The sequence below is a fragment of the Eleutherodactylus coqui genome, chromosome 10, assembly GCF_035609145.1.
Source record: "Eleutherodactylus coqui strain aEleCoq1 chromosome 10, aEleCoq1.hap1, whole genome shotgun sequence".
Classification (NCBI taxonomy): domain Eukaryota; kingdom Metazoa; phylum Chordata; class Amphibia; order Anura; family Eleutherodactylidae; genus Eleutherodactylus; species Eleutherodactylus coqui.
In genome coordinates this window covers 136,735,821-136,807,909 of record NC_089846.1, presented here as the reverse complement: position 1 = coordinate 136,807,909, position 72,089 = coordinate 136,735,821, and the positions used below count along the sequence as shown (strand labels likewise).

The 72,089-nt window shown below is 41.0% G+C and overlaps 1 protein-coding gene and 1 long non-coding RNA gene across 2 annotated transcripts; both read left to right on the top strand.

The window, feature by feature from the left end:
- The first annotated feature begins 25,221 nt into the window (after positions 1-25,221).
- LOC136580955 (brain-specific homeobox/POU domain protein 3) lies at positions 25,222-27,686 on the top strand. The gene is made up of 2 exons (XM_066581900.1): positions 25,222-25,404; positions 25,715-27,686. Exons 1-2 carry the CDS (start codon positions 25,282-25,284, stop codon positions 26,609-26,611), a joined length of 1,020 nt encoding a protein of 339 aa, XP_066437997.1. The 5' UTR covers positions 25,222-25,281; the 3' UTR covers positions 26,612-27,686.
- A 5,257-nt stretch (positions 27,687-32,943) lies between these two features.
- Positions 32,944-63,640, top strand: LOC136579844 (uncharacterized). Its single transcript, XR_010786932.1, has 2 exons — positions 32,944-33,056; positions 63,513-63,640. It is a non-coding gene; the product is annotated as an uncharacterized lncRNA (long non-coding RNA).
- Positions 63,641-72,089: the final 8,449 nt, after the last annotated feature.

The following is a 72,089-nucleotide window of genomic DNA, read 5'->3' as shown; positions in this document are numbered from 1 at the left end:
AAAAATCCCACATCGCAGAAAGTTGGAGCATCGCAGATGAGAAGGAAACCACTGAAAATCACTGGCTTCATAATTTGCTTTTTTACTAATTCTCGGATCAAGCAAAAATCGCACGACTTTCTCGCCTGTGTGAAACCACCCTAAGCAGGGGCGTAGCTAAAGGCTCATGGGCCTGGGTGCAAAAGTTTTATCTTGGGGCCCCCCAACTTCGCTTAATCGCTTAACGCAGAGGTGTAACTTGAAGTTCCCGGGCCCCAATGCAAAACCTGTAACAGGGATCACCAGCTATAATGCTTTATTCATAGTACTGGGCTCCCTATATGGAGAAGAGAGGTCTTATGGGCCCCCTAAGGCTCCTGGGCCCGGGTGCAACAGCATCCCCTGCATCGTCTATAGTTACACCCGTGACCCTAAGGTCAAATAGTAGCTGCGCTGTAATTGGTTGTTAAGGTAAGAGATGTCATGATAACAAACAAAACACATCAGGCTACAATGTGTATATATATATATATATTAGATTATCAAGTAAGATCTAGGCTATAATCTCATAAATACGTCAATCTATGTGAATGCAAAAATAAGCCATTTATTCATTCGTTGATTAATTCATTCATTCATTCAAATGTAAATATGATTTTAACAGGTTGATCCCATTGTTTCATCCCTTCGGGTAACAATACAGTGTGACTATAATAAGGACGTTCCGAAGTTCTCACATGTGATCTAACAGCCTCGTTCGTCTTTTGTACGCTCCTGTTTTATTGATATCACCACAATTTTAGAAATCAATACCCGTATTTCTTAATTAAAAGTTTCCCTGCATTATTAAGCGCAGCAGCATTTTTAATAAGGATTTTACAAACCTGATTTAATAATTTATCGCCTTGTGCTCTGACTCCGCTTGTTACCCTTACGTCTGAATTTGTAAATAACTTGCAACCATTTGTCACAAATCAGGATGCGCTGACTGGAGGTGGCCCCTTACCCTCCGCTTAGTCTGCTTCTTCCTTATGTTCTACATTGTGTTACTAAAGTGCAAAAGCCAGGATTCATCTAATATCAAAGTTATCTGATGTTCGAAGCTTCAGTTATTCTTTATTAGTCCGTTATTACAGATGAGCGGGTGCTTGATTCGTCGCAGGCAAACAACCCGATATCCCTAAGTGCGCCAGCTGTATCATGCCAGCCAGAACAACAGGCTCTGAGAATTTTTCGATGGGCATGAAGGCAATGCCACTCTGGTTGCCAATGTCCATATTATGCTTGGATTGAGAGAGATGTATGAAGACTTGCCTCACCTCACTCACCAATCCCCACCCACTTTCGGGAAACTCCTTCTAATTTTCTCAGCACCTTTATAAAGTGGCGCGAGGTTTGACATTTAGCACAAGTATGGCATGCACTACAGCCTTTGAAGAATTCCCCCCATTGTGCCAACTCATGTGAATCCTGTATACATCCGGAGACGGGCCTTTTTATAATAGTTCATACATTTACATATAGTACATATACAAAAAGATTCAAGTTCTCATTGGTCAGAGGAATACAGGCTTTATTATTAAAGGGATTTTCCAAGACTAAAGTATTGATAACCTATCCACAGGATCGGTCATCAGTATCAGACCAGTGGGGGTCCGATCAGCTGTCAGAAGCGACTACAGCGCTCAGGTTAGCGCCTCAGCCATCTCACTGTATACCAGGCACAATGCTATACATCTCATAATGTCGGCGGCTCAGTTCCATTCACTTAAATGAGTTGTAGCTGCTGTTAGGCCTTGTGACCAATGAGTGTGACATTACAGGCCTGAGAAGAGACACTCACCCGAACACCCTGCCCTCTTGTCAATTAACTGATCGATGGGGTTCCTGAGTGGTAGACCTCCATCAATATGATATGGAATATCAATATCTCAGTCCCAGAAAACCTCTTTCAATGCTCTTGTGTTCATCCTGTTTAAACACCTTTGAAGGAGGCTGTCTTCATGAGGCTGGTTTCCTAAAATTATCTGATCACTGTAAGTCTGTCTAATGAAACCCCAGCAATAAGTTACTATTTACTACTTCAGTTGTCTATTTACCTTGCAAGACCGTGAACAGGTTGGGTTTGCAAGAGAATAAGCCAATCTTACTCCGCTCTACTACAAGAAGTGACTCCTGATGATGGAACCTTCCTTGTTCACCTCCTCATGCCCTCAAATTATATTTTAAAAAGTTTTTCAATATTTAACGGGCCTCATGTGGTGCAGAGTGTTTAAGGCAGCAATATGCAGTCCTAAGCTCTCGCTCACAACCTGAAGGTTGCAACAGGGGTGTAACTATAGAAGGTGCAGGGGAAGCAGTTGCACCCGGGCCCAGGAGCCTTAGGGGGCCCATAAGGCCTCTCTTCTCCATGTAGGGAACCCAGTACTATGAATAAAGCATTATAGTTGGGGGCCCTGTTACAGGTTTTGCATTGGGGCCCAGAAGCTTCAAGTTATGTCTCTGTGCAGCATGGTTTAGGTATGGGTACAGGTACAGATACAGATAGAGGGGGGCAGCTCACAATTTGCATCAGAGCCCCTGAGCCTTTAGTTACCCCCCTGGGTTGCAAGTTCAGGTAGCAGGCTCAAGGTTGACTCAGCCTTCCATCTTCCCAAGGTTGGTAAAATGAGTACCCAGGGGGTAATAAATAAATTACCTGAAAGCGCTGCAGAATAATTTGCGGCTATACAAATAACAAGGTCCTTCCCCTTCCATTCCCTTAACATTGATGGCCTATTCACAGAACCAGTGACCATTGGGACTGCTTTTTCCATGGGGACAATTACTAAGCATTTCCAATGTACGGTGTGCTTAATATACTAATAGGCACATACCTTCTCAGAAATGTACACCGACCTGGTGCACAACTCTGGTATAATTTATGCCAGTAAATCTGTCGTTCAAGGGTGACAGCACCCCCTCCAACAAGCCCCAGTCACTTTTTGAGAAAATGGCAGGGCCAGCATAGAAAGAAGAAAAGGCTCACATTTTTGTGCATATGCCTGAATGCACAAAATATGCTTTTCTACGACAAAAACTAGCATAAAAAGGTTAAGAAATGTGCCCAATGGGCCGGGTATTTTGCTCCATTCTTATTCAAGTCAATGAGATAGAAACCTCAATATTGTACATCATACCTGGAACTATAATGATGAATCCAAGTCACACACGTGTAACTGTCTGACGTACGCCATTGCTAGCCCCCATTCACACTAGTGAATATAAAGAAAAAGGCCCTCTTGATGACTCCATTCATTTCTATGGGATGCAGACTGCTCCAAAAATACATCATTTGTATGGATTCATTAATGTTCTATGGTTCTTCACCCTGCAATACTGCAACTTCCCAGAAAGATGTTAATATTACGGCACGGTGAATTTTCCCCAATCTACTTTTTGATATAAGAACAATAGAAAACATCTGAAGATGATAGAAGATGATAACCAATCGCCAAGTATCTGATACATATAGGAGCTCAGCACTTTTTCGTTGTAACAAAAGAAATTAGATTAATAGCCCTTTGGTGTCACCAGTTTGAAAATGTGTTTGGGTGACTTATCCCCCTAGATAGTATTCCAGGGTTACAGATCTGTCATGACGCCTGACATGTCTGTTTTAGCTAATACTTGCATTCCCCATGAAATCATAACTCTGGAACACCTTTTCTTCTAACTCTTTTTTATGTCATTCCTCCTAGAAAGTTAAGAAAGAATTGACAACTGGGTGTTACCGTTCCCGTTCTCAAAGAGAGGTGATCTTACATTATCTGACACTGTCAGCTCTGATCAAACAATATCAGATTGTGTGGGACACCCGCCACTGGAAACAGACAGCTGGCTATTTAGTTATAGATTTCTAGGAATAAGGGGGGTTTTACAAGGAGCAGCTATATGAATAGCCACTCAATAGAGAATATTCAACTGACAGTTGTTCTTTGCAAACACGGCCACCAACTGGGCGATGAGCAAGAATTCATTCCCTAATTGCTTTGATTCAACCCACCCAAAAAATAGTGGATGGTTGAATAATTATCATCTGGTGTAAACAAGGAATTGTTGTCTATCAACCACTGGTCACCAGTGTTGCAGGGAGAGATGTGCTTGTTCGGCATGCACCTCCTACCGAATGCTGATTGGCTGCCACTTTGCTTTTAACATTTTGTCCTCCCATTTTATAAGGCTTCAACTAAAAACAAAAAACAAAAAATTAAGTCCTGGCAGGCAAAAAGAACGAGAAGCCACAGCACCGACTATGCAGTCAACCAGTGAGAGACCTCAACAGTGAGTGTTCACTTGAAGACTCCCCATGTATATTTATGTGCATTCAGTAGACTCATCAACCAATGAACATGCATTGGGGAGAAGTCAAAATTTCAAATACTTGACCCCCAAAGTACCTCTTGTCCAGAGGCGTAACTTGAAGCTTCTGGGCCCCGATGCAAAACCTGTAACAGGGCCCCCAACTATAATGCTTTATTCATAGTACTGGGCTCCCTATATGGAGAAGTGAGGCCTTATGGGCCCCCTAAGACTCCTGAACCCGGGTGCGACCGCATCCCCTGCACCCTCTATAGTTACGCCCCTGCTCTTGTCCCCTAACTGATCGATAAACAATATTTTGGCCCATGTAAATGCTCCCAACAATTCAATCAGCAATTCCGAAATCAAACAAGAGAACAACTATCGCTCTGTGTAAAAGCATACAAACTAGTCACTCATATACTTTAGCGAATATTTCGGTGATTGTTGTCCCATGTAAAGCAACCCTAACAGAGGAATAGTAACAAAGCCTCATAAGAGAATATGCTCCACAATTGTTATATTACAGGAATCAAAATCTCTAGATAGATTTGTTCCTCATAGGCTCCTACATGCCTTGATGGATCTCAACCAAAAGTGGTACACAAACTCTTCATGACTCAACTTATACCAGTACTGGGGAGGGGTTTCAACTGTTTGTTGCTCATATTAACTAATCACAGCACAGCTTTCATTTTACTAGAGCAGCTTAAAGGGGTTTTGTCCTAAAAAAATTCTATGCTCATCTATTTCCTCCCCTTCAGTCTCCTTACCACATCTTCTCATCACTGAGCTTCACCAGTGCCCCGGGTCACCTCACCACACCCTGGCCGGCTTGCTATGTAGGCTGCATTCCTCGCATTCTCTTCCAGCCAGGTCAGTGAGGGTCAGGTCCCTGTGCTATAGCGTTCACTGGCTAAAAAGGAATGCTGATCTACTACCGCGACAGTTCACATGAGCAGTCTCTGAAGTAGATCGGCACTCCCCTTGTTGGGCTGTGGGCTGTGACATAACGTACGTTGGCTGGCAGGAAGAAGACTGCTTGTGAATGTACGGAATACCACAGGAAGGAGAGGAATCAGACAGCTGGAGGTGAAGTGATTCATCCGGACTGCAAGAGACAGGAGAAGATCAGTGAGGTGAAGATCTGGTAAGTAGACTGACGGAGGAGGAATAGGTAAGAATAGAATTTTTTTTTTAATGACAGAACTCCTTTAAGTAACGATAATTGAATGCTATGTGGTAAAGCTACTCGGGCAACACCAGTTATATAGGCTAGTTATTTACTAAAACAGACATGTCAAAAATGATGAACAATCCTTGTTAAAGGGATTGTGTCACCACCATCTATTTGCAGTCCTCGCTATATGATAGTACATGACAGACTGATTATAGTAATGTGTTTGCTGTGTGAATCTGTGCAGTAGTTTTTGAGAAACTTACATTTTATCAGTACCAGCACACTCATAGAGGACTACTTGAAGGAGTCCTGGATATTCATGAGCTGCAGCCTAGCCACACCCACCCCGCCCTCCAGCCAATGATCAGAAGCTCTCTCTCTATGCTCAGTAATAAGCAGAGAACTGCCAATTATTGGCTGGAGGGTGGGGTGGGTGTAGCTAGCCTGCAGCTCATGAAAATCCAGGACTACTTCAAGTAGCATGTGCTGCTACTGATAAAAGGCAAGTTTCTCAAAAACTCCTGCACAGATCCACACAGCAGGCGTGTCACTGTAGTCAGTGTGACTGTTGCTACCTAACGCTGCCTTCAGATAGGGGTGCAAAAAGATGGGGACAGTCTCTTAAAACATCAGTGGAAGCAAATATGGACTAGGCCCACGCTATGTGACTATGAATCTTCAGGAAAATCGAAGCAGACAGTCGGGCCGGATGCTCCTCTGGAATGAAGAAGTCTGAACAGAAGAGGTGCCTTTGGGCATGTGTGGCAATGACTCTCTGTACAACAGATGCTAAGGGCCAATTGATTGCACAAAACTATATCAGCATCAATTTAGTAATTTTTTCCAAATCTTCAATCTTTGATTGTTACATTTTATCATCCTATGAACAATTCCTTGATAATTGATTTAACTCTTTATGTCATCTGATGACCAATGGGGCTACAATTAGCTCCTTGGAGTCTATATAATATATTGTATATTGTGCATAATCTCTTGATCATCGTAGTTCAGTGTTTTTGAAAGCTATATGTATACGTTACATTCTATCTATGACTAACGAGGCTACAGGATCATTAGAGTGAAATAAAAACACTATGACTAGAGAAAATATTAAAAAAACTGGAATGAGAATGTCCACCTAGAAGTAAAAAGGACCTCGCAGCCTTAATGATGTGTTGGAGTATCTTGAAATGTGCTGAATACATCTGGGAGTTCTAGTCTCCCGCTCGTCAATGCAGAAGTCGACTTCATCCCGAATGAATGAAGAGATGATCTTATATTGTAGGTTTTCACACAAGCAATCATCTGGGGGAATACTTGGATTAGATGTTGAGATTTCAGCAGACGACCATCAAGTCTTGAAAGAGTTAAGACGTTTTTTCTCACATCAATAAGACAAACCATTCGAGCTGTTTTACTCACTTCTACTTTATATCTGCTCTTCCACATAATCTATAAATGTCATCAGCATCTCCAGCTTTTCTTATAGAAGAGTAAACATGGAATCTCGGGGGAGACGCGTTATTTCATCTTACTCTTCTGTATCTACAAAACAATTAATACAAGTTCACTTCATAATGTTTATCCTAATCATGGCTGCAGTGTCAAGAATTTGGCTATGGCCTCATATAGATCAGCATACTTTGGATCTGATTTATTGCCCATTGAACTCTATGGGCCCAGACATGTATGTGCCTCCAATTTCCTATAGAGCTACATAGATGTGCATGCTCCATTGCATGATGTATTAAGGAAGCATTCCTCCCTTGAAGAAGACCTTGTGTAGGCCTCATATGGCATCTAAGCTGCTTTTCCTCTGAATTGGACAATCCAATCGATTCTACATAGACTTTCCAAGAAGGAAATGGCTATATAAAATGGGCAAAAAAATGTACAGGTTTAAAGGGTATATCAGTTCTTGTTTTGGGTTAAAGGGTATTTCAGTTCTCATTATGGGTTGAAGGGCATTCCAGTTGTAGATCGTTTTTTCAAATTTTCACCAATTTACTGAATAGGTGAAAACTGATAGATTGGTGGGGGTCCGACTGCTGGGAATCCCAGCCATCCTGAGAATGGCAGACCCGTGTTCCCCCTTAATTTACAGTTCAAGATGCATCATCCCATTTCCGTAGTGGAATGTGGAATGGAGCCAATGGTCTGCCCCATAGAAATCAGCAGAGTGGTGCCAAAGTCGATATCTCCTATTCCACATGTTGCTTGAACAAAACCAGATTGATTTAGATGATGCAGAAGAGAGCAGTCGGTGTAAATCTCTTTGAAAAACAAATTGGCAGGCACAATCACCTTATGGCCCTTCATGGTAGTACACTAGGTGAACATTGGGTGGAGAGAGTCATTAGGCTCAGGAGGAGATGGTGGCAAAGCTACCTCCTGACCAGGAGCCCAGGATCTGGTATGCCTCATGGTCCAAGATGACGGCACCAAGCAGCACGGGAGGCACAGAGGTTTCTGGCCTCTTCAGCACAATCCGACAAAGCAAAATGTAGGAGCTTCTCAGAATCCACTACGCTCTCTAGCAAAACTGTGCCACTTCAATATGATGCCTTGCCATTTCTGCCTCCTGTCCTCAAGATCCCTTCATACAAACCGGTAACAAGTTTGGAACATATGAGCAACCTGACATATATAGGAAGCAGGGGTGTACCCTATTACAATGTCACAGAATAGGAATCATGGGACACCAAAGGAATAGTCACGGTGATGTCACCATGCATGAATAAAACACACAGCAATGTCACGCTTTCTTCCTCCTGGATAACAGTTTATTTGTATAGTCCAGAGCAGAGATACTGATGGGCTCATTTACACGGAGCAATGATTGCTCAAACGACAATCTGAGTGACAGTTTTGAGCGATCATTTTGCATAAACTATTAAGTATCTACTCGGCTACCTAAGAGCAATTAGGTGTGCAAATGAAGCTTTAGCTGAAGGCAGTTAATAGCCGGAGGGCTCTTATCTGCTTTCAGTTTCTTTGTTCTCCAACGGGAAACAATGCTATCAGCACTACCCGTGGAGAACTGCTGATAAGGCCGAAGGACGATTTTTAGGTTTGCCTGAATTTAACGATCAGCTAGCAGTGCATGAAAAGTGCACAATGGTCGCACATTTAGACATAACGATGATTGCTAAAACGATCGCGTTTTAGCGATTTATTAGCGATCATCGCTCCATGTAAATGAGCCTTTACTGGGGGCCTTGACCCTCGTGTACATGTCAGTTGTCTTCTCTCTCTGTTCTACGGATGTGCTGGCTTGCGTGCCGCCGCAGAGAGTCGCACTGCAAGAACCTCCACAGATAGCGCAGCCTAGAGTTTGATTCCTCCCACAGGTGACTGATCTCATGCTTATGACATCATCAAAAGTCCTTCAGCCTTTCTCTGCTCTTCTGCAGCTGTCTGCTGTTTGCCTCCTTTGCCAATAAACAGGTTTGGTGCTCCTTCCCCTTTTACTGCCCTCCTGTCCCCACGATTCACCCCTGACCAGCACCCAGGTGCAACTGCAACAATGCACCTACTAAAGTTGATAGATAGATAGATAGATAGATAGATAGATAGATAGATAGATAGATAGATAGATAGGAGATAGATAGGAGATATATAGATAAATATGAGATAAATAGATAGATAGATATGAGATAGATAGATAGATAGATAGATAGATAGATAGATATGAGATAGACAGATAGATAGATAGATAGATATGAGATAGATAGATAGATATGAGATAGATAGATAGATATGAGATAGATAGATAGATAGATAGATAGATAGATAGATAGATATGAGATAGATAGAAGATAGATAGATCGATAGATAGATAGATATGAGATAGATAGATAGATAGATAGATATGAGATAGATAGAAGATAGATAGATAAATAGATATGAGATAGATAAATAGATAGAAGTAGATATGAGATAGATAGATGATTGATAGATATGAGATAGATAGATATATAGATAGATATGAGATAGATAGATAGATATGAGATAGATAGATATGAGATAGATAGATAGATAGATAGATAGATAGATAGATATGAGATAGATAGAAGATAGATAGATCGATAGATAGATAGATATGAGATAGATAGATAGATAGATAGATAGATAGATAGATATGAGATAGATAGAAGATAGATAGATAAATAGATATGAGATAGATAAATAGATAGAAGTAGATATGAGATAGATAGATGATTGATAGATATGAGATAGATAGATATATAGATAGATATGAGATAGATAGATAGATAGATATGAAATAGATATGAGATAGATAGATAGATATGAGATAGATAGATAGAAAGATAGATAGGAGATAGATAGATATGAGATAGATAGGAGATAGATAGATAGATAGATAGATAGATAGATAGATAGATAGATAGATAGATAGGAGATAGATAGATATGAGATAGATAGATAGATATGAGACAGATAGATATATAGATAGATAGATATGAGATAGATAGATAGATAGATAGATAGATAGATATGAGATAGATAGGAGATAGATAGATAGATAGATAGATAGATAGATAGATAGATAGATATGAGATAGATAGATAGATATGAGATAGATAGATAGATAGATAGATAGATAGATAGATATGAGATAGATAGATAGATATGAGATAGATAGATCGATAGATAGATATGAGATAGATAGGAGATAGATAGATAGATATGAGATAGATAGATAGACATGAGATAGATAGGAGATATGAGATAGATAGGAGATAGATAGATAGATATGAGATAGATAGATCGATAGATAGATATGAGATAGATAGATAGATAGATATGTGATAGATAGATAGATATGAGATAGATATGAGATAGATAGATCGATAGATAGATATGAGATAGATAGGAGATAGATAGATAGATAGATAGATAGATATGAGATAGATAGATAGATAGATAGATATGAGATAGATAGATAGATAGATAGATAGATATGAGATAGATAGGAGATATGAGATAGATAGGAGATAGATAGATAGATATGAGATAGATAGATAGATATGAGATAGATAGATAGATAGATAGATAGATAGATAGATAGATAGATAGATAGATAGATAGATAGATAGGAGATAGATAGATATATATGAGATAGATAGATAGATATGAGATAGATAGATCGATAGATAGATAGATATGAGATAGATAGATAGATAGATATGTGATAGATATGATAGATAGGAGATAGATAGATATGAGACAGATAGATAGACAGACAGATAGATAGATAGATATGAGATAGATAGATAGATAGATATTAGATAGATAGATAATAGATAGATAGATATGAGACAGATAGCTAGATAGATATGAGATAGATAGATGGACATGAGACAGATAGATAGATAGATAGATAGATAGATAGATAGATAGATAGATAGATAGATAGATAGATAGATAGATAGATAGATGGATAGATAGATAGATAGATAGATAGATAGATAGATAGATAGATAGATAGATAGATAGATAGATAGATAGATAGATTTTTCAGATGGACGGAGAATGAACTCTGGAGTAACAAATCTTTTCGCCTTTATGCTGATTTGTGATCTCCTTTAGTCTAATCATTTGTCTTATTGTACCTGTAAGTAGAATGTTCCCACAAAGCATTACACTTTTATGATCTTACACATTGCAGTACAAGCTAGAATGGTCCCTTGTTCAGAACAGGTTCTAGACTTCAGTGCTGCACCAAATCTTGTCAGAAATGCCGTCTTTAGTAAATGATTTAATACCCGCGCTCCTTGTTTTACCCGACATCAAATAAGCAAAAACGGAATCATTGTTCCCTGTCATCTTATTGAGCTATTGTGCCCACCGGAGCATCCGGCACACAAGGGGGATTTCTGGCCCCACCGCGGACGCAGGAATATTTGTGAAGTACAAAAAGTATATTATTTATTGACAACTACCAGAAAGGATTAGTGAAGCTGCGACCGCCGGCGTCATTAACTCATGAGCCGCTGCGACCGCCGGCGTTATTAACTCATGAGCCGCTGCGACCGCCGGCGTTATTAACTCATGAGCCGCTGCGACCGCCGGCGTCATTAACTCATGAGCCGCTGCGACCCCCGGCGTCACTACCTCGTGAGCCGCTGCGACCGCCGGCATCATTAACTCATGAGCCGCTGCGACCGCCGGCGTCATTAACTCATGAGCCGCTGCGACCGCCGGCGTTATTAACTCATGAGCCGCTGCGACCCCCGGCGTCATTAACTCATGAGCCGCTGCGACCGCCGGCGTCATTAACTCATGAGCCGCTGCGACCGCCGGCGTCATTAACTCATGAGCCGCTGTGACCGCCGGCGTCATTAACTCATGAGCCGCTGCGACCGCCAGCGTTATTAACTCATGAGCCGCTGCAACCCCCGGCGTCATTAACTCATGAGCCGCTGCAACCACCGGCGTCACTAACTCGTGAGCCGCTGTGACTGCCGGCATCATTAACTCATGAGCCGCTGCGACCGCCGGCGTCATTAACTCATGAGCCGCTGTGACCGCCGGCGTCATTAACTCATGAGCCGCTGCGACCCCCGGCGTCATTAACTCATGAGCCGCTGCGACCGCCGGTGTCATTAACTCGTGAGCTGCTGTGACCGCCGGCGTCATTAACTCGTAAGCCGCTGCATTCCTCAGTGTTTATTGCAGCGGGTTCCTTAATGTGAGCTGCTGGTGACCATGGAGTACATAATTAGGGCAGTTTAGGACATTATTTGGATAACGACTTGCATCCATTCTATATGATCATTTCAGGGCTTATTCACATCAGCATTTTAGTTTTCCGTTTCGCTGGTCCTTCAGAGGAGAAACAAAATGGAAAAACTGTTCCATTTCACTTCCCACTGATCTCAATGAGATTTCCTGAGATCCGCTTACACTCCGGTCGGTTCTGTTCCGTCTCTTTTCCATTTTTTTCTTTTCATGGAAGAAATAGTGCAGACTGCAGCGTTTTTCTCCACTAAACAGTATAAAGCGAACAGAAAGTCCCCTTCAAGTTTTCATTTTTACATTATAGTCAATGGATGATGGAAATGAATGGAAAGCTCTCTGTTTGGTTCCATTTTGTTGTCCATTTAACAAAAAGGAATACCGTATATATTCGAGTATAAGCCTAGTTTTTTAGCACAAAAAAATGTGCTGAAAAAGCCTCCCTCGGCTTATACTCGAGTGAGGTTAAAAAAACCTGCAATACTCACCTCTCAGCCGACATCTGTGTCCACGGCGGGGCAAACTGCTTCAGTCTTCTCCCCGCTGTCAGCTCCCTGGCTTGGTTTTAAAATCCCCCGCCATCAGCGCTGTGTGAGGAAGCAAAGTAATTGGATCAAGCGCTGGCCAATTATAGCCGCTACTCGATCACTGACAGCCATTCAGTGAATGACATCACTGAATGGCTGTGATTGGTTTATCGAGCACTGGCTGTGATTGGCTGGCGCTCGATCCAATTACCACGCTTCCTCACACAGCGCTGACGGCGAGGATTTCAAAACCAAGCCAGGGAGCTGACAGGGGGGAGAAGACTGAAGCAGCTCCCCACACTGCCGGGGACACAGACGTCATCTGAGAGGTGAGTATTGCAGTTTTGTTTTTACCTAGTATATATTCTAGTATAGCTAGGCTTATACTCGAGTCAATAAGTTTTACCAATTTTTTGTGGTAAAACTAATTGACTCGGCTTATACTCGGGTTCGCTAATACTAGAGTATATACGGTATGTACAGTAGGAAAGAAAGACAGAAGGAACAAAACGGATTTGTTACAAACTAGCGTAAAGTGAACAAAGCGGAAACAAACTCATAGAAACTGTCCATTTTTTGAATAATGTATCTACCAGATCTGTTAAAAAAAATGGAAACTATGGTTTCCGTTTGGTTCCATTGTAATTTTAGTTTGCTATTTACTCTATTTTTTATGTATTTTTTTTAATGGATCCGTTATAAGTGGAAAGCAAATGACTGATCTGCATGAGCAGCGATTTGTCTGGGCATAGATTCTACTAGGTGTTGAAATTGTTCTCCAGGAATATTGCCCATGAGGACAAGAGAGCTTATAGCAGTTGCCACAACTTGGATGGAGGTACTTACATTCCTAGAACACTTGACAGGAAGGGTTCATCGAATCATGCTGCTTGTGCAAAATTATGACCCTCCCACCAGCACGGTGCAACAGAAATGTAGATTCATCTGACCAAGCAATGTTTTTCTACTGCTCACTTATCCAATTTTCGTATTGGTGCTGGAACTGATCGCCTGTTGCTATAGCCCATCCGTGCTGAGGAATGATGATCTGTGCATTCAAACACGTTAGTTAGGTTACCAGCATTGTACTTAGTTGCAAATTGCTTGACTATACACTGCCTATTCGCCAGAATGATTCTTGACATCTTCCTCTGACCCCTTTCATCCATGAGTTGTTCACTTCCACAGGAATCCCGTTTGTGGGATGTTTTTTCTCAGTCGCATCATTTTTTTTCCATCTTTGCCAAATCTTTATTAACCCCTTAAGGACCAGACACTTTTTAGGGATTTTACCCATGTGGCGGTTTTAGTGCTCTATTTTGTTTCCTTTAGCTACCAGAATTATTTTTGCTGCGTTTTTTTTTCCGTGACATATAGGACTATTTTTTAATATCTTTTTCACTGACTTTTTTTCAGTTTTTTAGTTTTATTGGGGGTAAGAAGCTAAAAAAAATCATTTTTTTAACATTTATAATTTTTTAAAATTATTTTTATATTTACACTAAAATAAAGTATGGGAATGGGTTCCTCTATTTATTTTGGATGTTTTGATATATAATAGGTATGGTTTTGGTTTACAGGGCGCATATGGCTACGGTTTTGTTGGCGTCTGCTTTGTGTTATTCTCTCTCTTTTGTATGTATTGTTGTTTTATTTTGTTGTTTTGTTTTACTTATTTATGTAATTGTGTATTTTACTATCTATGTCCTCCATGACATCATATAAGACCTCTAGGGGACATTCACATATTTCTTTTTTCTTTATTTGACACTTTCCCACTGTAGCTGGGGCGTCCATAGGAACCCTAGTTACAGGGGAAAGCAACCCCTGTGGTGACATTAGTCACCTGCAGAGCTGCCAGGGTCTAAGTCTGACCCTCCAGCTCTGCAGTAGCAGGGAATCCCAGGAGGTCACATGACCCCCCAAGGCTCCCGTAGTGAAAGTACATGTTACTTTCACTTTCCCCATACAGTGCGTATATCGGGGAAGCAGAAGGCAGGAAGGGTTAAAAACCCCTTCTGCCTTCTGCTCCGGGTTATCAGCTGTCACTAACAGCTGATAACCCGTTCCTGCCTCTGACTGATTGCAGAGGCAGGAGACTTAGAGCACCGCCGTAGTTTTACTATCGGCGGTCCTCTAAGCCCAGGACCAGCCGACGTAAATTTACTGTGGCTGGTCCTAAATGGGTCAACTATTACAGTCCTACTAGGGATTCCTGAAGACATGATAAATTTTACAATAAACTGCAATACCAATGTCATTTAGGGGTTACTATCAAGCTCCCCATTACTACTGTTGAGGAAAAACGTTGCACAAAACCTGCAACCATCATAAAATGTCCAACAATTTGGGATTTTTAGCAAAAATCACATGGGACATTTTGCTCATCTGGAATAGTAAAAATCAAGCTGCACGTTATTTTTGACATGTGATTTATAGGGGACATCAAAGATTTTACACCAGGATCGGGCCTAAAATAAGTTGCAAATTTTTGTGTAAGTTGGGATTTGCAGAAAACTTTGTGACTTCAAGCCTTGCGACTTTGCTGCCCCGAACCAACACATTTATGTAGAACTTACTCCAGAAACTGGCGCAAATTACACTAGAAATAAAGCCCAGGTCGGACCACTCTGCTCCGGCGCAGATGCCGAGATGCGCCTAATACATAAAGGGCAATACACCTCTCATCAGGCGCATCGTACTGAGGCTGAAAGATTGTTAAGACTGGTGATTGAAAAGGCAGTTTTAATAGATTCCCGCCATACAGAATCATGCTAGTGGCCCCAAGAGTCAAGTGGTGTAAACAGCAAAGTTACTGTTTAATTGAACTGTATGCAGCATTTCTGAGTTAAAGTGGTATTAGGTAAGAGGGGTAACCCTATCATAAAGTGTTCGAACTGTGAACTTGAATTGTGATAGAGGGTCCACAGTCACATCTCCAGCCATCAGCAACCAGGAAGGACAGAGGGGTTGGGAAGCACTTTTAAGTTATGGGGAAATCCCTTTAATGAAACACTGACTCCAGGAGTTGACTGAGCTTATAGAGAACTCTTTGTACAGCATCTTGAGGCAGTGCCCGCCACACTGATTACAGTGATATATCTGCTGCCTGGATCTGTGCCGTAGTTTTAGAGAAACTTGTGTTTAATTAATAGCACCCAGACACAGAAGTAGTCCTGCATTTTCTAGCCACACCACACCCACGTTTCTCCAAAACTACAGCACAGATCCACACAGCAGATATATCACTGTAATCAGTGGGACCGGCTCTATGTTATGCTGCCCTCAGAGAGGGGGGCACAAAGATGGCGACAGGGTCTCTGAGTAGACTTTGACTGCATCAAAAATCATTAGACTTATTGAGATGGATTATTCACTTGTTCTTCTGTTAGCCCCCAAACGTCTTAGAGATTATTAATATATGCAGAAGACACAGGATTGATGTTGGGACAATAATGATATGTATTCTGATGTGCCCTATACCACAAGCGCACACTTCTGGAGACCTATAGGTGCAGCTTTTTAACACCCTCTCCTGCTGTTACCAAATTATCTCAGGCACAAGAATCATGTTACTGCGTGCGGACAGCAGAGAGATGAAGAACACTAGACACAGGAGCTAAAAGAATGCAACCATCTCATATGAAGTGCAACTTTCTATCAGTCTTAGAAAATTAAACCTTGTTGTTATCTTGTCTATCTATCTCCTATCTGTCTCATATCGATCTATCTATGTATCTATCTATCTATCTCATATCTATCTATCGATCTATCTATCTCATATCTATCTCATATCTATCTATCTCCTATCTATCTATCTATCCATCTATCTATCACCTATCTATCTCATATCTATCTATCTATCTCCTATCTATCTATTTATCTATCTATCTATCTATATCTATCTATCGATCTATCTATGTATCTATCTATCTCCTATCTATCTCATATCTATCTATCTATCTATCTATCTATCTATCTATCTATCTATCTATCTATCTATCTATCTCCTATCTATCTATCTATCCATCTATCTATCTCCTATCTATCTCTTATCTATCTCATATCTATCTATCTATCTCCTATCTATCTATCTATCTATCTATCTATCTATCTATCTATCTATCTATCTCCTATCTATCTATCCATCGATCTATCTATCTCTCTCATATCTATCTATGTTATATCTATCTATCTCCTATCTATCTATCTATCTATCTATCTATCCATCTTTCTCCTATCTATCTCCTATCTATCTATCTATCTATCACATATCTATCTATCTATCTCATATCTATCTGTCTATCTATCTTCTATCTATCTCATATCTATCTATCTCATATCTATCTGTCTATCTATCTATGTTCTATCTATCTCATATCTATCTGTCTATCTATCTATGTTCTATCTATCTCATATCTATCTGTCTATCTATCTCATATCTATCTATCTTTCATATCTATCTATCTCATATCTATCTATCTATCTCATATCTATCTATCTATCTATCTATCATCTATCTATCTCATATCTATCTATCACATATCTATCTATCTCATATCTATCTGTCTATCTATCTATGTTCTATCTATCTCATATCTATCTATCTATCTATCTATATCCCTCATATCTATCAATCTCATATCGATGTTCTATCTATCTATCCATATCATATCTATCTATCTCATATCTATCTATCTATCTATCTATCTATCTATCACATATCTATTTATCTAATATCTATCTATCTATCTCCTATTTATTTATCTATCTATCTGTCTATCTATCTAATATCTATCTATCTCCTATCTATCTATTTATCTATCTATCTATATATCTCATATCTATCTATCTATCTATCTATCTATCTATCTAGCTATCTATCTCCTATCTATCTATCTATCTCATATCTATCTATGTTCTATCTATCTATCTATATCATATCTACCTATCACATATCTATTTATCTAATATCTATCTATCTCCTACTAATATCTATCTATCTCCTATCTATCTATCTATTCCATATCTATCTATCTATCTATATATCTATCTATCTATCTATCTATTCCATATCTATCTATCTATCTATCTATCTCATATCTATTTATCTCATATCTATCTATCTCATATCTATATATCCATCTATCTATCTATCTATCTATCTATCTATCTATCTATCTATCTATCTATCTATCTATCTATCTATCTATCTATCTATCTCCTATCTATCTATCTATCTATCTCCTATCTATCTATCTATCTCCTATCTATCTCCTATCTATCTATCTATCTATCTATCTCATATCTATCTATCTCATATCTATATATCCATCTATCCATCTATGTATAAATAGATGCATTTGCTCTGCGTTTTTGCACATCAGATGTTGCGTTTTTGTGTGTTCATGTGTGTTTTTATTGTACTTTTTACATGCATAATTATGTAAACTCATGCATGGAAAAAGTATAGTAAAAGAATACGCACTGATGCTCTCAGCCGTTGAAATCGCCAATTAATTTAATGAGTTCATCTCATATCTATCTATCTATCTCATATCTATCTATCTATCTCCTATCTATCTCATATCTATCTGATATCTATCTATCTATCTATCTCATATCTATCTATCTCCTATCTACGTATATATCTATCTCATATCTATCTATCTCCTATCTATCTATCTATCTATCTATCTATCTCATATCTATCTATCTCCTATCTATCTATCTATCTATCTATCTATCTATCTATCTATCTATCTCATATCTATCTATTCATCTCATATCTATCTAATTTTCTATCTATCTATCCATGTCATATCTATCTCTCTCCTATCTATCTATCTATCTATCTGTCTGTCTATCTCATATCTATCTATCTATCTGTACCACCCCCAACCCATTTGTGTCTAACCCAATGTATCTCACATTGTAATTGTTGCAATTGTTGTATTGTTTTGCATTTATCCATGCCTGAAAGCGCTGCGGAATAAGTTGGCGCTATACAAATAAAGATTATTATTATATTATCTATCTCATATCTATCTATCTATCTATCTATCTATCTATCTATCTATCTCCTATCTATCTATCTATCTATCTCATATCTATCATCTAGATAGATAGATAGATAGATAGATAGATCTAAGGGTGCATTCACACAAGCATGTGCTTGTGCTGTACATAGGTGTGCACAAAATCGCGCACCCACGTATGTGCACAAACAGGCGTGAATGCAGGTCCGTGCCCATTGCCTTCATTTTTGGGGAAGGGCTTTCAATATAAGCCCTTCCCTGAAAATCATCACTATTTGTGTAACAAAAATAAATAAAATAAAATATATGTATATACTCACCTCTCCGCCGCTGCCGTGTAAATATTCCCCACGGGGAGTCCCCTTGTCGCTGAACAGTGTGAAGAATCCCCTGCCACGGCTGCGACAGCTGTGGCAGAGGATCGCGATGTTCTCCCATTGCTTTCAATGGTACTGACACTTCTGCAGTCCCATTGAAAGCAATGGGCTGATGGCAAGCCCTGCAGGGATTTTCGGGTAAGGACTTTAAATATAAGCCCTTCACCGAAAATCATTCCTAGAATGTGTTAAAAATAGAAAAAAATTATACTCCCCTCTCCTCAGCTGCCGGGGCTCCGGCGCGTCTAGCCTGTCTTCTCCCTGCACTGCTCTGAAGCTCTTTCAGCAGGCAGGGATTTAAAATCCCCGCCAGCTGAAAGGCCTGCTTCTGATTAGCTGACCAATCACAGGCAGCTCTCAGCCATTCATTGAATGACAGCTGAATGCTGCATGTGATTGGTCACAGCACTCAGCCAATCACAGGCAGTGCTTGGACATTTATTGAATTCTACGGTGCACGCATTTCCTATGTTTTGCAGGTACGTGCCTTTGCACAGCTGTAATACATGGACATGTGAACACACCATAGGGAACCAATGGTCCTAATAGGCGTGTGATTTTGTGCGCACAATTGTACACACATAAACACCCTCGTGTGAATCCACCCTAAGTCATAAGCAAGGACCGCTGTGACTGATACTCCTCCAAGTCCTCCTGCAGAAAAATATTCAGAATGCCATTCCTAGTGTCATCAAGTAACATGAGAATGGCAACACTGGTTCACCAGATCCTATTGAAGCACTCCCGGGGGTACCTGGACCCTGTGAATACATTGCATAAGCAATACTGGACAGTATTAAGGCCGCCTGCTCACGGGCATATTTGCATTGTGGAATCCAGAGCAGGCGTCCACCTCTGATTCCGCAGCAAATACTGCCCGTAGTCATGCTATAGAAAATCGCTTTTCCATGTCTATGAGCGGAAATCACCTGCGATTTTCCACTCGCAAAGGGAAAATCACAGCATGTTCAATTTCGGAGCGGATTCTGTGTGAAAGGCTTCCATTGAAGTCAATGGAAGCCATCCAATCAGCAGCTGGTCACTGTGGACAGACCGCGGAATCCGCGTCATCGCCTAGCTGTGGCGTCATCTGTACTGTGCATGTGCGCCGGCACGGCGGGATTCAAAATGCCGATTCTGACCCAGCCGTGTGCATTCGGCCTTAACATAACATATGCAAACATTAAGCACAACAACATAAGAGTCCAATTTTGTAAGAGGGAAGTATGTGTCCCACTGCCAGTCCGTGTAGGAATTCACATGTCTTGACTAGAGTCAGGGGCGTAACTATAGAGGATGCAGGGGATGCGGTTGCACCCGGGCCCCGGAGCCTTAGGGGGCCCATAAGGCCTCCCTTCTCCATATAGGAAGCCCAGTACTATGAATAAAGCATTATAGTTAAGGGCCCCCTTCCAGGTTTTGCATTGGGGCCCAGTAGCTTCAAGTTACGCCTCTGACTAGAGTGTTGGGTTTTATTCCTGGTATTGTACTACAAGGAGACAATGCCATTCCACCTATTCTCATCTGTTCCCCTCTACAAGGAAGAGGTGACACACATGATGTACTCTGCATACTTGAACCTTGGCCAGGGCTTCTTCATCGAATAGTTGACATCAGTCTATGACTAACGAAGGGTAATCTACCTGAAAGCTTGTAGGCAAAACATTGCATGCAAGACTTTATACTCCAGTGGTATTCATTTCTCTTCCGGATTCAATTAAAACTTTTCAAGCATCTCATCTTGGTCTGCAGGTTCAGCTCTCTAACTATTGCAATAACAGAAGGACACAACGGAACTCTACGTCTTAGGGTGCGTTCACACCAGCATGTTTTTGTGCGTACTTAGGTGTGTACATACGTCCGCACCTAGGTACGAGCAAAAACATGCGTGAACACAGCTGCGTGCTTGTTGTCAATGGAGCCGCAGCTGCTGCCGGCGGCTCCATTGAAAACAATGCTCTGCCGGCCCCCTGCATTTTTTTTCAGGGAACGGCTTTACATATAAGCCCTTCCCTGAAAAAGAAACATTTTAGTGCCAAACCAAAAAAAAAATTTTTTAAACTTACCTCTCCGCCGCTGCCGCATGCGACAGATGTTTCCTTCACCCCCGCTAGTTAAAAGAATTCCCGGTTGCTACATCTGCCACATATGTGGCAGATGCAGCAAAGGGAACTCTTCAATTCTCAACCGCAGCTGTCACACATGACAGCTGCGGTAGAGAATCCTGCTGCCAGCATCCTGTCAATGGCTTTTCAGGGTAGGGCTTCATAAGCCCTTCCCTGAAAAGGCATTTAAAAAAGTGTATTAAAAGAGAAAAAAAATACTCACCTCCTTTCAGCTGCCGGGGCTCAGACGCGACTTCTGACGCTGTCCCCGGCTCTGCAGTTCTGAGCTATCAGCAGCCAGGAAATTAAAAGCCTGCCTGCTGGTAGCTCTGATTGTGATTGGCTGAGCACTTCAGCCAATCGCAATCAGAGCTACCAGCAGGCGGGGATTTTAAATTCCTAGCTGCTGATAGCTCAGCAGCGCTACAGAGTCGGGGACAGCGGCAGAAGTCACCGCTGAGCCCCGGCAGCTGTCAATGGCTTTTCAGGCAAGGGCTTCATAAGTCCTTCCCTGAAAAGCTTTTTAAAATAGTGTACAAAAAGAAAAAATTATACTCACCTGCCGGGGCTCAGCCGCGATTCCTGCAGCTGTCCCCGGCTCTGTAGTTCTGAACTATCAGCAGCTGGGGATTTAAAATCCCCACCTGCTGGTAGCTCTATTTGTGATTGGCTGAACTGCTCAGCCAATTACAATCAGAGCTACCGGCAGGTGGGGATTTTAAATCCGCGGCTGCTGATAGCCCAGTACTACAAAGTCGGGGACAGCGGCAGAAGTCGCCGCTGAGCCCCAACAGCCGTGAATGGCTTTTTAGGGAAGGGCTTCATAAGCCATTCCCTGAAAAGCCAATTAAAAGTAGTGTAAAAAAAAAAATTACTTACCTGTCGGCCACTGCTGTGTCCCCTGCGGGGATGAAGAACACATCTGCTGCATGCGGCAGATGTTTCCTTCATCCCCGCTAGTTAAAAGAATTCCCTGCTGCTACATCTGCCACATCTGTGGCAGATGCAGCAGAGGAATTCTTTAATTCTCTACCGCAGCTGTCACACATGTCAGCTGCGGTAGAGTATTCTGCTGCCGGCAATTGATTTCACGGAAGGGGTTTAAATATAAACCCTTCCCTGAAAATCAAGTAAAAGTGATTTAAAAAACAAAAAAAATAGATAGTCACCTTCCTTCAGCTGCTGGGGCTCAGCCGCGTCTTCTCCTGCTGTCCCCTGCACTGTGGTGCTGATCTACGTCTAGAAGCAAGCAGGTTTCTACACCAACATAGAAGGGGGTTCTTTACTGTAAGAGCAGTTAGACTGTGGAACTCTCTGCCTGAGGATGTGGTGTTGGTGAACTCACTAGAAGAGTACCTGAGAAGCCTCGATGCTTTTCTTGACTGTAATATGTTATAGTCATTGATTACTTCAGGAGGGTCGGTGATCCGGGGATTATTCTGATTGCCAGATTGGAGTCAGAAAGGAATTTTTTTTTCCCCTAAAATAAGGGAAAATTAACTTCTACCTCATTGGTTTTTTTGCCTTCTTCTGAATCAACATTTGGCGGTAATAGCCTAAACTACATGGCCATGGGTCTATTTTTCAGCCTTAGGCCGCGGCCTATGTGTTTTTTTGCATGTGTCTATGTGCGCAAAAAAAGCGCGTCTCTTAGAACCATTGGTTTCCTATGATTGTTCACATGTTTGCTTTTTACAGGTGCAAAATACTCGCACATGCAAAAGATAGGACATGCGGGCCCCAGTAAGGTCCGCGCTGCACATAAAGGATCCCCGCGGGGAGTCCCCTCATCACTGAACACTGTGATAGCACTGTCACAGTGTTCAGTGATGATGGGACTCCCCACAGGAACAACAGTATTCCTTGTCACAGCTGTAGCAGAGGAGCACGATGCCATCCCATTGCTTTCAATGGGGCCGGCGCTGCTGCCACGCCATTGAAAGCAATGGAATGAAGGCAACCCCCACATGGATTATCGGGGAAGGGCTTAAAATATAAGCCCTTCCCTGAAAATAAGCCCTAGCTGCTTGAAAAAATAGGTCCATGCTGTGCATAAAGAATCCCTGAGGGGAGTTCCATCATCACTGAACATTGTGACAGCACTGTTACAGTGTTCAGTGATGATGGGACCCCCCGCAGGGACGAAATAATCCCCTCTCACAGCTGTGAAAGTGGACCGCAATGCCATCCCATTGCTTTCAATAGGGCCAGCGCTGCTGCCCCCCATTGAAAGCAATGGGATGAAGACAACCGCTGCATAGATTTTCAGGGAAGGACTTAAAATATAAGCCCTTCCTTGAAAATAAGCCCTAGCTGCTTGAAAAAAATTTAAAAAATATGTATATATCACTTCTCTGGCGCTGTCCAGCTCCGGCGTGTCTTCTCCCTGGCTCCCTAGCACTCATTTAAAAATCCCCACCTCCTGAAAGCGCTGGGTCTGATTGGCTGGGCGCTGCCTGTGATTGGTCAGCCTCTCATTGAAAGCAATGGGATAGCATCCCGGTCCCCTGCCACTGCACGAAGCTTTGATCATGCACATTTAGCACACAGGTGCGGGAAAAAAAGCATGTCTGATTAAGCCCTTAGGCCTGCCTCACACGGATGTGAACCCCGTTCTTTTGAATGGAGTCATATGTAGAGTCCATTGTTTTCAATGGAACTGGAAAACACATTGCAAGGCGAGCAATACGCGTGTGGTTGACAACAGTGGAAAACATTTGCTGATCCTCCGATACGCCTGAAAACCGCGTCGGAGGATCGTAACGTCACAGAAGTGATGAGAGGCATTTTTGCATCCAAAGGGACATCACATGACCCGATATCACGCTTGCCCGTGTGCAGGAAGCCTTACACACTATGTCACATGCTGAACACACACTCCACAATAAAACAAACAATGAATGAAATAGCAAGAACTCGTACAAATATAAATAACTGCACTTAATTGCATTAGCGTACTTAGTACATACTGTGTTTCCCCCAAAATAAGACAGTGTCTTATATTAATTTTTGTTCAAAAAGGTTTAAGTTTTTTACATGTATAGCTGCCTGGACACTATTTTAATTAACTTTTTTAATTAACTGTTAGCAGGGCTTAATTTTGGAGTAGAGCTTATATTTCAAGCATCCTCAAAAATTCTAGAAAATCATGCTATGTCTTATTTTCAGAGTATGTCTTATTTTCAGGGAAACAGGGTAACTTATTGTACTATTCCCAAGACAATTCTGTCTTAAAAAAGAAAGATTTCAGTGATGATTTATATTTATCGGACGTATTAGAACAGAATATTACGCTTCAATATTTTTGTACATTCTAAATCAAATAAAAAGGTATAAAACGGAAAAAAAAGTTTGCTGCATTTTGTGTTTAAATTCATCAACTACATCATGAATTAATAAGTGCTATGAATATGAAATAAATGTAACTGAATGTATCCATGCCTAATAATAATAACATAGGAGCAGAGTCTGGGATAAATGCACACAAGCAGGGGGCTGGCTACTTTGTATCCCTCAATAGAGACTTGTAGTCACGCTTTGCCAGCTGTAATTTTTGTAGCTAGTAATTTCCTCTCTTGGATGCCTTCTCTTTCATTGTCTGAGGAGCAGAGAGCAGAAGATCCTCTTACTAGGAGCCGCATGCTGTGCAATGTAACAGTTCATGCACACAATGGTATCAAGATACATCCTTAGCCACCTGACTGCCTGCTGTTCATCAGGACTCAGGGGAAGTCTGGAGGAGTGAGGGCTTGATGATGCTTGGAGTGATCTCACTGCCTCCAGCTCATCTTTCAGAAGGGAGGAGTCCATGGCTCTCCAAACTCCTCCAATCCAAGAGTTAGAAGGAGGGGTCCAGGCCACTGATACTGTGATAAGAGTCAGACAATAACAACACACTAAAAAGAGCAAAGCTGAACCAAATTGCAACCTGCTCATGCACTAGCCACAAGGCTTTTCACACTGCCCTTCAAGATGATGTCTATGAACAGCAAGCAGCCTTTCAGCATGCATCATCCCATTCTACATGAGCCCAAATATGCTCCTATCCATACAAGCTCAGAAGCCATCCGCAGAGCCTGCCTGCCGGGACCACAGGTAAGCATTTAACATAATCTCCGCACAATATTAATTTGTAATGCCTATGGTATAAAAAAAAATTAGAGATTGTCCAATTTAAAGAGGTACAATCTTTCCAATGTCACTTCCTAGATCTATGTTATGGCAGGTAAAGTGTTAATTTAGTTGCCTAATTTGATTGAACTGATTATTTTGGATAGTTTTATATGTTATGTATAGATGCTGCAGGAATTTGTATGGCATGTGTTACTACTGTACTCGGGAATGAAAAATCAAGATGTTAAGAACTTTGCTAAGATTCTTATATCTATTTTATTCTTATTTGCAGCTTCAAGGCAATATCTTTGGTTTTGATGAAAGTTTACTCAGAGGAGCTGAAGCTTTGGCTGCTGTGGATATTGTATCTCAGAAAACACATCCATTCAAACCAGATGCCACTTACCACACTATGAGCAGTGTGTCCTGCACACCAACGTCTTCGTCAGTGCATCTGCCTCACCATTCAGTTTTAACGACCCACCATTCACATCATCCTCACCATCAGCCTTCACAGGGCTTAGATGGGGACCTTCTAGATCACCTAAACCCTGCACTTACCTTAGGAGGTGTCCCAGATGTCGGATCAGCACCCTCCCATCCCCACGCTCATATGTCTGCCATAAACCACATGGCCCACCATACACAGTCTATGAACCTCTCTCACAACCATGTATTGGCAACTCATACAGCCATGTCCTGCTCTGAAAACGAGACAGATCCTAGAGAACTTGAATCATTTGCAGAAAGGTTCAAACAAAGGAGAATAAAACTTGGTGTAACTCAGGCCGATGTTGGTTCTGCCTTGGCCAATCTGAAGATCCCAGGTGTTGGTTGTCTCAGTCAAAGCACCATTTGCAGGTTTGAGTCTCTTACATTATCGCATAACAACATGGTGGCCTTAAAGCCCATTTTGGAAGCCTGGCTAGAGGAGGCAGAAAGAGCTCAAAGGGAAAAAATGACCAAACCTGAAATTTTTACTGGGGGTGACAAGAAACGCAAGCGTACCTCCATTGCTGCCCCAGAAAAAAGATCACTAGAAGCTTATTTTGCTGTTCAGCCAAGACCTTCTTCAGAAAAGATTGCAGCAATTGCAGAAAAGCTAGACTTAAAAAAGAATGTAGTGCGGGTCTGGTTTTGTAATCAGAGGCAGAAACAGAAAAGAATGAAGTTTTCGGCGACGTACTGAGAAATGGTGCTCTCTGAACTGACACATGAACTGTTCAATCTAAGGAAATTTAGATACATTGAAATCTTGTCTTCATACCTTGGCGTAGAGATGAATTGATAAAGGACTGGGACATACAGTAATCCCCACCTGTAAAGTTGTGCTGGTGAGTGGAAAGCTTGGGATAGTGGTTTTGGTTTGTCGTCTTTGACCAAAACTCCCTTGACTTTATCGAATTCCAAAAATCAAGAAAATAAAAGTACAAAAAAAACAAACCACAAACGAATCAAAAGGAACGGGAAGCAAAACTTGAAATCCTATCTGATGTTTCTCTCAGTTTGAACCCCCCTTTTATATTTATTATTGTACATATTAACCTGTGATGATATTGCACCAGTGGTTAAAGGTTTAAGTTATTTACTTATTTAATTTGCTATAACGCACACAGACCGGCCACACAAGTCCTGGCACCAAATAGAATTTCATTTCGTATGTCCGTACCCCATTGACTACAACAGCCCTTGTCTCTGCATGGTTGTATTCACTCTCCAATAACTGTTTTGTTTCTACCTCATCATTTGCTAGAAAGCACATGTTCCGATCTGTAAGACTCTGTAGGAAGCAGCGAGTAAGTTCAAATAGTCATGACCCTGCAATTTCACTACAAAGATGCTTTGACAATCAAATTAGTTTCTTCACATTTCCCCCTAGGTTCTCCCTTGAAATGGATACGACATTGTATGTAAAAGTGCATATTGTCTATAGCATTTCAGCACAATATCACCATTTGTGTGTTTGTTACATTCATCTGAAGCGGATAATAATGGGCGACATTGGCGAGAGTTTTATATTTAAAGGTTTTAACTTATATGTAATCAACTTCACGGTGGATACTTAAGGTTCATTATTTTGGAAATATTTAAATATTTGCACTTTTTTGGCAAGATACACATTGCTTGGCATAAGAGGGATTTCCCATCTGGTTCTTTTTTTTTTTCTTTTTTTTTTTATAATGGAGCATTTAATTTTCTATGTGTGTAAAGAAAGAAATTTTGTGTCTGTGTATGCTACAGAATTTCAAATAAACCATGCACGATTTACCTCAGTCTTTCTCTGTACTGTTATTTTAATACAGCTGACTGTAACCTTGTAACCAAATCAGAATAGATACGATTCGATATTAAGGAAATGTTATATAATAATGATCTGGAAACCTCTGTGATCGCCAAAAAGAGGTACGAATAAATAGATGTGAAGGGAACATGATACTCTGCTGGGTCACACTGCACTACTGAGGATTGCAGGAACATTGTTTATGGGGAAATGATACTAAAACGTCAAAACAATTTATAATTTTATGTTGAGGCAGTTTTATGTTACTTGCGTATACAAAGCGGGGGGGGGGTATTTTTTAGGAAGTCTTATATTAAGTAATAATTAACAATTGATGTAAAGGTATGCGTATAATGGAAAATATAGTGTCAACAGATTTAGGAAGGAGGTTTATATGTATTTTATATATAGATATATATCTATATATATAGATATTTATTTATATATAGATATATATCTAAATAATATACAAATATAACCATTTTTTACAAACACTGTAAGTTTATTAAACTCTATCAAACATAAGTTAGCTCAACATTTGCAGTATACATATAGTATATATCACAGCATATAAGTGAAATAATATGTAAAATGTCATAAAAAATGTAAGACTAAAAATGACAACTCTCTCATATAAAGACAAATATTGTACAGTTTTGAATGTTATGTTAACTTTAACCTGAGGCATCCAGAATATCTCAGAGTAAAGTCCTGACAGCACACACACTCACCATATTCCTACAGTGATCAATTATTTATAAAATGACAACATTTTCCCAAGTACTGTACTAGAAAACAATAAAAATGCTATAAGAGTTATTGTAAAGTATTTGCTATTAGTAAGCCGTATTATTTTATGCCTAGCAGATATGTCTGGGTGACTGTTAAGTATAGCAAGATTTTAGCAATGGTGAAGAAATGACCCGTTCTTGTTGTTATATTTAATTTCAGAAAGGTTACCCTGTTCATAGAATATTGGAAAATAGAACTAAGCACCTCCCTTGTATAAAACGGCGCACAAAGAAGCTGGGTTTGGCAATATTAAACCTTTCAAGAAGGCCAATAGGAATTGTTGCTAATTATGAAACTATTTGACGCTGTGCCTTAATAAGCTTGGCTGACTAGCGGAATATTCTGAAATATTGTTTGGGATATTACGTGTTCTATGACCATTTATTAGATATTAAACTCTCCAGAGTGGGAAGATTAAATGATTCTGTACTAACGATTCTGATATCCACTTATATGATATGTGTATATATCCAAACGGTAAATTCCTGCGAGCCCTATGCTCATTTTTGAAAATTAACATTTATTTGTATTTTTTTTTTCAACTAAATGTTGGAAAAGTTTTATTGTTTTATATAATATTTAATATTCTTTTGTTAACATTCGATAAAAAGAAAAAAAAAACTGACAGCTCCTTTACACTTCGATTCTGTAAATTCATCCATTATAGATTGAGCTTCTTTCGACAGTTTGGTGACTCAGCAAATTGAATTTTATGCCGGACAGAAAAAGCACATTTTATATTCTTTAATACTAATAATTTCTCTTTCACGGACTATCTAAAGCAATTGAATATTACATGGGTTAATATTAGATCACTTTGGAATGTATGGCTAATATTAATGCTTAACAACATAAGAACAGAGTTATGGAGTTTCTTCACCAAAAGATATATTTTCTTTTACTTACCTCTGTCTGTATTGAATTGTTTCTACAAAAAAATATACATCCTGCATGTGGTGGTAATTAAATGAATATTATGAGTAAAGCTACTTTATAAAAGAAATTCAACATCCTCCTTCAAAAAAATCAATAAGACTTCTTGCTTTGTTTTTAAACTTGAAATTAAAATTAAATGCATTGACTTCAAGCAGAACCATAAAAATCAAAGAAATATTTCATTATCAAGGAGATGAAATGTCAATAAATACTACAAACTAAGTGCACAACAAAGATGCTTTAGTACCAGAGATCAAAAACATATCAGAAAGATTGTCCCACTAGAATTCCCGTAGCCAACATTGATTGGAAATACTTTGTAATTTAAAAGTAAAAGACAACTCACAACAAATACGAGTGCGGGCATTCCAGAAATGACTACAAGCCTGAAATCAGACAGTTAAATTCAACATTGGGTTAGCTAAAAGCACAGCTAACTATGAAAGAAAGCTGAAGCCTATGCAAATCGATGAGCCTGCTTTAATTTTTTTAATATAGAAAAAAATAAAATGACTAATGTAAAAAACACTGAAGCATCACATAGTAAAGGCATGAACTAAATGTAATTATACAAAGCCGGTAAAACTTATTTCACTATTTGATTCAAATTAAAAGTTATTAAGATAGATAGATAGATATGAGATAGATAGGAGATAGATAGATAGATAGATAGATAGATAGATAGATAGATAGATAGATAGATAGATAGATATGAGATAGATAGGAGATAGATAGATAGATAGATATGAGATAGATAGATAGGTAGATATGTGATAGATAGATAGTTAGATATGAGATAGATAGATATGAGATAGATAGATAGATAGATAGATATGAGATGGATAGATAGATAGATAGATAGATAGATAGATAGATAGATAGATAGATAGATAGATATGAGATAGATAGATATGGGATAGATAGATAGACATATATGAGAGAGATAGATAGATAGGAGATAGATAGATAAATAGATAGATAGATAGATAGGAGATAGATAGATAGATAGATATGGGATAGATAGATAGATAGATATTAGATAGATGATAGATAGATAGATAGATAGATAGATAGATAGATAGATAGATAGATATGAGATAGACAGATAGATATGAGTTAGTGCGAAGAAAGAAAGAAAAAAAAGAGAAAGAAAGATGTAAATGTTATTTGTTTTTACGGAATGCTGAAGAACAAATTCTTGACTGGAGAACGTACTCCTACCTATCAAAAATCTATTGAATTCTATACTGTTCCTATAAACATCAAAATCGCCATTTATTTAATTATATTTTGTGTAAAAAAATATAATGTTAAAAGCGGAGTTAATAAAATATCATCAATAATTCAGCAAAGAAGTTCAAAAACTCGGATCTTGTAGGAATTGATTTTGACGCGTGAAGACATTATCAGACATTTATTTTTTAGTACTTTAATATATGCAAATTGTAGGGAATTCCATAATGTTTGAGCGAGCTTTACAATAATCTCTATAAAATAACAACTTTGTCTGCAGATTCAGAACTTAGATAAAACCTAAAATGTGTGATACGAACTACAACTTGTCTTTCATTATCTGCTCCTAAATACTTAAAGTAACAAGACGTGTAATAAATATCATATAAGACCACATTCATCTCCCGGAGTAACACAGAAAAAAAATGATTAGATCTTCCATTTTAGGCATTTGCCATATATTTTTATTGTAACCATTTACAGCTATTTTATATACAACTAAGGCTTCTCTAAATAAAACGGAAATATCTTTAATTCTTTATCTACTATTTTAGCATGAAAAGATATTCTTCTTTAACTTTTAATTGGACCCAAACACTGAAAGCTTATATGTGAGTAATACATTAATTCCAGAATATTATTTTTGTGCTTTTTATGTTTTTTTTTATTCTGATTTTATTTTGAATTAAAAAACATCTAAAAATATATATTGCCTAATAGATTACATTTCAGGAAAATACTGCAGAATTCCAGAACATGGACACAAATAAGGATCATATGAAGACTTTGCCCACAGTTCTACTGAAGAAATAAGTGAAAAGAACGAATGAAAGCTTATTGATTAAAGTTTCAACTTCCAGCTTTAAGACTCTATTAATTGTCCTCCTATATAGAGACTGCAACATAAGTTTGCCACTGAAACAATTAGTTGAGTTTTGTCAAGTGAAAAAGACACTCAGAAATCAATGAAGGCTTGTGAGAATGGTTTAAGTTTGCAGTAAACTTTGTAGAAATGTATCCAACTCTCATTAATGTATCTATCCTTCACTCTAACCGAACCATCACTCACTATGGTTTCAGACTCCCTCAAATTCGCAATTTGGCATTTCGCCTGGGACCACATTAATCCTTTTCTGAGGGCATTAGACAGGGAATATATTTTATTGTGTACACTTTCCCAATGAATGAGGGACTTGTTTTTAATCACGTTAGCATCTCTGAGGTCCTTGTGCTGGCTGCCCTTTTAAATTATGTAGTATTGTTGTTGCTGCGAGAGTGTGTTGTGTTGAGGGTGTGTGTTCACCCAAGACATCTACAGAAACTTTTTTTTTTTAAGCAAGCTGTCAGGACAATGGACAGAAGCACTGACAAGTAAATTCTTACAAATGACTACATGTATGTAGGATTACATAATACTAGGACTATGATAAGGAACACGAACCTGATCAGTGAAATCATCTTATCAACACATACCTAGAATTGCCCCAGTGACCATTTACACATGAACACGCACCTATAGAATAAATGCACCAAATGAACAGATACATATACAGTAAGTGCACAAAATGAACACATATTAATGAACACAGACATAAATTCACAAGTGAACAAACACATGAGTGCATCCATGAAAGTAGGGTAGTAGGGTACTATACATCCAGTAAAGACTATAGAATATATATGACTGATGACTGTTGATATTGTAGCCACCTTGATAACTAGTTACATGCAAGTGCATACTATATATATTCATATATATATATATATATATATATATATAGTTAATGAATTCTTCTTTGTTCTCTTATCTAATTCCTGTTTTTTTTCCATGTAGCGGAAAGCACATTTTCATAAATAGACCTTGGCCAAGTGCTTGGTATGAAAATTTAATGAAGTCTGGATGCTGAGTGCAGCCTGGGGGGCCTTTGAGAATCATTTCAGTGCAACATTAGCAGGGCCCTTCTCTCTCTCTCTCTCTCTCCCTCGCTCTCTTTCTCTCTTACTTTCCAGACACGGTAGACAATCAAGCTTTTCCAGCCCCCTTTTAACTTTACAGAACTGATCCCCTAAATAGAATGGGGCAAACGTAGGGGGACAAGGTTTTATTTTGCTCCCATTAGGTACAAGAAATGTGGAGTGGAATGACCTGATCATAAAAAAATAACAGGTGCCACATCTCACACCCCTAGTATTAAAAGTTTTAAATGCAGGCAATGCAATATTTATCACCTGAGATAATAAAAAGGCAAGTCAGTATTTCCCCGTCACAAATTCAAACAGCTTGACCAAATGCTAAGCCGAGGCATCTATTTGAATTCTATTTGGAAGATTTTTCTTAAGAATGACTCATTTTATCCCTGTTTTAAAGAATGGATCTGTTGACAAGATCCAGGTAAGGTCTTCTGTATTGGGCTTTGAAGGGTTAAGCTTTGTTGAAGGGGGTTTTAATAAGTACTAAAGTCCTTATGAAGTCACAGGACTAAATTTGCATGTTCTGGATGATAATTAATGTTATGCTAATATCTATGGCACTAAAAGAAGGCAAGAAAATTACAAAGCATTTAACAAATAATAAACTATGAGAACACCAGAGACATCGGAAAGGCTTCACAATTAGCAAAACTAACTTAATGAATCATTCAATTGCCTTTGGATTGTCGTTAGCATGATCACTTATCAACCTTTGATCCTTTTCAAGTCTTAGACAAATAAGCCCTGTGGAGCTGAGTCTTTGCCTAGATAGTAATGAATATGTACTGCTATAAAACAATCCACATGAGAGCTTCACATGCAAAATGTCAAAACCAAACTGTTTGCATACTAAAGCAGGAAACAGTCTTTAATTACCCAAACTTTCTGAAACATAACTCTACGAATGATCATAGCTGGAGAATCGTCGCTGTTAGAGCGCTGGAATTTTTTGTTTAAAAAATTCTTACTACATGTGTGCTTGTATGTTGGGCTTAGATGACACTAAAACGGTACATTTGTTGATTGCGTTACCTTCCTCAGGACTGCAAGTTGAACTTGCTGAATGTGTGTGGTTTTGTTTTTGAACCTAAGTAACTTTTTGACGTTTTGTACAAAGAGATTAATTTTCAGAAAACACTCGTAATGTGCAACATAATAACAACAAACATAATAAGTTAGTAACTGGTGACATTAAGCTTAAGAATAGCGTCATAAAAGACTTAGTGCTTTAACAAAATACTAAAAAGTTGAATTTCTTCTAATGCAGCTTCACTACTACGGCGAGTGCTAAGATTATTGTAATTGTGATACAATTTATGTATCAAATTTACTTTCCCATTGCTATAGTAAAAACAAAAAAAATATGCAGAGCTTTGGTCTATATTTGCTAAAAAAAAGATAGATAGATAGAAAAAATGATAGACATGAGAGAGATAGATAGATAGATAGATAGATAGATATGTGATAGATAGATAGATAGATAGATAGATAGATAGATAGATAGATAGATATGTGATAGATAGATATATAGATAGATAGATAGGAGATAGATAGATAGAAAAAATGATAGACATGAGATGGATAGATAGATAGATAGATAGATAGATAGATATGTGATAGATAGATAGATAGATAGATAGATAGATAGATAGATAGATAGATAGATAGATAGGAGATAGATAGATAGATAGATAGAGAGGAGATAGATAGATAGATAGATAGGAGATAGATAGATAGATAGATAGATAGATAGATAGATAGAGAGGAGATAGATAGATAGATAGATAGATAGATAGATAGGAGATAGATAGATAGATAGATAGATAGATAGATAGATAGATAGATAGAAGATAGATAGATAGATAGATAGATTGATATGAGAGATAGATAGATAGATAGATAGATAGATAGGAGATAGATAGATAGATAGATAGATAGATAGATAGATAGATAGATTGACGGATCAATAAATATAAGATAGGTAGATAGATAAATAGATATTTCATAGCTAAATTTGTCATTTAACTCTTAGAGGCTGCACTTTCCTGTATCGTGATACCTCATTGCTTTATATTGAAGGGGATTAACTACATTAAACTCTCTTGAGGTGAAACTTCTGGATATCTTATTAACTTGTTGACCAACATTTTTGTAGAATACGAAATATAAAATATGTAATTTTTTTTTGTATTGAACACTGGTGGCTTATTCTACTGATTTCACAGTCACAAATACATCAAATATACTCAATTTTGTCAAAATGTTTAGATTCTTGGTTTCATTGGACTAAGATTAAGATCTTTACAATATAGAAGATTAGAAACTAAAACTGGATGGACATGTCTTTTTTAGCATTAAACACTATGCTAGTGATGTAACATTTTTGACTGCTTTTCCTTTTTTAAACCGTAAAAACTATTTATTATTATAATGAAGACATTTTATTCCCCAAATTTCTACAGGTCTGACAAAGATTAGATCCAAATGTTAGGATGTTGGACTATTTAACAGTGCATTTAAGTACATAGTAATCTACTGAACACACAATCTGCAGGGAAACCTGGCAGCAAATGTTAGATGTGCCTGCAGTGCCACCACTGGCGAAATTAAGCATTACATTACGTCTATCAAAATCAGTGGGTTATTGAGATATATATATATCTCACAATTAGTTTACGCATTTACATAGACCATACTTATTAGCATGCTCTATGTACATCACTTGATGTCCCCGTTAGGGCTTGTAGTCTAAGCTCACCTATTAGTATGTTTTTGGAACACAGGGGGAAACCTATGCAAACACAGGAAGAACATACAAACTCCATGGAGATGGTGTCCTTTAGGGGATTTGAAGCCAGGATCCAAGCACTGCAAGGCAATAGTGTTAACTAACCACTGAGCCACCATAAACTGGATCCTCTAAAGAGAGAAATATTCTTTGTAGTCACTTACTGGGCTAGCTAATTGATAGAAGTCCAAAACAAGGACCTACCTCATTATTAATTAGAAGACTTAATATGGGATTTTCAAATGGGTTTTCTAAACCAGGCAACCCCTTCAATTCCTATTATCCAAAATGATCTGTAGACATAACACTTCTGGTGTCTCATCAAGTAGACAAAGTTCTCTTTGGTCTGAGTTCAGTGTCTGAGATTAGGAAAAAAAGGAGTTTGCTTTTTTCCTTCACACAGCATCACTCTTGTCCACTGGCTGTGTCCGGTATTACATTTTATCCTAATTCAAGTAAACCTTGCAATACAATACCAGACTCAGCTAACACAATATGTTATATTCTCCAAACTAAGCAGAAAAACTGTACAAGATCCGGTACAACCACATGTGGTACACGGATGGAGTAAAGCTTTTTTATGGACAGTCACATGCTTCTGTTGTCCAGCAGTTTAAATCTCTCTGATTGAACATGATTGCCAAATTCTAAAATGATTGTGTGACTATCAAATTCTAGTTTAAACTATTGCCTGACACGAGGTATGTCATAAGAGGGCATTGGTGGTTAGGTAAGTTCCCAATGGCTTTGGCAGAGCTTTTCGTACCTTGAAATATTTGATGAGAACCAATTCAGTTTGAGTGCCAATTAATTCCAAAGAAACTCCCATCAATGGTGTTTTTTCCTTCCTCTGGATCAACCAGAGGGTGGAAACAGGCTGAACTAGATGGGCATTCTCTTCATTCAGCCCAACATACTATGTAACTATGTAATCGAGTATCTTTGACATGTCAGAATATTCTCTAAAGTTAAATTTACCTTTAAATTGAATTAACCATGTGAGTCCCAAGGGCTTACTAGTGTTAGGTCATGCAGGAGCTATAGGGCCTTTGAAGAGAAGGGTCCAAGCCATGGTTGATCCTTCCCTCTTTGCCACTACTTTGCGAAAACCTCTGCAGGCACTGCATTGTTAGCAATGAAGAAGAGAGGTATTGGTTAAAGGGGGATGGTAATTTTAGTTAGTTTACAAAGATAAAATGTTATGTATCTGGATGTCAAAGGTACATAAAGTAAAAAAAAAACTGTCACCCCAGTGCAAATGTAGTTTCTTCATTCTAAATGCATACTGAGGCATCAGAGACAGGAAACGGCACAGGCACATGCCAACGGCAGTGAAGTTTCAGGGAACCTCTCCCCTCCTCGGGTATCTGCAGTACGCATCCAACAGCAATATATATCAAGACAATGATATGACAATCATCTGTTAAAAACAATAAATAGGAAATAGTACTGAGGATTAGAGATGAGCGAGCATCGCTCTTCTCAAGTAACTGCCTTCTCTTCCGAGCAGGCTCCAGGGGGCGGGGGGGTAGTGGGGGGGGGGGAGAGAGATCTCTCACTCTCCCCCCCCCCCTCCCCTCCACTCTCTCCCGCCACCGACTGCCCCCCGCTGCTTCCCCGAGCAGGCTCGGACTAGAAGGCAGTTACTTGAGAAGAGCAATACTCGCTCGAGTAACAGCCCTTACCGAGCATGCTCGGTCATCTCTACTGAGGAACTTATCACATTCTGTTTATGAAAATTACTGATAGATTTGCATATTTCCCAGAGGAGCATGGATGGCCTTATAAGTTTCCTCATTCACTTTTTAGTTGCTCCCCTTAAGGCAAACTATACCCTTCCTGACCTACTGATAGATCATCATGGTCTTCATTCTACAGACATCTAATAAACAAATGTAACCCTAAATGAAAGTTCATATAATCCGACTACAAGCATTCTCCAAAATTGCATATTTATTTAACCGCTTAGGGGCCATAGAATATAGATGAAAAATCCAATATACATTGTGTAATAATTTAATATTTCCAATTAATTCAGCATTTCTCTCAACCCCTTCCAGCGCCATCCATTGCAAATCAAGTGTTTTATGGCCCATTTAGAAAAAATTCCTGGCCACTCCCGTCTCGCCCCGATTTTTTTTCCGTTCACACTCGACATTTTCACGATTTTGTAACTCTTTCTGAATAGGATCTAATTGCAGATCAGTACTCATTGAGTCTAACCTGAATAGGATGCATGAGCATCTCAGAAGGTATATGATGGTTTGATTGTTGGAAGTAAAAAATCATTTAAGGGTAATGGTAACAAGATTATAGTAAAAGAATATTTTATTGGTTCCAGTGAAGTTACATCATATACCTGTTGTGATGTCCATGCAGCAAGGTGCATGTCAGTCAAACAACTCGTCCTATTTAGGTTAGACTCAATGAGCATTGGTCTGTAATTAGAACTTATGCAGAAAGAGCTAACAATTGGGAGAACGTTGAGTGTGAACAAGGAAAAATCATGATGAGACGGGAGGGGCCAGGTATGTTTTCCAAACAGGCCCTAAAAGATTTTCATTGAAATGGATGGTGGTGGAAGAGGTTGGGGGAAAGGATGAATTAATTAGAAAAACTAAATTAATACAAAAAGAAGTGTATTGGATTTTTTGTCTGTATTCTGTGGCCCCTAAGAGATTAAATGAAGTATAGAATATTGGAGTATTCTTGTTGTGGGATTATATGCACTTTATAAGCTGATGGAAAATGAAGACCATGACCATCAACCAGTAATTATGATGAAGAGCAGGTGAGAAGCTCCTCAGAACTATTTCCTATTTATTGCTTTTTGACAGATGGTGTCATGTGATCACCATGTGATTGTCATGATATATTTGGTGATAGATGTACACTGCTCATGACTAAGAAGGAGGGAGGTTCCCCGAATTGTCGCTGCTATTGGTGTGTGTCTATGCCGTCTCCTGTCTCTGATGCCTCAGTCTACATTTGGAATGAAGAAACTGCATTTGCACTGGGGTGACCATTTGCTACTTTATGTACCTTTGACATCCAGAGATAAAAATTTTTAAATCTAAGTTATATGGTTTTTCCATCTCTGTGAAATAAACAAACATTGGACCATTTAATATATTATATGGCCCGCTTTCTTCCAAATATTCCGCTAATGAGCGCCATTGACATATTTACAATGCAGCTGTCCCCAAAAACAAATAATTCCCCTATTACTTTTTTCAGTGGTTTATGTGTGAAACTGTTAAGGACTTCATAAGAGAAACTATTTCACAGAGCTATTTCTGGTAACAAACAACCATTGAAATTGAATGGCTTACTTCACTCATTAAAGAAGCCTCCCTGTCCAGGTAGAGTGCTGTATTAAAGGGGATATTCCAGGACTTTTATACTGATGACTTATCCTTAAAATAGGTCATCAATATCAGACTGGTGGGGATCCGACTCAGTACCACTGCTGATTAGCTGTCTGCATGAACCGCAGTGCACCGGACCTAGCACAGCTCCATATATTGTGTAGCGGTCATGAATGGTACTGCAAGCTCAGTTCTCAAGCTTGCAGTATTATTTATGGTCGCTACACAATTTACAGACCTGTGATAGTTCCAATGCACCATGGTTTTTACAAACAGCTAGTGGTACCAGAAGTTAAGCTACTGATGTTATCAATAATAAAGTCCTCGAATTTACCTTAAAGAGAAAATTCATCCTTTTATCCTCGTACTTTTTGATTGGCCACTTAGGCCAAAAACTTAATTGCTGGCTGACAGTTATAAGGCCCCTCAAGACAATAAGAAGTGAAAATACTGTATGTATTCTAGTCAAACTACTAACGACCACTTGTCAGTTAGTATGTGAGTGCTTCTCATGCTCCACCACTGGTTATGTCTTACTCCGCCCCCTGGTGACATCATCAAAGGTCCTACAACATATATAAAACAGAGCCTGACCGACAGAAGAACAACACAGTTAGGGATTTTGAAAAGAGGATTACAAAAATAACAAAATGAGAATACAACTAAGCTGTTATTATCTCAGACACAACTCAGCGGTCCTGACAGAAGACACTGACCTACCGCCACCACAGAGATCCAGCGGGCTGAAGGACCTGCGGTGATGTCACTGCTGTTGGAGGAGCCATTGTGCAGTACTGAATACTGGATAAACCGATAGCAGCTACTACCAGGACCAGTGACAATGTGACTGTCATGTGATCACCTGTGTGGGTGGAGTCAGGGATCACATAACCAGGGGTGATCACTGCATCCAGGAGTGTGATGATGTGTGGAATAGCAGAGCTGTGTATGTGTGAGAATCAGGATGTAGCAGAGCTATGTGTCATGTGCTGTGTGTGTGAGATATGTTGAGTCAGCATGCATGTAGTAGAGCTGTGTGTGTAATGTGTTGTGTGTGATGTGTTGGGTCAGCATGCATGTAGTAGAGCTGTGTGTGTAATGTGTGGGGATCATAATGTATGTACCATGCAGCACAGCTGGCACTATAATTTCATAATAATTACTAGTAACCTTGGAAGGTTCATAATGAAAAGAACGCACTATATTTGCATTAATACAAATGGATTCTAGATTGCTGATCAATTAGGTTGGAAAAAATGCAGTAAGAAGACTATTAATTTTTGTAAATACCCATTATTAGTCATAGTCAAAAATCTTTTATTGATACTGAGTTTGGTAGTAAATAGAGATGAGCGAACGTACTCGTTTCGAGTAATTACTCGATCGAGTACCGCCATTTTCGAGTACTTCAGTACTCGAGTGAAAAGTACTCGGGGTCGCCGGGGGGGCGGGGGTCGCCGTGGGTGAGTGGGGCGTAGCAGCGGGGAACAGGGGGGAGCCCTCTCTCTGTCCCTCTCCACCCCACTCCCCACTGCAACCTCCCACTCACCCACGGCGCCCTCCGAATTTTTTCGCCTGAGTACGGAAGTACTCGAAAATCGCGGTATTCGGGCGAAAAAGGGGCATGGCTGAGCACGTTCGCTCATCTCTAGTAGTAAAATATTGCTGTGCAAAACATAATATAGAATATTGGAACAGTTTAATTTAGTTATTCTAAATATGGGCATAAATCATGAGATATGTGAAAATACATGTAATGCTTCATAATATCACCATCAGGGGCCTAACTATAGAGGGTGCAGAGGATGCGGTTGCACCCGGGCCCAGGAGCCTTAGGGGGCCCATAAGACCTCTCTTCTCCATATAGGGAGCCCAGTACTATGAAAAAAACCCATTATAGTTGGGGGCCCTGTTACAGGTTTTGCATTAGGGCCCAGAAGCTTCAAGTCCCGCCTCTGATCACCATAATTAGCTATATTCCCATGCAGAAAATATATTATCAAAAACAAATACATTTTCCAATATTTACCCTATAAACACTCATTGGATCATATATATGGCATCGCCGTGTGCCCAGATCCTATATACCCAATGACATCACTATGAGGCACCACTGTATCCTCCCTACAAACAATGTTTCAGGGCTGAATCCTTCAATTAAATAGGAAGGAATGGAACTCGTCTCGATGTTTTCTCCCATTCCACAATTTCAAATATATTTTTTGAGATTGAAAACTCCTAGCGGCTCCTTTAATAAATTGTTCCCATCATGTTTCTGACATCTAATAGTTACACATTTTGGTGTATATCATCTTGTGCAACAAAATGTGCCATTTTTTGCTATTTTACACCTACCCCACCCCTAAAAAATAAAAAATGGGTGGGACTTAGTGTCGGGGGGGGGGGGGGGGGTGATCGAGGTCTATCAGATTTACCATAATGTAGGCCAAAAATACGGTAAGTTATAGCTGGAATATACATCCGCTCATAACCTGCATAGACTTCAGATTTGGTGCGTGGGCCCTAAGATGTACCAAGTAATTAAAAGGCTTGCACCTCTTAATACATTTGTGCATTATGTCTAAAACTTTACTTAAAGTCCTTTTACACGGGACAAGCTGTTGGGCAAACGATGCCAGACACTCGTCCCAGTGATGTTCGCTCCTGTGCTGTTACATAGGAGCGAGTTCTGTTGGCATTGCTTACAGCATTGCTGAAATAGAGGGGCGGGGAGCGCCCCCCCCCCCCCCCCGCGCACATGTCCGCCTCCATTTACAGTAAGCAGTCGTTCAGAAGTGAACCACTGCTGTTTATTCGCATTTAGTCACTGCTTGCATTTACATAAGATGATTATCTCTCAAATTTCTGCGGGAGCGCGGAAATCTGAACGATAATCGTTGCGTGTAAAAGGGCCATTAGACCAGAGTATAACATGGTCCAAGTAAATCTGCCCTATTATGTCTCTGTATAAGATTGGAGACACACAGAGGTACAGTATAGGCCCACAATACTTCATATTACAGATCCATACACTACAAATCCCAGATCTGGGTTATAACTGTGTCATCAGATAGTATCTGGGGTCACTATGCCTACAACTATGCTACTAACTTAGCAGAAAAATTCAATTCTGGTAGACTCAATGCCCGCTGCTTGTTTACACACTTCCCTTCAATGGGTACTAAACGTAGGCTGCGGTCACAAGGGGCCAAAATCCAGCGGAAATCTCGTGGAATGACCGCATGGAAATACCGCAAGAGTCCTGCGGCAGAGATGCAGCTTCAAAACTTGCGCCGTTCGTCGTGGGTTTTGAAGCGACTTCGCTGCCTGTATCCCACTGTGGCCATCTCTCCCCATAGAAAGAAGAGAGGTCGCCGTGGAAACGGGGATATAATTGACAAGTCGCGGCTTTGATTTCCGCGCAGCATGTCAATGTCAGCGCGGCTTGGATGCAGCGTGTGGACAAGATTTTTGCAAATCTCGTACACTTTGCTGCTTTCTCCCAAGATAAAAATTGCAGGCGGCATTTCTGAGCAGAAAGTCTGCATGGAAAGTTCTGCAGCAATTCCGCCCCGTGTGAACCCAGCCTTATAGTTACTGTAGGCAGTATGTCGATACAGCTACCAATATATATGAGTTCTAAGTAGAAGCCATGCCATCTTTCCACTGTATTGCAGAAGTCATGTTCCCTGAGATAAGATTTACTGATGGGTTTATATGAGAAGGTAACATTCTTTGCACTCCTGAACTTATCTTTAAAAATAAGACAATTAAAGGTTATCTGCATTAAAGGAAATGCTGATGACTTAAAGAAAATCTTCTAAGTCTTCTAGTGTTCAGTAAGGCTTCCCACCAGGATATATCGGAGCCTGCGGGTCGCAGCCTTCAAAGAAGCTTCACTGTGAAAAATCTAAAGCAGATGGGGAATAGACGAGATGACATGTTTGTGAATGTCTAATCCCACGCAGGTGTCTATCAAGACAATCCGCTGGCATGGCCACCAACAGTCCTTCCATAGCAAAACCATTAATATGGAGGTCACATATTGCAGATAGCTCCAAGACATAAGACGTCTCAGACTAGCTCACACGTGTCAAAACCCTAATGGTAATAAAGTCACTTATAAAGCCTGACACTAACTACAAGACTGATACTAACTGTAAAACAATGCATTCCCAGAAAGAGTAAAAATCATTAATAAATACAACTCCTTAAGTGATTTTCATCCTCTTCTTAGACCATAGATTGGCAACCAATATGACCACCAATGGAGCTTCTTAAGAGTTGTCAGAAAACTTCCTAATTGGTAAATCTTCCTTGAATTGGGACCGTTCTGTCCATATGGTATATATAAAATGAACAAAAGCTGTGACCACCAGTAGCTCAGATGACCATCTATATTATGGCTGGGTAGATAGTGCTGGTATATTTGTAAGGGCTCAGTCACAGGGGCTTTTTAACACGTGAACTTTTGTGCGCATAACGCACGCGTTCAAAAATGCGCATGACCGAAGTGAGCAGTACGCAGAAAAAAACGGACTTGGTCGCGTTTTTTCACACAAAAAGTGCGCTGCCCGCTATCCCCTGCTGCGGCTGTGACAGCTGCAGCAGGGGATTCCTTGGATGTAAAACCCCTGGATGCTATCACATCCAGGGGTTTCACCTGTGGTCAATGGGACTGGTTGCAGCCGCGACGGTCCCATTGACACACAGAGAAGATCGCGATCCTCTGCTACAGCTGTGACAGCTATGGCAGAGGATTTCATCATCTCCGGGGGGAGTCCCCTTGTCACTGAACACTGTGACAACATTGTCACAGAATCCAGTGACAAAGGACTCCCCGCGGAGATCAAGAAATCCTCTGCCATAGCTGTCACAGCTGTAGCAGAGGATCGCGATGTTCTCTTATTGAATTCAGCTCTTAGCTGTCATTCAATAGGTCTGATTGGTCACAGTGCTCAGCCAATCAGAGGCAGCCCTTACAGCAGATGGGGATTTTAAATCCACACCTGCTGAAAGAACTTCATAGCAGTTCAGGAGAAGACCCGGCTAATTGTGCCTGAGCTCCAGCAGCTGCGGAGAGGTGAGTATATATTTTATTTTATTTTTTACACATTTTTGGGATGATTTTTTCAGAGAAAGGCTTATATTTAAAGACCTTCCCCGAAAATCACTGCAGGGCTTGCCGGCAGCCCATTGCTTTCAATGGAGTGCTGGCTCCATTGAATTCAATGGGAGAACATCGCGATCCTCTGCCACAGCTGTGTATGTTCTCAATGGGGTCAGCGCTGTTGCCGCCGGCCCCATGGAGCGCAAGGTGAAACCCCTGGATGTGATAGCATCCAGGAGTTTCACATTCAGAAAACACCAATGCTGCAGTTACCTGCGTTTTAACAAACGGTTTCCTATAATTTTCAGCACAGACATTTTTGCGCGTGTAAAATCTGCGCATGTGACCGCTGCCATGGGAAAGCATTGGTTCTATCTAGTGCGGTCTTTTTAAATGCGCGAATAATTGCACATTGAAACACCCGTGTGACTGAGCCCCAAGGTGGAAGGACAAATGCTGACGATAGAGGGAAGAAGGAGCAGAAAGATGTAAGAGAATTCGGGCGGGTGGCTTATTGCTGGAGATGTTGTACAATTGGCAAAAACGTGATATCTAAATGGAGATTAAATAGACATACTGCAGTAGAAAGGCCGGGGGCAAAAATCAACCCAAGAAGACACTCTTATTTGGTGTATGAGTTAGCTTTAGGTGAGCCGCATTGGGAAAACCTTTTATGCAATCTTTACTCTGATGCAATGAACTTTTTTACCTCCGTGGCTCACAAAGTACAGAAGAGAAGGCTTTTGGACTAGATTAACTTTGACAAGCATTTGGGAAATTAAATTCCTTCAGGTCAAGAGAAACACAGTCAGAATCTCTTGACCCGATGAAAAGAGTTTATTTCCCAATAGCTTGTCAAAAACATTTATCTTGTTCAAAATTGGTTAGAAGTACAAAAGTGTTTACAAGGATCCTCTGATAGATTTCACAGAGAGCAACGGGGGGGGGGGGGGGGGGGGAGAAGAACATCATCGTGGTAACAACCGCTTGTATATCCTTTGTGGCTTTTGGAGGGTCGCGTCTAAATACTCGTAAAGGAAACAAAACGAGGAACCCATTCCTGCACTTTATTTTTGCATAAATATACTGATTTTCAAAATAAAGAAATATACATTTAACAAATCCTTACATTTTGGAATACATAAACCCTAATAACAGAAAAAACCTGAAAAACGTATGTGACAAAAGGTATTAAACACTATATGTCACAAAATAAGTGAATAATAATGATTTTGGTAGCCCTAAAAAAGTAAAGCATTACAACCACCACAGGAGTAAAATTGCTAAAAAGTTTGGGTCCTTTAGGATCTAAACACTCTGGTCCTTAAGGGGTTAAGCAAAGGGTCATTTTATGCTAATACATTCCCTTTAAGAATATGAATTTGGAGTGCTGCCTTTTAATTTGAAGATATGCTGGTGCCAAAAAGTTGTAAGAGAGACTTTTAAAGACATGTACCCATTCACAAATGTAAGGCTGTCCCTTAGCAAAAATCACCAGTGGGAAGGAGGGTAGTTGTGATTGCATAGTGCATGTTATCCAGCTCCCATAGGAGTCTATGGAAAGCACACACCAAAGACAGGTCAGGTCCTATCTTTTCTCGCACCACGGACCTTAGATGTGAGTTTGCAGTTCATCTCCTATCTTTGATTGGTGCAAGCTTTTGCACATCTAAAATTTCTTCATGTGAATGCTTCTATAGGAAACCATTGGTTCCATCACAAGAGATCTTTTCATATGCCTAGAATGCGCGAAAACAGCGCTATAATCCACTTTTAGGGGTATTGGTGAAGTTCCCATTCAGACCAAACCAAATTTTTTTGCCAAAGTTCGGAGAATTGGCGGAACCAAACTTTTCAAAAGTTTACTCAATGCTACTCATGGAATGTTTTCTCAATAAACAATAGTAAGCATACTTGTATTTGGTATCCCCATTCTTGTAATGAGGAAAAAGGGAAAATTACCCCTTAATGTTTATTGAAGTATTACATTAAAAATAAAAAATCTGGGAGAAATAGATTTTTTGAATAGATTTTCCACATAACTGAACTAAACGATCTCATTACAAACAAAGTTCAGAAACGTCCTACATTCCATTCTCTACGAAGTCCTTTGCCTCTTGTTCCTGATGAGATGGGATGGGAAACATAATTGTTTACAAATTGCAGCAGAATGAAGTAACAGTTTGATCATGTTGGCCGGGGAGCGTTCCCTGTGTCTCTGAGCTGGAGTGGATGATGAATGGAGAGCATGCTGCTTAATTTACTACTCATCATTTGCATAACAAATCAAATGCTTTCAGGAGGCACAATGGCTTCACAAGTTACTGGGTGGGAGCAGGTCGATTGTATCAAGCAGCTATTTGTGAATGGGCTTGGTCAGTTAATGAAATAATATTTTTTTGTGCTTTTTGCACTTTCAATGTGACTGAACGTCCTTTTACATGGTCAGATCATTCACTTGACAATTAGGCTGCCTAAAGGGATCAGTGATCAGTCAACGTATGTCATCTGATCATTCAGTATGAGCAACTATAGAAAGGTTTGGTAAACATCTAATTTCTTGCCATCCAATAATGTACCTCCTCTCAGACTCTATTAACTGGGCGGTATCTCTTTGATTGCATCCTTGAGACATATCTAGCAGTTAACAAGCTCTATACAAGTGGAGAAAGAGGTTCACAGCACACAAGTAGCCTCTAAAAGCCTTTTTAGAGGGCAAGGGTAGAACCCCTTTTAGGGCCTCACGTGGCAAGACTATTTATCTAATCACACCACAACTCTAATCATTTGCATATCTGCCTGAGATGTAACTGAATGCCAAGTTTTGCAGCAAAACGACAAATCCTTCTAGGTGCTTGATTTTTTTTGACTAAGGCCTCGTTCAGATGAGCGTGCATTTGCGTGCACGTATGTGCGCACAGATCCGTGCATCCACGGATGTGCCAAAACATGGGTGAATGCAGGTCTGTGCCCATTGCCTTTAATGGGGCTACCGCTGCTGCTGGCTGCCCCATTGACAGCAATGGGCTGCCGGCAACCCTGCACTGATTTTCGGGGAAGGGCTTTAAATATAAACTCTTCCCTGAAAATCATCCCTGGCTTGTGTGAAAAAAGATATATATGTACCTACCTCTCCACTGCTGTCAGGGCTCAGGCGCATCTATCCGCTTGATCTCCTGGCAGTGTAGTGAAGTTCTTTCAGCAGGCATGGATTTTAAATCCCTGCCTGCTGAAAGGCCTGTATCTGATTGGCTGAGCGCTCAGCCGATCACAGGCAGTGCTCAGCCACTCATTGAATGACAGCTGAGAGCTGCATGTGATTGGTCAGAGCGCAGGCATAATTCAATGAATGGCTGAGCGCTGCCTGTGATTGGCTGAGCGCTGTGACCAATCACAAGCAGCTCTCAGCTGTCATTCAATGAATGACTGTGCACTGCCTGTGATTGGCTGAGTGCTCAGCCTATCAGACACAGCTCTTTCAGCAGGCGGCGATTTTAAATGGAGACGACTGGTCCCAACAACAGCATAATCCGTTTTGCAGCAAAACGTAAACTCTTTCTATGTGCTTGATTTTTTTAAAGTATATATGAGTATATATATATATATATATATATATATATATACATACATACACTTTTTTAAAAATTGTCATATTCATAAACAGTTAAAAGTACAAATTCATTAGCAGAAGGAAGCCTCTGCCTTTTGCATAAACTGGATTGAACTGGAAAAAAAAGCAGCAGGATTAGAAAAACTACATTTTAGTTAATCTCTCTAGAATAAAGAATTTTTAAAGATGGTACTTTTAAGTGAAGATATCTGTGTAGCCGGGGGCGGAAATCATAGTTCAGGGAGCCCCACAGCAAAACTTGGAGTAGGCCAAGAAAAAAACGTATGTAGGTACATTACAGCTGAGCTCCAGTAGCCTGACTTCAAGCTGATAGAAATCCATAGTGACAGCCCGGCTGTTAGAGGACATTAGCATAGAAGACAGCTCTGTAAACCCATGCACACAGTGACATATGCTCACATGCTTTTCACTTTGCACTTTTTTCCCTTTTCTTACACAGTTGTTGCTTCCACTAATTTTATCTTTGGAAATGAAGCTGGAGAATCTTGACAGGTCGGAATCCAAACTGGAAACAGAGATAATTATCACTATGTAGATATGACACCCAACTGCTACACTTCATCTATTACCATTTTGGCTGTTTCTTGATTTGTGCAAGGACATACTGAGAAATGGCAGAGGCAGGGATACCTTACCTGGATGGCATTACTTCTGTTGATTGGGTGCAGGTTGATGGATCTTTTTGATGTTCTTTTAAAGAAGTTAGAGTGGTTGCCTCATGGAGACAATCCCTTTCCATATGTCCGACTTGAGTGGAAGTGAAACTCCTGAGACCCTACCATAATAGCTATATCTGAGAGCAGCTAACAAATATCAGCTCCTACTCTGGTGGTGGTGCACATCTGTCTAGGATCCACACTAGCTCTTCCACAACTCCTGTCTCCACCAGACTCTTTTCCAGCTTTGACTGTTGTTGATAGAGCTCATGCCCAAAGATGATATCATGAGGTCCAGCTTTAAAGACCAATTTCTGCAGACCTTGCTTGAGTGTAGGCTATCGTAACTCCTATAATTGGGTCTGTGCTATTTTGTATTGTCTACTGCTACTGACCTCTGGACTTGACTTGTTGCAATTTCTAATTCTATGGATCCGACCCCTGGCTTTTTTACTGGACTTTACTGATTCTCACCACTTCTTAAAACTCTACTGACCTCGCATTGCCAGTTTCTGCTATTTGACTATACTTTTGTCCCTGCTTGTATGAGTACTGGCATATTCGGTTGCCAAGGACCGATTCACACCTTCATGAGGAGGTTCAAAGGTGAAGCGGTGACTTCTACATAATCCCTTTGACCCTGTGAGTGGATTAGCCTGTGCAAATTGGACTGCAGGATCAGGAGGATCCATCACCGCTGCAGCTAGCATAACAAATTGTCTCCGTTTGGATAGGTCGCCTATTCATTTGAATGGATGCCATGTAAGTCCACTGCAGGGAAAAGATGTGGCTGCCACCAAGTTCTGTGGCCAGCCAGGGATTTAAGAATATGGCTCAATAAAATTAGACCCACCCCAAAAGTAAGCCCTATGATGATTTTTCAGAATTTTCAAGGATGTTCGAAATAGGCTGGCTGTCATTAAGACAACCCCTTTAAAAATAATTCTTTGAGACGTTAGAAACCTGTGATTTATATATATATATATACTGAAGCCTAGTACTCAATATATACACTACCGTTCAAAAGTTTGGGGTCACATTGAAATGTCCTTATTTTTGAAGGAAAAGCACTGTACTTTTCAATGAAGATAACTTTAAACTAGTCCAACTTTAAACAAATGCACTCTATACATTGCTAATGTGGTAAATGACTATTCTAGCTGCAAATGCCTGGTTTTTTGTGCAAAATCTACAAAGGTGAATAGAGGCCCATTTCCAGCAACTATCACTCCAGTGTTCAAATGGTACAATGTGTTTGCTCATTGGCTCAGAAGGCTAATTGATGATTAGAAAACCCTTGTGCAATCATGTTCACACATCTGAAAACAGTCTAGCTCGTTACAGAAGCTACAAAACTGACCTTCCTGTGAGCAGATTGAGTTTCTGGAGCATCACATTTGTAGGGTCAATTAAACGCTCAAAATGGCCAGAAAAAGAGAACTTTCATCTGAAACTCGACAGTCTATTCTTGTTCTTAGAAATGAAGGCTATTCCATGCGAGAAATTGCTAAGAAATTGAAGATTTCCTACAACGGTGTGTACTACTCCCTTCAGAGGACAGCACAAACAGGCTCTAACCAGAGTAGAAAAAGAAGTGGGAGGCCGCGTTGCACAACTAAGCAAGAAGATAAGCACATTAGAGTCTCTAGTTTGAGAAACAGACGCCTCACAGGTACCCAACTGGCATCTTCATTAAATAGTACCCGCAAAACACCAATGTCAACATCTACAGTGAAGAGGCGGCTGCGGGATTTTGGGCTTCAGGGCAGAGTGGCAAAGAAAAAGCCATATCTGAGACTGGCCAATAAAAGAAAAAGATTAAGATGGGCAAAAGAACACAGACATTGGACAGAGGAAGACTGGAAAAAAGTGTTGTGGACGGATGAATCCAAGTTTGAGGTGTTTGGATCACAAAGAAGAACGTTTGTGAGACGCAGAACAAATGAAAAGATGCTGGAAGAATGCCTGACGCCATCTGTTAAGCATGGTGGAGGTAATGTGATGGTCTGGGGTTGCTTTGGTGCTGGTAAGGTGGGAGATTTGTACAGGGTAAGGGCTTAGTCACACGGGCGTTTATTGCCGCGATTTGCGCATGCGCATGCGTCCGGCGACTTTTTAAAACCATTGCTTTGCAATGGTATCGGACACATGAGCGCTTTTTATGCGCTCGTCCGATAAATTAGAGAACAGAAATCGCAGATCGCACCTATCTGCGATCTGCGATTCCTGTTCTCTTCTCTATATGCGCTCAACGGGGCCGGCGGCAGCAGCGCCGACCCCATTGAGAACATATAGAAGACAAATCATTCTTCTCTGCCACAGCTGGAACAGCTGTGGCAGAGAAGAACGATGTTTGCCCATTGAATTCAATGGAGCGGCAATACAGCCGCTCCATTGAAAGCAATGGGCTGCCGGCGTGCGCGGGGTTAATTGTCGGGAAGGGGTTAAATATATAACCCCTTACCTGCAATGCATCCTTAAATGTGAAAAAATAAAAAAAAAGGATGTTCTCACCTGCTCCCGGCAGCTGGAGATCCCGGCGGTCGGCCTGCAGTGGGTGTGAAGGAGGTGTGACTTAGGCTTGCCCCTGATTGGCTCAGCCTGAGCCAATCAGAGGCTGAGCTCAGTCACACCCATTCATGAATTCATGAATGGGTGTGACTGAGACTTGCTTCTGATTGGCTCAGCGCTGAGCCAATCAGGGGCAAGCCTGAGTCACACCTCCTTCACACCCACTGCAGGCCGACCGCCGGGATCTCCAGCTGCCGGGAGCAGGTGAGTACATCCTTTTTTTTTATTTTTTCACATTTAAGGATGCATTGCAGGTAAGGGGTTATATATTTAACCCCTTCCCGACAATTAACCCCGCGCACGCCCGCAGCGCTTGCATTCAATGGAGCCGCTGTATTGCCGGCTCCATTGAATGCAATGCGCTGGACAGCTCCGGCCCGTTTCTAATGAAACGCGGCTAGGAGCAGATTTTCGGGCGATTTTTGGGCCGATTTTTCGGCGCCGGTCACGCGATTTGCGCATGCGCATCCGTCATGCGATGCGCAAATCGCGTGAAAAAACGCCCGTGTGACTAAGGCCTAAAAGGGATTCTGAATAAGGAAGGCTATCACTCCATTTTGCAACGCCATGCCATACCCAGTGGACAGCGCTTGACTGGAACCAATTTCATCCTACAACAGGACAATGACCCTAAACACACCTCCAAATTGTGCAAGAACTATTTACAGCAGAAGCAGGCAGCTGGTATTCTATCGGTAATGGAGTGGCCAGCGCAGTCACCAGATCTGAACCCCATTGAGCTGTTGTGGGAGCAGCTTGACCGTATGGTACGCCAGAAGTGCCCATCCAACCAATCCAACTTGTGGGAGATGCTTCTAGAAGCGTGGGGTGCAATTTCACAAGCTTACCTCAACAAATTAACAGCTAGAATGTCAAAGGTGTGCAATGCTGTAATTGCTGCAAAAGGAGGATTCTTTGACGAAAGCAAAGTTTGATGTAAAAACAATGTTATTTCAAATACAAATCATTATTTCTAACCTTGTCAATGTCTTGACTCTATTTTCTATTCATTTCACAACGCATGGTGGTGAATAAGTGTGACTTTTCATGGAAAACACAAAATTGTTTGGGTGACCCCAAACTTTTGAACGGTAGTGTATATATATAATTTTAATATTATTTGAAACTTTATCTTATGCTAATTTCACACAGACACAAGTTAAAGTTTATATCTCCCTGCCCTTACACACAAACTTTTCTTACATTTTACCGATATATCAAAACTTTCCATGTTGCAATCTTACTTTATAAGAAAACTCTGTCTCCAAATATGTCATAAATAATTATGCACCTTACAGTCCAAAGCATCCAAGTTTAAAATCCAAGAAAAACAATAAGAAACCTTCTTGAAAAGTGAGCCACAAAAGAAGGTCAATCAGTGGAAACCAACATACAGCTTCATACGGCGCTCCCATCAGGAGGTCTGAAAAAGCCTTGAGCGCACCATGATCACTATGGTTTACAACAGTTAACATCAAATGTCGGCTAAGAACACCAAGCTGTGCCGATAGAAAAACAGTAACAATAAAATGAACTTTGTCATGGCGAGGGCTCGTGTTAGAAAAAAACCTCAAATTTATTAAAAAAATGAAAAAATAAATTCAAAAATGACAAATAAGGAAAAATAAAATTCTAATTCAACAATATAAAAATATTAACGCAACCTAAAGCTAAAAGTGAAATAATAAAACGGTTTTGTGGTTGTCGGGACTCTATTTATTCCTGACTGTTAATAAAAATTTTCAAAAATGCTAAACAAAAAAAAACTAAATAAAACTTGTTTTAAATCAAATGTAAAACATAATTAGGAAGCTCTAAAAATGTAACCAATGTGCTCAACTCATACAGAGAAACCGGCGAAAATGAAAAGACTTTTGTAAAGACTTTATAGGCCCCTGCATACTTAATTAGATTAAATTGGGGATTGACAAACGACCCTTTGATCAGGGGTAATTTTGTGGGATTTTAGACAAGACGGCTTCCTAGTTTGTAGCCAAGCTGAGAGCCCCCGCTGCTTAGGACTACAAGGCAGGAAAACATCGCCAGTTAAAGACATTTATATATTCAGAAGAAATAATGAAAGTCCGTCATTTACATATGAGAACTTGGTAGCGCCTTAATGTGTCTCAGCTCAGAGACGCTCTGCCCAAGTCATGTAAATTAGACATAAACAAACAGAACATGTAATTTGTCACTTTTATCGTTAGTTTTCAATGAACACGAGTGAAATGGGGTGAAAAAAAGGATAAAACACTGAATATTGTTACCATTAATAATAATTCACAGCATTATCATTACAGTATTTAAAGGGCCCCCGTGGCTTATAATGATGTGCTGCACTACTATCAATTATATTGAATCATCTCAGATTAGAGGACGGGGTTTCATGTGGATTGAACCAAGGCTGCGGATATCTTGACAAACTTAACAGCTCTTTAAATAAGCAATTGGTGAGCAATTTGTAAACTGCGGCTCCTACATTGTCCTGTTGACTGTGCAGACATTGAGGACTATTGATTGCTCGGTTTAATGCTTCAGCTACTGTGACAAGCTGGAAACACTCATTGATTTAGTATGGTGACTGCTTCACATTCAGGTTTACAAAGGGACCATTCGTAGTCTAACACTGAGATCATTAATGGGTTGGCCACTTTGGACAATTCCTTTTTGTAAGCTTTATTCCCATGAGTGTATATACGGCGCGTTTTCACGTCCGGGCGTATATACGCTACCCATGTGAAGCCTTGGGTCACAATGCATACGTTCACATGGGTGATGCGTTGTACGTTGCATAAATACGCCGGCAGCATGATAAAAAAAAACATACACACGGCCGGTGCATATACGCTCAGCCAAAACATGGTCCTGGAGCTGTGTTTTCACCAATATACACCGACGGGTCCTATAGACTCCTATGGGAGCAGGGAAAGAGAAGGGAGGGGGAAGCATTTTTGCAGCGTCCAACGAAAAGCTTACAGGTGCCTCTATATAGACACCGGAAGGCATCCTGAGGATTTTGGCAGAGCGAGCGTTTTCGGGGGTGCGGCGTATTTTTTCGCTAAAAACGATGCTCACGATCATGTGAATGGACGAGAAAACGCTGGCCGTGATGGCGGAAAAACACTTATTCAAGTGCCTATACGGAGCAGGCGTGAAAATGTTAAAATGCCATAGCTCATAGGAAAGAGCTCTTAGAACGATGTCCCAATAATAAGCTGATCACAGGGTATCTCGTAGGTAATTAGTCCCAAATTCTGTGAAAACCCGAAGCCTAGGACTCCATTACCTGCAGCACCACCACAGTGGGAATAAAGGAATACTTAGTGCCTATTGAGTCATCCACGTGATACAAAATGTGTCGCGTTTCTCCAAAATGAGAGAAGGTCTATGTAGCTGCTCTCCATTTTGCCTAATTGATGAAGGTCCTAAATTGGGGGTCTCACCCCTCTATCAATACTGAATTCCTTACTGCTATAGTGTTTTTTTCTAAACCAGATGTACTGCAAATTTGTGCAAGACATTTCGAAGGTGATATCAATGTTTGTCCCAAACTTGGACCGTTGCAAGGATCCCAAGACCTTTTACAGTCACTGAACATTTTGGATTAATTAAAAAATTTTGATCCCTGTAAATCTCTGACTCAACATTCTTAAAGCGACCCTCCAGTCAGGAACTCCAATTTGATATGTTAGTCGGTATCTATGGGGATGATTAGCCGCTATTTATTTTTCCTCATATTTTGCCACTTGTGTGCTTTTTAGCTCCACTCTGTTAGGTCAGAGCTGTGATCTGGGACTATAGTTTAGCTACAGTACCTGGTTTGAGGTAGTCTGGGACACGCCCCCTGTCTAATCCATGGTTCAGGCTGCAGAAGAGGCAGACAGGGTGTGTCCAAGACTACTTCAGATTAGGCACTATAGATAAACTCTGGTCACAGTTCAGTCCTAACAGAGATGAACTATAACATAGCCAAGCAGCAAGCACTGCGTAATAATAAAGAACAAGTCATCATCCCCTGTGGCTACTGACTTACATACCAGTTCTGAGCTCCTGACTGGAGGGCTGCGTTCATGGAAAGACTACCATTGATACACTGGTCATAGCATGGCATCAGTTTTGCATTGAGTGTTCCTTTAAGTGTTATGCCTCACATCTTTGGGAATAGGTGCTCTTAAAAATATTGCGGCCTCTTTTGTTTGTAAATCGGATGCAGATGCCACCCACGGGGTACTAGTCCAGCACCAATAAAGCCATAGTCAATCTGATCTTGGCATTTACTAAGCAACTGAACCGGATTTGGGATTGATCAACTCTGACCAGTTTATTTCAATTATATAGAATGGCCAAGCCTGGAAATCCACAGATTTCAACAGTGCAATAATCCCGGATGTGAACCCAGTAGACATTCTCTACAGAACCCTGTCGGTCATTACCAGATATTGACTCCTAAGTCCCTGCCATGCCGAGGATCTAACTGCCTTGAGCTTTTGATGCTTGCATAATCCTGTATAGCAAGCATGAAATATAATCATATATCGTATAATCATGTATATCTACTCATGAAGTTTACATTGAGGGCTCAGGTGCGGACGCCGGCTCCATTGCCGGTCATGTGTTCTTTCTTCAGGCGCTGCGGAGAGACGTCCGCACTGCAGGTACGGCCGTCTTCTTCGTGCAGGATGACAGGCGCATCGAAGCCCGGATGCGCCGGCGTGACTAAGCCCTTAGGCTCCATTCACACATGCTGCATTACATCTGCTGCAGATTCCGGCTTGGACCCAACAGCGGTATCTACAATGGAATCCATGCCATTTTAGCACTGAATTGAATTCTATGACAATCTGCTCAGTAGTGCATGGAGCAATCCAGTGCAGGAAAAAGGAATTGATATGTCAATTGTTGGTGCAGTTTTCACATAGAAATTCTCTAGGGTGGGAGATTTTTTAGATGGAATGGGGCTAAAATGGAATTTGTGAATCTGCATGCAAATCCATAGCAGAACTCCACGGCTCAGCCTCAAATTCTGCTACAGAGTAAAGGGACTGTACCACAATGGAAATGCTATCACCTAGCCATAGGATTGGTTATAAAGGTCTGATCGGTGGTCGTCTCGTCACTGGGACCCCCATTGATCTCAAGAACAGGGTCCTGTGTCCCTATTATCCCCACTGTGGCTGTATGAACCCCCTGCAGGGAGGAAGAGATCGAATGAAGCAGCAGTTGTACATGCACAGTAACACTTCATTCATTTTCAATGGGACAGCTGCAGATAGCCAAGCACTTGCACTTGACTTTTCTCACCAGCCCCATTGAAATATGTGAGCGGTGCTCCATTCAATCTGATGTAATTATGGGTCCACAGTGATGAGACGAGGGGGACACCGGACCCGCATTCACCGGATTGGTGAGGGTCTCTAACCAACAACTTAGACCCCTGCCAGTATGACTTTTATCAGCTATCCTAAGGATAGGAGATCAAAGTCTATTCTGCTACAACCCCTTTACATGCAATATACACGTCAGAAGAATCGGATGTAGATCTAACAGTCTAATAAGCCATGTGAGGATGCCCTGGATAGATGAAGGTGACCGTCAAGGAATTAAAAAAAACAGAAACGGGCCGCTACTGTGTTTGGGATGGATCAGCTATGGCATTCTGTGCCTTTTCAAGTAAGTGGAGCTAAGCTGCAATTACTAGTAAAAGCGATTAACACGAGTGGCGCTATTTTTGGTAAAAATAGGACCCTTTTTCAAATTTTAATAACCCATTAAAAGCCATTTTAGGTTTTTCTAAGTACCTGTTACTACAAACTTCTTGTGTATTAATGCTCATCTGACAGGAAATGTGTCTTACTGTATTTTTAAATTAAGAGAACCTTCCAAAAGGGTAAGATTGACTCTTAAACTGTGTCATTTCTCTCTTCATGTTCGCTCCAGATGTTCAGGCTTCATGCTCATCACATATTCTGGACCACAGAGATGGGGATTTACATCTAAGTTCATTTCTGCCAGCACAGCACATTATGGCAGGCAGCGTGCCAATGTCCAACCAGATGATGAAAATAAGATGTAAAGTCTAAAATCGGTATAAAGCCGCCCAGGATGTAACGATCTCTGATGGAAACAATACAGCGTGGCGTCCGTAGTGAGTCAGACTCATGATGTTCCCCACAGAAGTACAAAATACCCCTCCGATATTCAGTTTCCAATATAAGTAGTCGGTGTCTGAATTATAATAGATACGATACAAAGCCAGAAGACCTCGTAGCTCTGGCTGCTAAAAGTATTAGGACCCTTAAAGGGATCTTTCCAAGTGGACAATCTAAGGGTGGCTTTACACCGGACAACCATTGTCTGAGTAGTCACCCAATAAAGTGATTGTAAGCGACAGGAAATACGGCCACCAAACAGGTGGTGAGCAGGAGTTCATTGACTAGTCACTAGCTGCTCACCTAAAAGTAGTCGTCTGGTGTGAACAATTATTGTGTTTCAACAACTAACCTACAACTTTCCAGGGAGGTAATCACTTGCTTCCCACCAACCACTGATTGGCTCCCGACTTTTTTTGAACATTTTGCCCTGCTGCATAATGCTGGTTGGTTCCTGAAAACAATATGTGTGAATGATCCTCGACTGAAGCAATGCTTGAACGACAAAAAAAAGACCTTCCAGGAAAGAAGAGCGAAAAACCGCAGCACCAACTGTGAGAGACTGCAGCAGGGAGTGTTCTCTTGAAGACTGCTCTCACATATTTATGTGCGTTCAGTAGACTTCGCAACTAATGAGCGTGTGTGGGGAAAGGGCCAAAATGTCAAATATGCATCCACCAAAGAACCTATAAATATCATATAGAACCATAGATTAGAGGAGTTGGAAGGGACCTCCAGGGTCATCGGGTCCGACCCCCTGCTCAGTGCAGGATCACTAAATCATCCCAGACAGATATTTGTCAGCCTTTGTTTGAACACTTCCATTGAACGAGAACTCCCCACCTCCCGTGGCAACCTGTTCCACTCATTGATCTCCCTCACTGTCTAATATCTAATCTGTGTCTCCTCCCTTTCAGTTTCATCCCATTGCTTCTAGTCTTTCCTTGTGCAGATGAGAATAGGGCTGATCCCTCTGCACTGTGACAGCCCTTCAGATATTTGTAGACAGCTATTAAGTCTCCTCTCAGCCTTCTTTTTTGCAAACTGTTCCTCATAGGACATGATTTGCACACATAAAAAAACCCGCATAAAACCCCATTGATGTAAATATGCAGCAGTTCTGCAGGTTTCCTATGTATTTACGCAGTCCATTGATTTCAATGGGCTATTACGGTGTGTAATTCCCACCAAGATAGAACATGTTGTGCTTTTCTTACAGCACTGAAATGGACTCTATTCGCTGCATATTAGGGCTCCTTCACATGGGGATATTTGCACGCGTTTTTGCGTGTGCAAAATTGGTGCACGGAATGTGCAAAGAATAGGACCTATTCATTTCAATGGTTGCATTCACAAAATTTTTTTTATGCGCACATTACGTACACGCAAAAAAAACCAGCGTAGTTTACTTTTGTGCACATAGAGGTCTATGGGTGTGTAAATTCGCAAACAATACGCAACGGATGCGCAATTCTGTGGGGAAAATAACACATCTGGAACTCATTTTGCTAAACAGCCACTTACGTCGGGTGTGGTTGTGTCCGGAACGCTAAAAAACACGCCTTGTGGGTGTAAAAAAAAAGTACAATAAAATATGCCAATATGCATGCAAAAAAAGCCTTGCTCCTAGCGCAAATGTATGGCGCTGAGTCACGCCCAACAACGTATATGCCCATGTGAAAGAGGCCTTGCATGCGTAATAAATACATATTTACGCTCTTGTGAATGAGCCCTCACTCCAAGACAGTCCCATTACTAATCCATTCTACACAGCCGGGTATTTGGTATTCCCATGATTGGTCCTTTAGATGCACAAAGTGCGAAAAACCCGAGGCAGGAGCAGCTTGTGGAGAGGGCAGCTCAGCCCTGAGGACTGGATATTTATTTCTGTCTAGTCCATATGGGTAAGATACACCTGCCTATATACCCCACATCAGTATACCAAATTCTGGTTTACAGGTAAGTCATACATTAGCCAACCCACCAACAAACGTCTAGAGTTCCCCTCCCTAATCATCGTCCCACGCATAGGCTTCACATAACGTCTCCCCAACAAACAGCCTCAGTGAGAGCCGCCGCTCTGTAGATACTGAAACTGAGGGTTTTTTTCACTCCACATCATTTTTTTCATTTTTTCTACTATTTTCTCTCTCAATGTCCTTTTTTTCTGAGCAACTTCTGTTCTTCATATATTATTTAGGTCCCTGAGACGATAACAGCACTATTCGCCTTGTATACCTTGTGTGGGGTTTAAAATATAGATAAAAGCAGAAGGTCTGCCTTGAAACATCGGCTCTGACTGGAGCCGGCTTTGTGTAGAAGCGTCAAACCTCTGTGTATCCATTGTATTTTAAATGTTATTTATGTAAATCGCATTACCTATTTGCGGTAGTTTCATATATTCCATTGATTTTTGGCGGGCGCACGAGACACCCCTTTTTTTTTTCTCCGTTTGGCATGTTTCCAAAATAAAAAGGTGAAGACTTAATAAAGAAGGCAAAAAAAAATGATATTTTGGTTGCTTCTGAAGCCGAAACAAAATAGTAGTAATTATGCTAATACTAAGTATAGTAACAACATTAACCCCTTCCACACTCAAGAAGAAAATGTCAGTTAGTGGCTTCACACCTGCACCCGGGGTTCCGTCTTCTCGTTCCATTCAGGTAACAAGAAAGGGGAATCCCTCTGGCTGAACGGTCCCGTCCTGAGCAGTACCAATTGGCCCCAGTTGACTATAATGGCGTCCGTCTGGTTTCTGCTCAGCTGCCCAGTTTGTAGACAGAAGAAAAAGTGCTGCGTGACAAGACAAAGCTTCACAGGCTGATTCTTGCTTATTATAGCATATTTGCAGTAGGGCCTTACCTGTACATATTGCTAAATACAGGCAGAATTTGCTGACGTGCACAAGTATACCAGCACATTGCTCATAAAAAACTACAGTAGAAAGTTGAAATCCATATAATGAAGTTTAAAAAAACACAAAAAATGACATCCGCACGACCGCCTCATCATATATGTTCATTACATAAGCTCTGATCCATTAACGATGCTTGTAGGGGTTGTTCAGGACCCACGCTGATCACCTATTGATATCCTGTTCTGAAGACAAGTCATCAATAGAAAAAATCCAAAAAGCCCAGACAAGCCCTTAAAGGGGTTGTCCCGCGGCAGCAAGTGGGTCTATACACTTCTGTATGGCCATAATAATGCACTTTGTAATGTACATTGTGCATTAATTATGAGCCATACAGAAGTTATAAAAAGTTTTATACTTACCTGCTCCGTTGCTGGCGTCCTCGTTCCCATGGAGCCGACTAATTTTCGCCCTCCGATGGCCAAATTAGCCGCGCTTGCGCAGTCCGGGTCTTCTGCAGTCTTCTATGGGGCCGCTCGTGTAGAATGCTGGCTCCGTGTAGCTCCGCCCCGTCACGTGCCGATTCCAGCCAATCAGGAGGCTGGAATCGGCAATGGACCGCACAGAAGCCCTGCGGTCCACGGAGACAGAGGATCCCGGCGGCCATCTTCAGCAGGTAAGTATGAAGACGCCGGACCGCCGGGATTCAGGTAAGCGCTGTGCGGGTTGTTTTTTTAACCCCTGCATCGGGGTTGTCTCGCGCCGAACGGGAGGGGGGGTTAAAAAAAAAAAAAACCCGTTTCGGCGCGGGACAACCCCTTTAACTTAGGAAAGTGGTGAACAGCGTAAAAAGGGGGGATTTTATCTTCTTACTTACAGCACCCAAATTAAATGAATGATTTAATTAGGCCGTAAAGGTCCGATCAGAGAGGTTATTAGTTGTGAAAGAATGTTCTTCTGAGCATTCATGTTAATAATCATTACCCGGGGCAGCAGTACTGGCAGCACCCAGGACACAGGGCAGCATTAGGCCTCCTTCACATGAGCGCTGTTATAGCGCATTAGAGGCGCATGAAAAGAGCGCTTCTAAAACAAACAATGGTTTCCTATAAAAGCGGTCATATGAGGGAATTTTAGATGCACTAAATTCTCGCACCAAAGATAGGACATGCGACTGCAAGGTTGCATCTAAGGTCCGTGGTGCGAGAAAAGATAGGACCTGACCTATCTTTGGTGCGTGCTTTCCATAGACTCCTATTGGAGCTGCAAAAAACACGCACCACGCACTTCCGATTGTGTGAATGGGCTAATTAAAATAGTTGGAATTAATCTGTTCACGCGATCGTTAGTGCAGTATAGCCGCGATCTTTTCATGCGCCTCTAATGCGCAAACACAGCGCTCGTGTGAGTGGGGCCTCAAGCCGACAAACAAGCAAAAACTCATTTCTCTCCTGCTTGGATCTTTTCTGCTGCCCTAACAATCATCATTGTGTGCAGCTCATTCGTCTGTCTATACAAGGAATGTGATGCTGTCTGATGAAAATGCATGGGGGGCGAACAACAAGTGATTGGTCCCCATACAGCCTGAATCAGCCTCTGACAAGGCTATTTTAAATGAGCACGGTTCTCTTTTATTGGTGTTTGTCATTCGGCTTAGAACAACCCATATAAAAGGACCTTATGGCATTGGTACCCCACAATGGTACACATAGGAAGCAGAACTTGTCCTGCTAAAAACAAGAACTCATTTTTATAAATGATCTGGAGGAGTGAATTGAGGGGAAACTGACGAAATTTGCAGACAACACAAAGCTAGGAGGAACAGTTAACACTAGAGAAGAGAGAGAGGATTCAAAAAGATCTAGAAAAGCTTGAACAGTAGGCGGCGACTAACAGAATGGTATTTAACAAGGAGAAATGCAAAGTCCTACATCTGGGCAAGAAAAATGAAAAAAAAAACACATACAGAATGGGAGGAATTGGGCTAAGCAGCAGCACATGTGAAAAAGACTTGGTATACTAATAGATTGTAGACTGAACATGAGTCAACAATGTGATGCAGCAGCCAAAAAGGCAAACACAATTCTGGGATGTATTAGGAGAAGCATAGAGACTAGATCACCTGAGGTCATTATCCTCCTCTACTCTTCCTTAGTCAGACCTCATCTGTAATAGTGTGTCCAGTTCTGGGCACCCCACTTTAAAAAAGACATAGACAAACTGAAGCAAGTCCAGAGAAGAGTTACTGAGATAGTGAGCGGTCTGCAAATCATGTCCTATGAGGAACGGGTAAAGGATCTGGGAATGTTTAGCTTGCAGAAGAGAAGGCTGAGAGGAGACTTAATAGCGGTCTACAAATATCTGAAGGGCTGTCACAGTGCAGAGGGATCAGCCCTATTCTCATCTGCGCAAGGAAAGACTAGAATCAATGGGATGAAACTGAAAGGGAGGAGACACAGATTAGATATTAGAAAAAAACTTTCTGACAGTGAGGGGGATCAATGAGTGGAACAGGTTACCACGGGAGGTGGTGAGTTCTCCTTCAGTGGAAGTCTTCAAACAAAGGCTGGACAAATATTTGTCTGGGATGATTTAGTGATCCTGCACTGAGCAGGGGGTTGGACCCGATGACCCTGGAGGTCCCGATGACCCTGGAGGACCCTTACAACTCTACCATTCTATGATTCTAACTCTTACAGCTGCGTTGTTACAAAAATGATGCAATCTGAAATGCTAAGATATAAAAGCAAATAAAATTCTTGAGTCCAAAATGTCTGCCTCTTGTCTTTACCTCTCTCTATGTTTAGTCTGTGTCCCATTTACAGACTATTGACCTCCATAAACAGCCATATTTAACTTACTGAAGGGGACGTCACAACAGAGGAGGTTTTATCTTCAACAGGACCCTGTACTATTAGGGATCATTTATATTACTGGCTTCCTCAAATGGAGCAGAATGAGATACCAGATCTCAACCACAACTACAACCTCTGCACTCTTCAAGTACGAGGGTTACATTTTCTGATCTAGGCCCACAAGACATACGTTGGTTCAAAGAGTTTCACACCAAAAACTGCACCTAACTTTAAATGGGGTTGTACCAAACATGACTTTTATTATTTATCCATAGGAAAGATGATAAAAGTGTTATCGGGGGGGGGGGGGTCTCACCTATGAGAGAGCACTATTCCAGAGAACAGAGGTTCCATGTTCCCCTCTTCTTCCTACTACAGGGTCACTGCATTCCCCATAGTGAGAAAGTGATTGAGTGGAGTTGTATGTACAGTGCCATTCCAGTCATCGTCAATGGGACTACCAGAGATAACTGAGCCCTGGTAATCAGCTATTTCGGTCAGCCCCATTGCACTAAATAACACAGTGCCACTACTGCTCCAATCAACTACCATATCACTGTGAGTGGGTGCAGCGAGCCTGCAATAATAATAAGAGTGGCATGGGACCCCTATTCTCAGGATTGGTATGAGTCTCACCATTGAGATCCCTGGTGATCAAACTTTTATCACCTTTCCTGTGATAAAAGTCAATCTTGGTACAACCCCTTTACATTTTGCACTATGTGACACCACTGCTCCAGCAGAAGTCAGTAATTGTCCTGGCTACTGCCTCTTTGATTTGGGGCAGGCAGGCTCATTTACAATATATTGTAAAGTAATTGACTTACTGATTTCACATGTTTTATTACTTACCTTACAGGTTTGCCTAATTCTTGTCATCTTATTGTTTTCTCAGGTTACCAATTTCCAGTCTTCACAATGAAGTTAAGATCTTCTGTGCTCCGCCCTAAAGGTGCTGATATAAGGATGGACCTCCATAATCTGTTATTTGTTGTATCAGCTGAAATAAAACTTTAACAATTATTGTTCACTGTTGAGTTATGTATTTATCGTTAGCGACATGTTCAGTTTGACGCCTGACTGGAGCTCCGCCAGGGTTGCTGCAAAGAAGTGTGTATAACACAAGTCCTGTTGTAAAGCCGCCAAAAACTCCAGCACCAGGAATACTCTACTGTCCGGTGGACATTTAGTTTTCCAAGATCCAGGTAAATTTCATAAAGTACTTCTCTGTGCTGGATGTAGAAAAGTACGGCACGATTCTCACCCAGGACTTCTATTCTCAGGACTGGTGGGGGTCAGAGCAGTGAGACTACCACCGATGATAAAGGTATCCTCTATATTATGGAGAAGGGATAACTTTAGATTGTGGGATAACTCTTTTTTAGGGTCTGTTCACACAGAGCGGAAATGCTGCAGATCTATGGCGAAATCCGCAACATTTCCACATCAAAATCTGCCCTATTGATTCAGATGAGAGGAGCAGCGTTGCAGGTTCAAATCAGCTGTGGATCCGCAGCTGAATATCAGTGAAAATCTGCACCAATTATGTGGAAATGCTGCAGAATTTGCCTTGGAATTTTCCGCTGTGGAAGAACAACATTTTCGCACCCTTAAGGTTCTTTGACACGGATAGATCTGCTCATGCTAACAGGCGCTGACTCACCATAAGCATGTCGGCCAGCGCTTGTGGATAATATTAAACAGGTTAATCTGTAACTTGGGGACGAACAATCGTTACTACTGTATGATTGTTCATCCTCTCACCGCTATTACTGGTCAGCTGCCCATCTCCTTGTTCACACATGAAGACATGCAGTTGACTAGCCATTATTTTTATGTTCGCATAAACAAGCTCATCAGCCAATAAATGAGTGTTTGCTCATTACTACACTGATCATTTAGACTTTTACATGGCCCAATGAATGAGCAAACTAACATTCCATCAAATGTCCTTGCCCAATGTAATATAAACAAGCCTACTGGCCTTTTCGTGCACCGCACTTTGACCCCTTTGCATTACCTTTGGTGGATGATTTTGGTGTCATTAGATTTGTGACATCTTCACCACCACTGTAAAATCATAAAAATTTAAGTTTGCTACATTGAGTGACCCGTCAGGCAAGGTCAAAGTTCCTATGCTCTAACAGCGCCACTAGGGAGAGTCGGGGCTCCTTCACACTGAATCAAGGCCTGATATCACCCTCGCAATCTATGTGGATACCCCTGGATGCGAGGCGTTATCACATGGAAACAGCCTTGCATCCCTGCTGAGCTGAAGGAATCCCCCGGCGTGGCTGTCAGCGTGGTTTGTGATGTTCTCCCATTCTTTTCAATTGGGCCAGTGCTGCTGCCGCTTGCCCCATTGAGAATAATGGGCAATATTGTAAATAGAAAGGACATGCTGTGTTCTTTTTTCCTGCATGACATCGAAATGCGGTGCCATGCTGGGAAACATCACAAAAGTGAATAGACCCATCTTATGCTCACGTAGCCAACATCGCGTCAATATAGTTATCCAAAAGCCCCTTTATGATAGAGTGCGTGATAACTGTACCAAAATCTGGAAACTGCAGTTACATGCATGTTACTGTGTTTTCTTGCACCAAATATGATACATATGAATATGACCGGACTGATTTATAAATGCCACAAGTGTGAATTGAATCTGCCTCTTAGTTTATCTTTTATCGAATAGGCTATATCAGTAGATTTTACCAGACAAGTATAATAGTTTTAGTGAACACCCTAAACCGCAGACCATGAACACTTTGTTAAAAACTCTGGAAATATGCACTAAATAGTTCCTTAACATTAAAAAATAACACTGCACCACGTTCAGAGTCTTGGATCGTCTATCTGTGTTGTACTAGTTGCAAACTTGGCCTTATGTTAAGGAAAACATGTACTGCCCAAAATCATAAATATCTGATGAGCAGGGATTACATATACATAAAGCACTGGGATTGTGCTGCCATTTGCCTTATGCTATTTGCACCATTTTCCTGCTTGTTATCCTGTCCTAAATATTAACCCCATTGATTTATATCACCCCTAATTCTATAGTCTATCAGCAGAGATCAAATATTTCCATCATTACAGCAAAATACATACCTGCAAGTAGACTATCAGCAGGATAATGCTCTTTGCCTCAAGGCTAAGAATGCTAGAATTGTGCTTGTACTGCTTAATGCGGAGATCTTAAGAATAGAGGGGTCCGTGGGGTAACCAGACCTGCCATTCCATTAGTCCATCAAACTATATCTATGATCTGGTACTTTATCAACTCTAAATAAATGTTCATTTTGTTTACCCCATAGAATTCTAGGGGGAACCTTTGATGCACAAATGCGCTAAAAGGAGGGCAGGCTTTTATTAGCTTTATATGCTACAAATATGCTTTCTGACATAATTGCTAAAGGGGATGTCAAAGATGCTTGTAGAGGGGGCTCCCCTGTATGATATAAATGTTGCAGTTTAACAGGTTTACTGATTGACAAGAGACATGACCAAATCAGAGGTAGGGATCTCAGTCTCTGCAGAAGTTGCCCCCAAGCATGGCTGGCATTAGGTATGTGTGACCCAAAAAGTCTCACAGAGTGCAAGATGCTAGCTTGTAGGTGGGCTGCATTGGTGGATTTAGCTTAGGGGACAGATTCATTTATTCCTCCATTCCTCCCATCTTTGCCTCCTCCCTTCAGGGGCCTCAGAACATCAGAGGGAAAGAGAAAAAACCGGGAGGAGGAGGATTCATGTTGCTCTACAAGATGATGCTGCGGGTATAAGGTAGGGACATTAAACAAGTAAGCCTAAACTCTGCATTGAGAAGGGACTTCTGGAGCATAAAGTGCGCACTATTACCTTATGAGGGCACAAAAGGGGCACTATTATCTTAGAGGGGCACAAAGGAGGCACTATTGTATCGTGGGGGCACAATTATATTGTAGGAGTGAAAAGGGGGCACTATTACGCTATGGCACTAAAAAAATTCTGCACAGTAAGGGCTTAGTCAGACGGGCGTTTTTTGCCGCGATTTGCGCATGCGCATGCGTCCGGCGATTTTTTAAAACCATTGCTTCGCAATGGTATCGGACACATGAGCGCTTTTTATGCGCTCGTCCGAAAAATTATAGAGCAAAAAATCGCAGATCGCACCTATCTGCGATCTGCGATTCCTGTTCGCTTCTGTATATGCACTCAATGGGGCCGGCGGCAGCAGCGCCGACCCAATTGAGAACATATAGAAGACAAATCATTCTTCTCTGCCACAGCTGTAACAGCTGTGGCAGAGAAGAACGATGTTTGCCCATTGAATTCAATGGAGCGGCAATACAGCCGCTCCATTGAAAGCAATGGGCTGCCGGCGTGCGCGGGGTTAATTGTCGGGAAGGGGTTAAATATATAAACCCTTCCCTGCAATTCATGCTAAAATGTGTTAAAATAAAAAAAAATTGTATACTCACGTTTCCGCTGCAGCCGGAGTCCAGCCGCGGCCGCTGTCAGTTCTCCTGAACTGCTTCTCGGCACTATTCAGCCGGCGGGGCTTTAAAATCCCCGCCTGCTGAATGATCTGCTCTGATTGGTCACAGCCTGACCAATCAGAGGCCGGTTTCACTCACACACCCATTCATGAATTCATGAATGGGTGAGTGACTGCTGCCTCTCAGCGCTGAGCCAATCAGGGGCAGGTCTGACTCACATCCATTCATGAATTCATGAATGGGTGTGAGTGAGGCATGCCTCTGATTGGCTCAGCGCTGAGCCAATCAGGGGGCAGGTCTGACTCACACCCCCTTCACACCCACTGCAGGACGGCTGCCCGGAGCTGCAGGCAGAAGGTGAGAATGCAATTTTTTTTTATTTTAACACATTTTAGGATGGATTGCAGGTAAGGGCTTATATATTTAAGCCCTTACCGACAATTCATCCCGGGCTCGCCCGCAGCGCATTGCTTTCAATGGAGACGGCTGTATTGCCGTCTCCATTGAATGCAATGCGCTGGACAGCTCCGGCCCGTTTCTAATGAAACACGGCTAGGAGCAGATTTTCGGGCGATTTGCGGGCGACTTGCGCGCACCGGTCACGCGATTTGCGGATGCGCATCCGTCATGCGATCCGCAATTCGCGGGAAAAAACGCCCGTCTGACTAAGGCCTAAGTCATCTATTTTACGGACGGCCATGCCTCTAATTTAGGCTGCACTATGAGTCTCCAGGAGCCTCCCTTCTGCCGCAGCATGCTGCACTAACATGTGTACAAGAAGGTGCAAAAACTGATTTTGAAAGGCATTGCTCTGCCCCTCCCTTGGTCACTGTGGCTGCTACAGCACTACTCTTGGAGAATAGTGTCCTTACAATGTAATGTAGTAAATGTTTCATGCCATTAATAATGGGACCATTGTTGTCCAAAGATGTCTATTTTTGACAAGATCTGTCCATAAAATTCCTGGATTAGTGAATTAATATTTTGTAAAATATTAATAAAAATAAATCCAGCAACTCACCGAATGTTTCAGATTTTTTAAATAACCAGATTAACCCAATATTCGCTACGCAAACATAAAATGTTTGGAAAAAAGGTTGTGGTGACCTTCTAAATTTGCTTGGTTAGGTGATTATTAAGAGTGTCACTTTCTGTTTGGAGCAGATATCTCTCTCTCTCGCTGCTTCTCTCTCTGTCGTCACTTTGCTCTCTTGCTGCTTCTCTCATGCCGCTGCTCTCTCTCAATGCTTCTCTCTCTCAACGCTTCTCTCTCGCGACGCTTCTCTCTCATGACACCTCTCTCTTTTGCTGTTTCTCTCTCTCTCTCTAATCGCTTCTCTCTCTCTCACTCACTGCTCTCTCTCTCTCGCCACTTCTCTCTCCCTCCCCCCCTCCATTTAAAAGCAGTGGGAGAGCTGCGCGATCCTCTGCCGCAACTGGGAAATCCCTTCATCCCCAGCGGGGAATTCCTTCAGCCACCAGCTGGAGAAATCCTTCATCCCCGCAGGGATGAACAGATTTCCCATAGTAATGCGAGGCTGGTTTCACATGAAAACGCATCACATCCACGGGGCTTTCACATGGTGGGAAATGCAATATGGGGCCATAAACTGCGGCACGATATTGCCCTCGCCCGAGTAAAACCAGCCTCACTCTCTCCTCCTTGCTGCTCACGTCTCACGCTGCTTAACAATGCTTCACTCTCCCTAGTGGTGCGCGCCCATACACTTAACATTGCAACTTTGATCTGCCCTCACAGGTCACATGACGTGTCAAACTCAAATTTTAGGGTTTTATTGCGGTGGTGAGAACATCACTAATCTAATGACAACCAAAATCATCCACCTAGGGTCAGGTAAAGGGGTCAAAGTGTGGTGTAAGAAAAAACCTGTAGGATTTCTCATAATAGATTAGGGGATTCTACTCTATTGATCTCATACTGTTCACTAATTATAACTGATTGTCCATGTGTGAAATCAAGAACATCATAAAATTACATCAGATGCCAAAACTTTGAAAACAGTTAGACTTATTTAAAAATCTTAGGTTTTTCATTGAATCTACATTATTTATAGTTAATGAAGGGACTTGTCTTGTGTTGTCGCAGTGCGATTCATAACAATGATCATATCTTCTGATATAAGGGAATATTCACTCAGGACAAGCACTTAAAGGGCTATTCCCATCTTGGATATTTATAGAGTACCTACAAGATATACTATATATATTAATGCATAATATAAATATCTGATAGATGTAGGTCCCGCCTCTAGAACTGACAACCTACAGTATCTGTAGACAGGAGTCCCCCATCATGGTGCACCAGGATTATCGAAACTGCCTGACTAGCTGTTCTACATTGCTTGCAAGAGAAACTGTTGAGCAATCCTGTACATATGCCAACTAAGTGGGGAAATCTCTTGAAGGAGTGCTTAGTAAGTGCCCTTCTTGAAGGGGTAGTCCTATATATTGGGCTAATCTGGTGGCTGGGATGATGGATACAGCTGAACCCACAGTTTTTTTGCTGATTCTGTAACTTCCAATGAAGTGAATAGGAGTTGTACAAACAATGTAGCAGATATGTCAGGACTTACAGAAACTGCATACTTGCTGTGCCACACTGCTTATGTAACTCCTATTCACTTCTATGGGAGTTGCAGAAAAGCGCAGATCAGTCAGTTTAGCTGTGTCTATCATCCTAGCCACCAGCAGAGCCCTGTAGTCCCATCATAGTCATTTTTGGCTGAAACAGGATGACCAATTCAAGCAGGATACTTTCTAAGCACTCGTTCAGGAGGTTTTCCCATTTTAAATGCCATATCCATAAGATTGCTCATTAGTTTTTATATAACTCCCATTGACTTGAAAAGTGTCACACACATGGGCATTCATTCCTGTGTACAATCTCCACCTGGAGGTGGCTACCTACAGAATGTACATCCCCATTCTGCCATTATGCAGACAGGTGTGGTTTCCAGTCATGGCCCTCAGCTATCAACGTGGACATGAAGAACCCTAAAGCTTAATTTGCATTACACCTAACAGGTATAGATGGTATTTGTGGCCCTTCAGGACAACTTATCACAAATCTATCAAAATGTGATAAAAATAAAAGATCATGTTTCCCAATATAATCTGAACCCGTATTGTGCTCCAGCATGGATACAGCCTTGTGCAATCTCTGCTGTCCATGGTGCTGAAATCACGTATAACCCTATTACCCAGTCTACCTTACTTAGCATATGGATCAGCCTTGTGCAATCTCTGCTGTCCATGGTGCTGAAATCACGTATAACCCTATTACCCAGTCTACCTTACTTAGCATATGGATCAGCCTTGTGCAATCTCTGCTGTCCATGGTGCTGAAATCACGTCTAACCCTATTACCCAGTCTACCTCACTTAGCATATGGATGAAAGTTGAAGATTTGTAGAACATGAAATAAAATCGGCTTTGTGCATTATAGTTTTGGATCTAGATGAACGCGGTGATTGATGAAAGGTTCCTTCTGATATAAGATCTGGGTGATGCTGTTTTTGCACCGACAAAAGAGAAGCATCTGCTTAGCACTCAGGAGAGAGGAAATGCGTGGAGGTGTAAGACTGATCCTAGTAGGAAAAGCAAAATCACCTGGATTTCTGCACTGCCTCAGGCAAAGCTGCGAACATCAAGAAGTTAAGAGGAACACATGTACAGTCAACAAAAAGAGAAATCTATTCCATGGAGAGGCGAGAGAATAAACCCTGCGCTCACTGCAGCACTCTGGGATGTTTGTTTTCACTTTCCATTCAAACCTTTCTTGATAGAGGAATTATATATTAGTCAATGTTTGATTTGGGACATTGTGAATAAGTACAGACAAGCAGATTTAATACAATCCTCTGCATTAAGGTTCTCTCAGTGTAGATCACATGGAAATCACCTTTGAAGCCAGCTGCTGCATAAATAGCAATTCCCTAATATACCAAATAATTACTGGCTGCTGATGCTTCACTTGCAGACTCTCATTTTATGAAGAGATTAGATACAGTGTTGTCCATTGGCAAAAAGAAACAAAATGAATCACTATTTTTATCTCTAAAGCGGTCTCTCATCTGGGAAGTGGATTAGTATCCAATGTAAGGATAGTTTCACATGGACAAGGGAGATATCAGACTGTGATTTACGGCCCCATATCGCACTTTGCACCATGTGGAAGCCCCATGGATGCGAGCCGCTTTCATGTGGAAACAGCCTCGCATCACTACGGGGAATCCCTTCATCCTTGTGGGGGTGAAGGGATTCCCCAGCCGGTGATAAAGGGATTTCCCAGCTGCAGCTGAAGGGATTCCCCAAGCCATGGTAGTAGGATCATGGAGTTCTCCCATTGCTTTCAATGGGGGCCTGCACACCTGCCGCCAGCTCCATTGAAAATAATGGGTGATATCACAAGATAGAACATGCTGCGATTTTCATTTCCACAAAACATCACATGAGTGAAAACATCACAAATGTGAAGGAAACCACTGAAAATCATTGGTTTCATAATTCTGCGTTTTCACTCACTCTTGCATTGTGCGAAAACTGCACGACTTTATCGCCTGCGTGAAACCGGCCTAAATGTTGCAGGTAAGTGTCATCACGATGCAGATTCAGGATACGATGCAACAGAAGGAGTTACACAATTTTGCAATATTAATTTAGGAACAAAGAAATGAAGGTGAGTAAGGTTCTAATAACAAGTAAGCAATTTAACTTTTATCATAGATTTTCTCAATGCTATCTACAGCTTACTAAGTCATGGGTTTGATAATACTTTATGCATGATATATGATGAAACTGGAAGAACCATAACAGTACTGTGCTGTAAAGACCGGTCCCGCTGCATCACTTAACATAACACATAGTTGGTACAAATTTTGGCCCATCCCATAGCACATCACTGTGCCAACAATTCACTCTTCAGGGTAGCCCCTTGCATAAGCAATGCTCTGTCAGCTACACAACCTAGATTA

Excerpts from the sequence above, each read along its gene's own strand:
- LOC136580955 (XM_066581900.1), top strand. The coding sequence starts at position 25,282 with ATGATGTCTATGAACAGCAAGCAGCCTTTCAGCATGCATCATCCCATT. Across the intron at positions 25,405-25,714 it reads CCTGCCTGCCGGGACCACAG|CTTCAAGGCAATATCTTTGG; the intron begins GTAAGCATTTAA and ends TCTTATTTGCAG.